The following is a 68,409-nucleotide window of genomic DNA, read 5'->3' as shown; positions in this document are numbered from 1 at the left end:
CCCCTCTGAAGTCGTGACTGCTTATACTGAGTCTGTGCCGGATAACTGGAATAACCACTGTAAGAACCACGTGCTGGTGTGCATTAAAAGTATTAACTGAAGCACTACGATTACTCTGAATTACGGATTGGGCTGACCGACTGTCCGAGCCTCCTCCATGATGAGTCATAGCTGCAGAGTAGAATCCATTGAATCCTTCAGAGTTCCGAGACCTTTTGGCCTCTTTAGACCCCTTTTCCTCCCTTCGAACACGTTCTAACATCCTGGAAATCTCTACTACTTGCTGAAATGGAAAGTCAGTCTGTAACTCTCGAGCCATGCATATTTTAAAATCATAATCGAGCCCTTCAATGAATCTGCAGACTCGCTCTCTAACTGTAGGAACCAAGATAGGTGCATGACGGGCTAACTCACTGAACCTGATAGCATATTCTGACACCGTCATGGTGCCCTGATGCAACCATTCAAACTCTGTGCATCATACATCCCGGAGAGTCTGGGGAACAAACTCTTTCAAAAATATTTCCGAAAATTGAGCCCAAGTTGGTGGTATTGCATCGGCTGGTCTGCCTTCTTCATAAGCTTGCCACCATCGATACGCTGCTCCTGAAAACTGAAAAGGCAACTCCGCTCACTTCCACAATGCCCATGGTGCGGAGAATACAGTGACGTTTTTCTAGAATTCCCTGGGCATCCTCGGTAGTTTTGCCACTAAAAGTAGGTGGACTATACCTCTTAAACCTTTCAAGTCTCTTTTGTTCCTCTTCTGATGCCTCTGGCCTGGTCTCAGGCTGAACCAGAATAACATGTTGTACCGTACTATACCCGGAACCTGACCAATGTGAACATGCTGCTCCGGAGTACGGGTGGTAGGAGTCTGAACTCCTCCCCTAATCTGTGAAATATTTGGTAAAACGGAGATCAATCCCGCCTGAGTCAATGTACCAAATATGTTCAGGAACTATGCTAAAGTCTCCTGAAGTCCGGGGGCAACAACAGGTGTCACTGGTGTCGGTTCCCCAAGTGGAGCTACTAGCGGCTCTTCAACTTCCCCTCTGGTCGATGTTCCAACTGTGACATGTGCCCTTCCTCGGCCTCTACCTCGGATTCTATGTCGGCTCCGGCCTCTTACGACCCTAACATTATGTGCGGGTATTTGCTCAGCTGACCCGGTAGCACGTGAATAGAGATACAAAGGCTCAAACTCCAAAATTAACAAATTCCGCACGACATGAATGAAAGAAGTGGAAATTTCCTAACAGTTCTGTAGCCTCTCGAAGATAAGTACAGACGTCTATATACCGATATGCAAGACTCTACTAAATACGTTCGTGACTCGTAGAACCTATGAACCTAAAGCTCTAATACCAACTTATCACGACCCAAAATCCCACCTTAGGCGTCGTGATGACACTTAGTCTCTAAGACTAGGTAAGCCGATTACAATTTCATTCTAAACCATTTTTTTTGAAACATATAATTTAATACAAGTGTCGAAACCAAAAGCGAAAACAAATATATAACATCCCAAGACTGGTAATACTGAGTCATGAACTCTAACTGAATACATGAAATTATGTCGAGGGTCGAATATATAATACTGTTAGAATAAGAAATTAACAGTATAATAAAATGAAAAGACTTCAAGGGACTGCGACGACCAAACAGCTTTACCTTGAATCCTTGCAATCACAGTCTAACTCTATCCGAGTCTGATATCTCTAATACCTGGCTCTGCACAAAAATATATATAAGTGTAGTATGAGTACATCACGGTCCGTACCCAGCAAGTATCAAGACTAACTCGGTGGAGTAGTGACGAGGTACTGTCAATACACTCACTAGTCTAATAACCTGTGCAATATAGTATACAAAAATAATAAAAAACAAATAGCAGTTATAGCAATAATAATCAACTAGTGATGTAACAACAAGGCAGCAAGAACACCATAATTATTGCTTAAACGAATAAGGAACATATGTACAACCAATTTAACAAGTCCTTCAAATACAAATTTTTCACATATAATTCTTTCGAATAAATACCTTCTGAATATATTTCTTCCAAATAAATATCTTTAGAACAGAAAATCCTTTCCAATAAATATCTTTCGAATATAATTCTTTCAAATAAATATCTTTCGAATATAATTTCTTTCAAGTAAAAGTCACTCTGTGACACCTCATTTCATATTCATAAAACACGGGTCTCAGCCTACTTTCATATTTCGTAACACGGGTCTCATCCCACTTTCATATTTCCACGGCACCTCATGCCCATATTTCTATCAAAACCGCATGGACAACTCACGTGCCAATAATAAAATTATCATATTTTTCCAACACCTCATGCCCATGTTTCTTTCATAACCGCAAAGACAATTCACGTCCAATAATATAAATCGCCCTGCAATAGCCACAGGCTCCCAATTTCAACATGAATCAGTCTATTATCAAGTCTACCGAAATGACAAAATAAGTTGCACAAGAGATAAAAATAACCACCAGGAAAATCACAACATCATATAAAAATCACCAACACAATAATCCCACATCATCACGTATCATCCCCGACAATAGCCACCCTTATCTCTCTTATAGCCACCCATATCACTCCATAATAATAGCCACCCTGATCCCTCCGTCCTGACAATATCAATAGCCACCGCCCTTATCGCTTCTATAGCCACCCTTATTACTCTGTCCACAATCCCAACACACATAACCACAGTGAAATGCCACCCTTATACACATACAATATTAACAGTGAAATGCCACCCTTATGTCCTCATAATAATAACTCAAATCACACTATAATTCACACGGAACATTATCACGACAATACAACACAATCAATTTATATTACAAATTGCCCAATTGCCATAACCAATTCCAAAGATACAACACAATCAATAAATTTCACAGCAAATAGCCCAAGGCTCCCCACAACGCATATAAAACTACAAAAACAATAGCAGAGATGGAAAAGTAACTCAGCATAGGACAACGCCTTCTTTAATCCAAATTTTTAATAAATATATTAAAGCCTCATTTTGAACTTATTTAATAATTATTTGCAGATAAGAATCTATAATAAAATTATTCCCAAGAAATGTTAACCCAACTAACCACGGTATTTCACATAAAAATCAAAGTGGCAATCACACCAAATTATCATATAAAAATAACCTCGGCAAACAAGGAATAAGGCATGACAAATAAAGGATTTAATAAGCTCCAATAATTTTTCCAATTTAATACTTAAGGGTGTTTACGAATTTTAACCGATATAATTTACACATATAAACCAAGTACGTACTCGTCACCTCGCGTACATGGCTTTCAATCATACAATTTCCACATAAGACTCAATGCCTAAGTGGTACTTTTTACCACTCAAGGTTAGGCAAGATACTTACCTTTTTGAAGTTATGCCGATAGTTCAAAATAACCTTCTTGCTTGAATTGACCTCCGGACAGCTCAAATCTATCCAAATTAATTGTATAACTTCATTAAAATTTATCGGAAATAATTCCGAATAATAAAATGTCGACTTAAAATTTTATATTAAAAAGTCAACCAAAAGTCAACGCGGGGCCCACATCTCGAAACTCGACAGAATTTTTATGAAATCCGGACACCCATTCCGATACGATTTCAACCATACCAATTTTATCAAATTTCGATAACGAATCGACCTCCAAATCTAAAATTTTTGTTTTTCAAAGATTTTGCAAAAATCTCAATTTCTTCCATCAAAACTAGAATTAAAAGATGAATATAACCATGGATTTATGAAATATAATCACTTTCAGGTATACAACACTTAATCCAGTCGAAGTCATGAAGAAATCTTCAAAATCGCCCAAAAACCGAGCTCCAAAAATACCAATCGAAAATGAAGAAATGAAAGATTTTCAATCCTTAAGTTTCTGCCCAGGTTCGCATTTGCGGACAAGAACTTCACATATGATTCTTGGGTGGTGTAGTATCATTTATACATATCAATAAGGTTTATGGAAAAATTGTTGAGTTCAAATGGGTATAGATTGGGTTGAAAATGGTAGAAATCTTTAAAGACTTTAATTGAAGATTTGAGGGTCGAGTTGATGTTAGAATTTGGTGAAATTTGTATGGTTGGACTCGTGGTTGGATGGGCGTTCATATTTTATAACTTTTGTCGGGTTCCGAGACGTGGGCCTCACGGGCTATTTTTGAGTTAATTTCGGATTTGATTGGAAAATTAGTATCTCCTTATGGAATTAATTACAATAATTTGTATTGATTGAATCGAATTAATTATTGCTAGATTCGAGGCGTTTGGAGGCAAATTCACGAGGCAAAGGCATACCAGAGTAAAGAATTATACGGTTTGAGGTAAGTAACACTTCTATACTTGGTTCTGAGGGTATGAATCCGCGAATTTGGTATGATATAAATTATTTTGAGGTGACACTCACGATAGGTGACGAGCATGTGGACATGCACCATATAAATCGTGTCTTGAATAAGTCCTGTGCAGTTATAAAGATTAAAGAATCATGTTATTATCTGAACATGTTAGAGAAATTGAGATGGGGCTTTTATTAAAGATCATGTGTAGGCTACGTGCCGATATTTTGGGACCCATGAGGTCGTATTGCTATTGAATTAATTGTTATAAAAATATACATTTCGCACTTAGTCATATCCATCCATTGTGAGGATATTTATGGGATCGAGTTGCGTGCCGCAGCAGGCCATATTGGCTTTATATATGTTATTATTAAATGGATCGGGATTGCCCACCTGCAGCAGGCCAGAATGGCTTTATACATTATTATTATATGGATCGGGGCTGCCTGTCTGCAGCAGGCCTTATAGGCTTTACTATTTTTGGATCGTGGCTGCCCACCTGCAGCATGCCTTATAGGCTATGTTATTATACGAATTGGGACTGCCCGCCTGCAGTAGGCCATATTGGCTTTGTATTACGCTTGGGCTGAAGGAGCCCCTCCGGAGTCTGTACACACCCCCAGTGAGCGTAGATGATCATCGATATTCGGGATGGACTTCCCAGGGCATGGACTTGCCTTACTTACTGCTTATATATATATTTGGGATGGATTTTCCCAGGGCATGGACTTTATATATATATATATATATATATATATTTGGGATGGATTTTCCGAGGGCATGGACTTGCCTTACTTATTTGTATTGTAATGAGTTATGCGGACATGGATCTTGTCAGTATCATTTATATTTAGGGATAAATTATCCCAGGGCTGGATTGGCCTTATGTGGTACTGGGTGACTGATTGTCAGTCGATGTGCATATATATACGGGTTGGAACACCCCTGTGCTGGATTGACCATAAACAGTACCAAGTGACCGGATAATTTGTGACTAGTATTTACTTGAGGTCTTTCTACTGAGATATCATATGCCTCATATCATGCAGTATTGATCTATTTCACTTGTACTGAGTTTACTGTTGAACTTGAAAGCATGTCTATATTTCGGTACCATTATTTTTACTGGACTGTACCTGTAGAGCTCATCATTGCTTTCAGCCCAGAGGTTAGTCTTGTTACTTATTGAGTTAGTTGTACTCATACTACACTCTGCACCTCGTGTGCAGATCCAGGTGCTTTCGGACACAGAGATTGTTAAATTTTAGAGTACTATCAGTTGGAGACTATCAAGGTAGCTGTTTGGCGCCTGCTGACCTTGTCTCTCTTTTCTTCAGTTATTGTACTGTTCTATACTTTCAGACAGTGGTTTTTTTAAATCAAATCAGACATTATATTCATATTATATGCTTATGTATTCAGTGACACCGGGTTTTGGGAGTGTTAGATTTGAAATTGTGAGGTTTCTTCCGCTGAATTTAATTATTTTATTTTCAAATTTAAAAGATATGATGGTTTATTGAGATATTCGGCTTGCCTAGTATTGAGATAGGCGCCATCACGACAGGTGAGATTTTGGGTCATGACAAGTTGGTATCAGAGCTCTAGGTTACATAGGTCTCACTAGTCATGAGCAGGTTTAGTAGAGTCTTGCGGATCGGTACGGAGACGTCTGTACTTATCTTCGAGAGGCTGCGGAACCCTTAGGAAAAATTTCACTTTCTTGTATTCTATCGTGCAGAATTGGTTCAGCTTGCAACATAACTCTTTGAATTCCTTCCATGTATTCGTATGCGCAATGAGCGCTCGGTATAAGTTGTGCATCGCCAGCTTGTGATTCTATGAACGAGGTTCAAGATGTGTATTCTGTGTTTTGGTGATGGGCCAGTCTGGAGGACTTGAGGCCAGATTTAGAACGCAGATTAGGCTCTGTAGCTTAAGTTGTAATCTGTATATTTGGGCTCATATGTCCGGTAATGTCCTTACGAGTGGAATTTGTGGCTCGATGAGCGGTGGAATGGCTTTGTGATGAGAATGATGTGACTTCGGAATATGTTAAAACGATTTGAATGTGACGAGAAGTATTTCCTTGAAATGTAAAAAGGGCCATTAGGTGCTTGATTTTCATTTTGATGTGACGTGCAGTCCCGAGTATGAATGTTCTGAAGGATCTTTCAGTTAAATTGTGGGACAAATTAAATTCTCATGTCTTGTTAATGAGTTTGGACTCAGAAAGATTAAGTGATTGCGTAGTAATTGTGGTTGCAAAAGGGTATAACAAGATGCCAATTTGAGATTAAGCAGGTGGATTATGTCATGTGGAGTAACCTATGTAGGTGTGTTCCTTACGATGTGAATAGAGAGTTTCTTTTCTGCCAGCGGGGCGTATGTGTTGAGACTTGAATTTGAATCTGGTTGAGAAAGTTGACTTGATTGTCACGAGAATAAATGTGAACTTAGCGGATGATTGAGGTAGTTTGTGGTGGGTGTTGCATAAGCTTGAGAAGAAGTTTTGTTGAACTGATTGCAGTATTATGGCAGTAATAAAGTATGGGTATTATGAATTATCGAGTGTTTTGTTCTATGGCTTTGAGCCAAGTGGGGGAGTCTGCTATTGACAATTCAATTCATGGTTATATGTTTAAAATTTAGTTTTGGTCTGAGGCATACTTGTGGGTTAGTTATGACTTGCAGAGGTTGAGATCGAGGGTGACTCGAATAAGAAAATTCCTGGATACGAGTTATATTGCACTTATGAATATATGAAAATCATGGAATGAGTGAGTTGTCATTTGTGAATGATATAGTGCGCACAAAGTATGAATTTGATTGGTGATGTTAAGACTGGGGTACTTCTTTGGGTGTTGTTGTGCTAATGGGGCATGTGTCTTTCGGCCCGTTTGGGCGGTGCAATTGATATTTGAGCATAGTAGATGACTCATGAGAAAGTTCCAATGGATTCAAGATTAATACGTAACAATTGAGAATTTTTTGCGGATTTGTTCATGGCTAAAATATGAGATTTAAGTTGGATGGTGTCGAGACTTGTGCTATTTTTGTATATCATTAGGGATTTTATATTTCGGTATCAGGAAGGTGAACGAAATGGCCTTAGAATCAAATAAGGTATTTTCAGAGTGAGTGTTTCGGTTGTGGTATATATAAGGGTAATTATGATGTGGAGAGACTCTACAGATGTTTTAGTGGCAATATTCTTGGGTTTTGGTGACCTATGTGGTTTGGTCGAGTTAGAGGAATTTAGTTCTAATAGCTTACTTATGTGCAGATGGATTTCAAAGTGTTCTTGACGGTTTGAATCGGATATTTTCTACTGGTGTGGGAAACATGTTGTATATTGTGATTTCCTACTGGAAGGAAGCAAGAGAAATGTTTCTAACTAAACGGCTATGTAATTTGCCGGTGACTCAAAGTTGATAATGAGATTCTTGTGCCTTTCACATGGTAGATATGGTGTGTTGTGCGGGATTAAGATTCACACGCATAAGGTGGGAGTTCATTCTTGAAAGAAAGATCACGAATTTTGGGCAGAATGGTCAGTTTTAGATATTTAGAGGAATGTTATAATTGCCCGAGGATCCCTGAGAAGGGTGCGCATTTCAGAAGGCGCATTGTGTTTTGACTTACGGATTTTCATCGATATTGCAGTACCCACCTGGGTTATAGACTGCTAATATTCAAATTATTTCTATGTGGCACGAAAGAATTATGAAAGTATTCCTCATGGGTGAAAGGAAGACGTGTTAGTCATTCTAATGCTGGAGTTGGGATCAGCTACGGTGATTCATGTGTTTGATGAATTTGGAGACTGGGAGTTATCAGAAGTATATATTTCAGGTTGCGACCTGTTTAAGGTGAGTATTTTATTTTTATTTAGTGGAGGCACTAGTTGCGTTAATTATTTATGATAGCTATGCACTATAAGTGTGCATATATATGAGGTTTGAGCCAATGTGCAGGCATCAGGGCAAGTACTCATACTCGAAAGAATGCTTAGGCTATGATATGCCTAGAGTTGACTGTTAAGCGTAAAGTTATAATATTTCTCGTGTTCGTACCTTTATTGAGAACTATCTGGGCTACATTTGAGGTTTCAAAGAGGTTAATTCCCCTGACTAAATAGGGCAGTTACTATTTTTGCGTTAACTTACCAATTTGAAGTGTGACACCAGACTTTGCACATGCTTATGCTATGGCGTGTTATTTATACCAGTCCAGGAGCATGTGAATCTCATTTCATTTATCACATACATGTATACTTATTTGATTGCTCCTCTAAGATATGCTTGGACTGGAGGCCTATGACCATGTCAGGCGGATTATGTTATTGGTATGTGAGTTGTCTGTGCGGATCCATATACTGATATTATTGGCACGTGAGTTGTCTGTGCGGGTTCAGATATTGATACTATAGCACGTAAGTTGTCTGTGTGAGTGATGTTAATGTGAGCTCTAAAAGAGCTGGTTACTGTTATTAAACTTGTGTGTATCGGTTGTAAAATATATAATGAGATTATAGCATTACAGTTGTGGTGGTGCTTGTTGAACTTACAATGTGAGATTCGGGTATTGAAAAGAATTGTGGATGTTAGAAATTTGGCTCCATGATTTTTGGGCTAAGGTTAAATTAAGGATTTTCAGTTGTATTGTGTTGTCAGGACTATATAGAATAGGGTGACGTGAGATCACCCCCGGGTATATGCGTGGTTAGGCGGAATAGAGATTTGAAGGTTAAGAACAACTCTTGGCACGTTCGAGGACGAACATATATTTAAGTGGGAGAGAATGTAACGACCCGACAGGTCATTTTGAGTATCACAACCCCGTTCCCCCATTCACTGCTCAATTTATGCCTTATAGTTGATTTATGACTTATCGGGTTAGTTGATTCGGGTCCGGAAGACTTTCTGAGTGAAATGAGACACTTAGTCTCATAATTGAAAACATAAGTTGGAAAAGTTGACAGTATATTCACTTATATGTAAACGACCTCGGAATTGAATTCTAATGATTCCAATAGCTCCGTATGATTATTTTGGACATAAGAGCGTATCCGTAAAATTATTTGGAGGTCCGTAGTAGAATTAGGCTTGAAATGACGAAAGTTGAATTTTTGGAAAGTTTGACCCGGGGGTTGACTTTTTGATATTGGGGTCGGAATTCAATTTCGGAAATTGGAATAGGTTTGTTATGTCATTTATGACTTGTGTGCAAAAGTTGAGGTCAATCGGACTTGATTCGATAGGTTTCGTCATCGAATGTAGAAGTTGAAAATTTCATAATAGACTAAAGTTTCAAGTGAGTTCGCACAAGACCCAATTTTGAACGAGAATATCTACATATATATATGGAGTTATGTGATGATTTACCTATAAAATGAAATATCTTCTAGTCTAGTTTATAACGCTTCAAACCGTTCGTCATTTGGACATTCCTACAAGAAGTTATGACCAAATTACCAAAGTCTGAAAACATGCGATTCTCCGACCAATTCTGCGATCGCAGAACCATTATGCGATCGCAGGAGTAGTTATACGACCGCAAAATGGTCACAAACCTGTCTAGTGAAGCCCATTTCTGGGCAGCGATTTTGCGGTGCATTTTGCGACCCGCATACCCATTTTGCGGTCCATTATGAGACCGCAGACCTACTTTCGGAGGGTTAATTTTTCTATTTTCATAACCCGAACCCATTTTGATAAATAGGCTTTGGGAGAGAGAAGGGAGAGTGTTCTAGAGAGAGAAAGAAGCTCAAGTGCTTTGTTCATCAAGATCTTGTTCAAGCTTTGAAATCCAACAAGGAAATATCACAAGTTCTTCACCCAAGAGGTAAGGTTCTAACCCCTAGTCTTCAATTTCGAGTTTGGGTAAAGATGGGTGATTAAGAGTATGATTCTTGGGTGTAGTAGTATCATTTATACATATCAATAAGGTTTATGGAAAGATTGTTGAGTTCAAATGGGTATAGATTGGGTTGAAAATGGTAAAAATCTTCAAAGACTTTAATTGAAGATTTGAGGGTCGAGTTGATGTCGGAATTTGGTGAAATTTGTATGGTTGGACTCGTGGTTAGATGGGCATTCATATTTTATAACTTTTGTCAGGTTCTGAGACTTGGGCCCCATGGGTGATTTTTGAGTTAATTTCGGATTTTATTAGAAAATTAGTATCTCCTTATGGAATTAATTACAATAATTAGTATTGACTGAATCGAATTAGTTGTGGCTAGATTCGAGGCGTTTGAAGGCAAATTCACGAGGCAAAGGCATACCAGAGTAAAGAATTACACGGTTTGAGGTAAGTAACACTTCTAAACTTGGTTCTGAGGGTATGAATCCGCGAATTTGGTATGATATAAATTGCTTGGAGGTGACACTCACGATAGGTGACGAGCATGTGGGCATGCACCATATAAATCGTGTCTTGAATAAGTCCTGTGCAGTTGTAAAGATTAAAGAATCATGTTATTATCTGAACATGTTAGAGAAATTGAGCTGGGGCTTTTATTAAAGATCATGTGTAAGCTACATATCGATATTTTGGGACCCATGAGGTCGTATTGTTGTTGAAGTAATTATTTCAAAAATATACATTTCACACTTAGTCATATTCATCTATTGTGAGGATATTTATGGGATCGAGCTGCGTGCCGCAGTAGGCCATATTTGCTTTATATATGTTATTATTAAATGGATCGGGGTTGCCTGCCTGCAACAGGCCAGAATGGCTTTATACATTATTATTATATGGATTGGGGCTGCCTGCCTGCAGCAGGCCTTATAAGCTTTACTATTTTTGGATCGGGATTGCCCGCCTGCAGCAGGCATTATAGGCTTTGTTATTATACAGATCGGGACTGCCCGCCTGCAGTAGGCCATATTGGCTTTGTATTACGCTTGCGCTGAAGAAGCTCCTTCGGAGTCTGTATACACCCCAGTGAGCGTATATGATCTTCGATATTCGGGATGGACTTCCCAGGGCATGGACTTGCCTTACTTACTACTTATATATATATATATATAATAATAAATATATATATATATATATATATATATATATATATATATATATATATATATATATATATATATATATATATATATATTTATATATATATTTGGGATGGATTTTCCGAGGGCATGGACTTGCCTTACTTATTTGTATTGTAATGAGTTATGCGGACATGGATCTTGTCAGTATCATTTATATTTAGGAATAAATTATCCTAGGGCTGGATTGGCCTTATACGGTACTGGGTGACTGATTGTCAGTCGATGTGCATATATATACGGGTTGGAACACCACTGGGCTGGATTGGCCATAAACAGTACCAAGTGACCGGATAATTTGTGACCAGTATTTACTTGAGGTCTTTCTACTGAGATATCATATGCCTCACATCATTCAGTATTGATCTATTTCACTTGTACTGAGTTTACTGTTGAACTTGAAAGCATGCCTATATTTCTGTACCATTATTTTTACTGGACTATACCTGCGGAGCTCATCTTTGCTTTCAGCCCAGAGGTTAGTCTTGTTACTTATTGAGTTAGTTGTAAAATTCATACTACACTCTGCACCTCGTGTGCAAATCCAGATGCTTTCTGACACGGAGATTGTTAGATTTCAGAGTACTATCAATTGGAGACTATCAAGGTAGTTGTTTGGCCCCTGCTGACCTTGTCTCTCTTTTCTTTAGTTATTGTACTGTTCTATACTTTCAGACAGTGGTTTTCTTTTTTATCAAATCAGACATTGTATTCATATTAGATGCTCATGTACTCAGTGACACCGGATTTTGGGAGTGTTAGATTTGAAATTGTGAGATTTCTTCCGCTGAATTTAATTATTTTATTTTCAAATTTAAAAGATATGGTAGTTTATTGAGATATTCGGCTTGCCTAGTATTGAGATAGGTGCCATCACGACAGGTGAGATTTTGGGTCGTGACAGAAATGTTGGGCAACCTATGTCTGGTTTCATCGAGATTTGGTAATTTTTGAATATTGGTTCAAGGTTGAGGTTTACATTATGATATTACACATTGGTAAAATACTGGCTTCTTTGTGAACCTTCTGTTTGTCCGTTGTTATTGATTCTGTGATTTGTGAGGAGGAGTGTAAAGCATGAAGGGTGATGCCGTGCATGCATTATTTATATTGTGAGGAAGAGTGTAAAGCACGAAGGGTGATGCCTTGCTATGTTATGTGAGTGTTAATGCACGAATGGTGATGCCGTACCATGATTTATGAGTGATAAAGCACGAAGGATGATGCCGTGCATAATATGAGAGGTTTAATGCACGAAGGGTGATGCCGTGCCGCTCTATTTATTATTGTTGAGGTTGAGAGTAAAAGCACGAAGGGTGATGCCGTGTGGTCTTATTTATCATTTGGTGAAGTTGAGAGTAAAAACACGAAGGGTGATGCCGTGCAGTTTTGTTTTAATTGCTTAATTTGTTTACAGATTACTGTTTAATTCTGTCTTTTCGTTATTCTCACCCCTTATATTCAAATCCCCCACTGTATGTCCCCTTCCCATTATTTTCTGCTTTATTTCTTTATTTACTGTTATTTTCATTAGCATGATTATACTGTTCAGGTTATATGTAGGTGTCTTGTCCTAGCCTCGTCACTACTTCGTCGAGGTTAGGCTCGACACTTACCAGTATATGGGGTCGGTTGTACTGATACTGTACTCTACACTTTCTGTGCAGATTTTGATACCGGCTCGGGTTGATCGAGATTTTGCTATTGGTCCACTGTCCGGAGACTCAAGGTAGATCTGTCGGCGTTCACAGACCTTGAAGTCCTCGTCTATCTTTTCTGTTCTACTATTTCTTTCATTCAGACAGTTGTATTTCTTTTAGACTATTGCTTGTAGTAAAAATTCATCTTAATTATCCTCTTTGTTTTTTTTTTTTGCTTCTCTTAACATTATGGGTGTCACTACTTATACTCATGAGGCATCAACCACAGTTTCCCCAACTAGGTTATTCAAAGATTTGGTTCTTGACGCAGACAACCTTATTCCCATGTTGATGCCACAAGTTGTTAACAACATTGAGACTGTTGAAGGTGATGGTGGTATTGTGTGATGACCCAAAAGGACATCTTATATTTTAAAACTCGAATCTGCACTCTTAAGCCTTAAAAATCTCATTTTACCCTCCTCGATTTTCTCCGGACAGGTTTCTGGAAATCTTTTATGTTGAAAACTGATGAAAATAAGAATTTTTGCCTTAAAAGTTAATTTTAGTTGACTTCGATCTTTAGTAAACGGACCCAGATCCATACTTTGATGGTCCCAGTAGGTCCGTATCGAATTATGGAACCCGGGCGTATGCCCGGAATCAAATTTGGAGGTCCCTAGCTTGAGTTATGAATTTTTGATGAAAATTAAAAGTTTGAAAATTATTTGTTTTTAAGAATCGATTGATATTTGGCATTGTTAGTATCGGGTCCGTATTTTAGTTTCGGATCCCGGTACAGGTTCATTATGATATTTAAGACATGTGTGTAAAATTTGGTGAGAAATGGAGTTGATTTGACGTGATTCGGACGTCCACCTGAGAAATTAGAAGTTTTAAAGTGTTCTTGAAAATTTCAATTGAATTGGTACTAAATTTAGAGTTCTATGTGTTATTTTGGCGATTTGATTGCGCGAGCAAGTTCGTATGATATTTTTAGACTTGTGTGCATGTTTGAGTTGGAGCCCCGAGGGCTCGGGTGAGTTTCGGATAGGCCACGGGATGTTTTGGACTTTGAAAATCTGATTTTTCTACAGAATCTGTGTTCTGGCATGTCCTTCTTCGTGTTCGCGAAGGTCCTCTTGCGAACGCGAAGAGTAAACTCGGCAGCTGAGGATTTCTTCTTCGCGAACGCGAAGGCTTGGTCGCGAACGCGAAGCGATGGGGGCGTTACCCTTCGCGAACGCGACAAGCCCATCGCGAACGCGTAGTGTTAGGCACTGGGGAGGGGGAGTCAACCTTTTCTTCATCGCGAACACGAAGGCCAGGGAAGGGTAGCCTCCGCGAACGCGAGCACTGCCTCGCAAACGCGAAGGCTTGGCAGCCCATACACTTCGCGAACGCGATGAACACTGTCTCCCAGCACTTAACAGAACCCAAAAATGGGATTTTAGCCAAAAATTCATTTTTCTCAAAAACCAAACGGTGAGAGGCGATTATTCAAGAGTCATTCCTTCCCCAAATTGTTGGTAAGTGATTATAAACCATTTTTTTTCAATTACCCATTACATTTCTTGAATTTTTCAACCTAAAATCTAGAGTTTTCATAGTAGAATTAGGGGTTAGGGTAGAAAATAGGGATTTCGGGAATTTGGGAATTTAGACCTCAATTTGAGGTCGGATTCCAAAACTAATTACATATTCGGGCTTGGGGGTGAATGGGTAAAAAGATTTTGGTTTGAACCTCGGGTTTTGACCAAGCGGGCCCGGGGTCGATTTTTCGACTTTTTGGACGAAAAATTGGGAAATTTAATTTATGCAATATAATTGATTCCTTTAGCAATATTTGATATTATTGAGTCATTTTTGAATAGATACGAGTGATTTGGAGGTGAATTCCAAAGGAAAAGCTGTGATTGAGAATTAAGTGGCCTTCGGAGCAAGGTAATTATTGTGTCTAACCCTGACTTTAGGGAATTAGGAACCTTAGATTATTTGCTAAGTGAAATTCATGTGAGCGGCGTATATGTGAGGTGACGAGTACCTATGCGCCGCCAATTTACCTGTTTTTCCATATTTCTCTGTTTTTCTTATACTGTCTCATTCTTATGCCAAATTGCTACGTGTTATACTAATGTTGTTCAAATTATTGTTCTTATCATGTTTACGGAATTTTCTGGTGATAATTGAGTTTTTATTTCAAAGTTGAGATTGATATTATGGAATCAAATGTTGAAGTAAGGTTTGTACTAGTTATTCTATTTCCCTGTTGTTATTTATGCCTTGCATTATGGTGGGGAGAGTGTTAATGCACGAAGGGTGATGCCGTGCCATATTGTGAGTGTTAAGGCACGAAAAGTGATGCCGTTCCATATTGTGAGTGTTAATGCACGAAGGGTGATGCCGTGCCATGATATGAGAGTAAAAGCACGAAGGGTGGTGCCGTGCCATTTCTATTAATTTTATGGTGAGATTGAGAGTAAAAGCACGAAGGGTGATGCCGTATATTTTTTCTTACTGTATTCACTATTCCTGTTGATTCATGGTATATTGACTAATCCGGTAATCATTCTGTTATAGTTCTTTATCTTGTATTTCCCTCAGTATGTTTCCCCTCCCGACATTTCCTGTTTAGTTCTTCATTCCTGTTATTTGCGTATATATTGTTAAATTGTACAGGTTGATTATAGGTGCCTTACCTTAGCCTCGTTACTACTTCGTCGAGGTTAGGCTCGACACTTACCAGTGCATGGGGTCGGTTGTACTGATGCTGCACTCTACACTTTCTATGCAGATTTTGATACCGGCTCAGGTTGATCGAGATTTGCTATTGGTCCGCTGTCCGGAGACTAAAGGTAGATCTGTCGGAGTTCATAGACCTTGAAGTCCCCGTGTATCTTTTATGTCCTAATGTTTTCTTTCATTCAGACAGTTGTATTTTTTTCAGACTATTACTTGTAGTAAATTCTAGAATGTTCATGAATTGTGACTCCAGATTCGGGTGGTAGTAATTAATACCGTTTTACGATATTCCGCACTTATTATATTTTATTTGAGTTAATTATTGATATTTACTGAATCAAAATAAGGAATTTGTTTAATGATTCTCTAATGTTGGCTTGCCTGGCAAGTGAAATATTAGGCGCCATCACGGTCCCGTCGGCGAAAATGTTTGGATCGTGACAGTTGGTATCAGAGCACTAGGTTACATAGGTCTCACGATTCACGAACAAGCTTAGTAGAGTCTGGAGGATCGGTACGGAGACGTCTGTGCTTATATTCCAGAGGCTATGAAGTTTAGGAACAAGTTTCACTTCTATTCTTCCCTGTCGTACGATTTTGCTTTCTCAATATTGATTGAACTCTTCTACTCTTATTATCTGGTAGATGGAGAGAACACGTACCGCTTCCTCAGCTGAGCAGCAGCCAGAGCCTCCAGTGATAGCTCCTACACGGGGCAAAGGTCGAGGCCGAGGCTGTGCCAGAGGCGGAGGCAGGGGCAGGGGCAGGGGCAGGGCTCAGCCCAGTGCCCGAGCAGCAACCCCAGCAGTGGAGCCTCAGATAGAGATTGACGAGGAGGTTCCAGCCCAGATTGTTGTTGTCGGACCTGCTCAGGTTCCAGAGGGGTTCATTGCTTCCCTAGTACTTCAGGACGCTTTGGTCCGTTTGGTGGGCCTTATGGAGAGTGTGGCCCAGACTGGCGCATTTCCCATGGCACCAGCAGTCTCTCAGGCTGGAGGAGGAGCCCAGAATCCTACCACTCCCGCTCCGGAGCAGATAGCTCCCCAGTATCAGGCTCCAGCAGCTCAGCCAATCAGATTGGTTCAACCGATTATTGCGGCACAGGTCGAAAATGGGCCAGCTATGTCTTCTAAGGCTTTATGGAGATTGGACAGGTTTACCAAGCTCTTTCCTGTTCACTTCAGTGGTGCTCCTTCAGAGGACCCCCAGAAGTATCTTTACAGCTGTCACGAGGTTCTACGGAACATGGGTATAGTGGAGACCAATGGGGTCTATTTTGCTGCATTTCAGATGACTGGTTCCGCCAAGAAATGGTGGAGAGATTACTTGTTGACCAGACCAGCTAGGTCGCCTGATCTTACTTGAGACCAGTTCTCTCAGCTCTTCATAGAGAAGTTTCTGCCTATCACATTGAGAGAGGAGCATCGCCGTCAGTTTGAGCGTCTCCAGCAGGGCAGTATGACTGTTACTCAGTCTGAGACCCATTTTGTGGATTTGGCCCGTCATGCTATTCTTCTCCTTCCCACTGTGTGTGTGAGAGAGAGGGTGAGGAGGTTTATTGATGGACTTGCTCAGCCTATCAGATTGCAGATGGCTAAGGAGACTAGGAGTGAGATTTCTTTTCAGGCGGCTACAAATATCGCCAGATGAGTCGAGATGGTTCTTACTCAGGGAGGTCAGGGGTCTGACAAGAGGCCTCGTCATTCCGGTGAGTTCAACGGTGCCTCACCTAGAGGTAGGAGTACTTTTGGTAGAGACCATCCTCCCAGGCCATTTTATTCAGCACTCCAGACATCCCACGGTGCCTCAGGTGGTCGTGGCCCTCAAATGCATTATTTCGACCAGCTAGCCTACAATGCACCACCAGCTCCTATTAGTGCACCTCCACTTCAGAGTTATCAGGGTGGTTATTCAGGTCGACAGGGTCAGTTTCAGGGTCAGCAGTCACAGCAACCGAGGTTATGTTATACTTGTGGTGATCCGAGACACATTGCTAGATTTTGCCCTCAGGCAACGGGCAGCTCACAACATCAAAGTTCTCGTGCCATGGTTCCGGCACCAGTTGTTGCACCACCTGCTCAGCCAGAGGTAGGGGTCAAGCAACCAGAGGTAGGGGCCAGATAGTTGAGGTGGAGGTCAGGCCGTTAGAGGTGGAGACCAGCCAGCAAGAGGCCGTCCCAGGGACGTAGTTCAGGGTGGTGGGGCCCAGCCCCGGTGTTATGCTTTTCCAGCCAGGCCTGAGGCTGAGTCATCTGACGCTGTTATCACATGTACTGTTTCAGTTTTCAGTAGAGATGCTTCAGTTCTATTTGATCCGGGATCCACTTACTCCTATGTGTCTTCCTATTTTGCTTCCTATTTGGTTGTGCCCCATAATTCTTTGAGTGCTCCTGTGTATGTGTCCACACCAGTGGGAGATGCTATTATTGTGAATCGTGTTTATCGTTCGTGTGTGGTCACCATTGGAAATCTTGAGACTCGTATAGATCTTCTACTTCTCGACATGGTTGATTTTGATGTCATACTGGGCATGGATTGGCTGTCACCTTATGATGCTATATTAGATTGTCACGCCAAGACGGTGACCTTAGCCTTGCAGGGGTTGCCTCGATTAGAGTGGAGAGGGAATCTTGGCCATTCTGCCAGCAGGGTTATCTCTTATGTGAAGGCTCGGCATATGGTCGAGAAGGGGTGTCTAGCTTATTTGGCTTATGTCCGCGATTCTAGTACGGAGGTTCCTTCCATAGATTCGGTACCGATTGTTCGTGAGTTTCCAGAGTTGTTTCCTGCAGACCTGCCGGGGATGCTACCCGACAGGGATATTGATTTCTGCATTGATTTGGCTCCGGGCACTCAACCTATTTCCATTCCGCCATATCGCATGGCCCCGCCAGAGTTGAAAGAATTGAAGGAGTAGTTGCAAGATTTGCTTGATAAGGGCTTCATTAGACCTAGTGTCTCGCCCTGGGGTGCACCTGTGTTGTTTGTGAAGAAGAAAGATGGATCGATGAGGATGTGTATAGATTATCGGCAGTTGAACAAAGTCACCATCAAGAATAAATATCCATTGCCGAGGATTGATGATTTATTTGATCAGCTTCAGGGTGCCAAGGTGTTTTCAAAGTTTGATTTGAGATCTGGCTACCATCAGTTGAGGATTAGGGTATCCGATGTTCCTAAGACAGCTTTTTAGACTCGATATGGGCATTATAAGTTTCTAGTGATGTCATTTGGGCTGATAAATGCCCCAGCAGCATTCATGGATTTGATGAACCGGGTGTTCAAACCTTACTTGGATTCCTTTGTGGTTGTGTTTATTGATGATATCTTGATCTACTCCCACAGTCGAGAGGAGCATGAGCAGCACCTTCGGATCGTTCTTCAGACTCTGAAAGATAGCCAGTTATATGCTAAGTTCTCAAAATGCAAGTTTTGGTTGAGTTCAGTTCCTTTCTTGGGTCACGTTTTATCAGCAGAGGGTATTCAGGTGGATCCTAAGAAGATTGAGGCAGTCCAAAACTGGCCTAGATCCACATCAACTACAAAGATTCGTAGTTTCCTGGGTTTGGCGGGGTATTACCGTCGATTTGTGGAGGGGTTTTCATCCATATCAGCCCCGTTGACCAGATTGACACAGAAGGGTGCCCAATTCATGTGGTCAGACGACTATGAAGCGACCTTTCAGAAGCTTAAGATAGCTTTGACTACGGCACCAGTATTGGTGTTACCCACAGGTTCAGGATCTTATACAGTATATTGTGACGCATCTCGGATTGGTCTGGGTGCGGTATTGATGCAGGGTGGCAAGGTTATTGCTTATGCTTCACGGCAGCTGAAGGTTTACAAGAAGAATTACCTTGTTCTTGATCTAGAATTAGCAGCCATTGTTCACGCACTGAAGATCTGGAGGCACTATCTTTACGGCGTGCCATGTGAGGTATTCACTGATCATCGGAGCTTGCAGTATTTGTTCAAGCAGAAGGAACTCAATTTGAGGCAGAGGAGGTGGCTGGAGCTATTGAAAGACTATGATATCACCATATTGTATCATCCCGAGAAGGACAATGTGGTGGCCGATGCTTTGAGTAGAAAGTCAGTCAGTATGGGTAGCCTTGCATATATTCCAGTTGGTGAGAGACCGCTTGCATTGGATGTTCAGGCCTTGGCCATCCAGTTCGTGAGGTTAGATGTTTCGGAGCCCAGCCATGTTCTAGCTTGTACAATTGCTCGATTTTCTTTATTTGAGCGCATCAGAGATCGGCAGGATGATGATCCTCATTTACTTGTCCTTAGATACACAGTGCGGCATGGTGGTGCCAAGCAGGTTACTGTTGGAGATGATGAAGTTTTGAGGATGCAAGGTCGTATTTGTGTGCCTAATGTGGATGGACTTCGTGAGTTGATCCTTGAGGAGTCCCACAGTTCTTGGTATTCTATTCATCCGGGCACCGCCAAGATGTATCAGGACTTGAGGCAGCATTATTGGTAGAGGCGAATGAAGAAGGATATAGTTGCCTATGTAGCTCGGTGCCTAAATTGCTAGCAGGTAAAGTGTGAGCATTAGAGACCTGGTGGTTTACTTCAGAGGTTAGATATCCCTAAGTGGAAGCGGGAGCGTATCACTATGGACTTTGTTGTTGGACTTCCACGGACTCAGAGGAAGTTCGATGCAGTTTGGGTCATTGTGGACAGGCTGACTAAGTCAGCGCATTTCATTCCTATGGCAGTTACCTATTCCTCAGAGCGGTTAGCAGAGATTTATATTCGTGAGATCGTCCGTCTTCACAGTGTGCCCGTGTCTATCATTTCTGATCGAGGTACGTAGTTTACCTCGTACTTTTGGAGGGCAGTTCAGCGTGAGTTGGGTACGCGGGTTGAGTTGAGCGCATCATTTCATCCTCAGACGGACGAGCAGTCCGAGCACACTTTTTAGATCTTGGAGGATATGCTCCGCGCCTGTGTTATTGAGTTTGGAGGTTCTTGGGATCAGTTTTTGCCGTTAGCGGAGTTTGTCTACAATAACAACTACCAGTCGAGCATTCAGATGGCTCCCTATGAGGCATTATATGGTAGACGATGTAGGTCGCCAGTTGGGTGGTTTGAGCCGGGGGAGGCTCGGTTATTGGGTACAGATTTAGTTCAGGAGGCCTTGGATAAGGTCAAGATTATTCAGGATTGACTTCGCACAACTCAGTCCAGGCAGAAGAGTTATGCCGACCGTAGAGTTTGTGATGTTGCATTCATGGTCGGAGAGAGAGTGTTACTTCGGGTATCACCCATGAAGGGTGTAATGAGGTTCGGAAAGAAGGGCAAGTTGAGCCCTAGGTATATCGGACCTTTTGAGATTCTGGAGAGAGTGGGAGAGGTGGCTTATAGGCTTGCGTTGCCACACAGTTTAGCAGCTATTCATCCGATATTCCATGTGTCCATGCTTTGAAAGTATCACGGTGATCCGTCCCATGTATTAGATTTCAGCTCTGTCCAATTGGACAAGGATTAGACTTGCGAGGAGGAGCCGATGGCAATTCTAGTCCGGCAAGTCCGCCAGTTGAGATCAAAGAGTTACCCTTCAGTTCGAGTGCAGTGGAGCGGTCAGCCTATTGAGGCAGCTACTTGGGAGTCCGAGTCTGATATGTGGAGTCGATATCCCCACCTTATCACCAGTCCAGGTACTTTTCTATGTCCGTTCAAGGACGAACGGTTGTTTTAGAGGTGGAGAATGTGATGACCCAAAAGGTCATCTTATATTTTAGAACTGGAATCTGCACTCTTAAGCCTTAAAAATCTCATTTTTATCCTCCTCGATTTACGTGCGCAATCCGGGTAGGTTTCCAGAAAGCTTTTATGTTGAAAACTGATAAAAATAAGAATTTTTACCTTAAAAGTTGATTTTAGTTGACTTCGGTCAACATTTTTGGTAAACGGGCCCGGATCCGTACTTTGATGGTCCCGGTAGGTCCGTATCAAATTATGGGACTTAGGCGTATGCTCGGAATCGAATTTGGAGGTCCCTAGATTGAGTTATGAATTTTTGATGAAAATTAATAGTTTGGAAATTATTTGTTTTTAAGAATTGATTGATATTTGGCATTGTTAGTATCGGGTCCGTATTTTGGTTCCGGAGCCCGGTACAGGTTCATTATGATATTTAAGACATGTCTGTGAAATTTGGTGAGAAATGGAGTTGATTTGACATGATTCGGACGTCACATGAGAAATTAGAAGTTTTAAAGTGTTCTTGAAAATTTCATTTGAATTGGTACTAAATTTAGAGTTCTAGATGTTATTTTGGCGATTTGATCACGCGAGCAAGTTCGTATGATATTTTTAGACTTGTGTGCCTGTTTGGGTGGGAGCCCTGAGAGCTCGGGTGAGTTTCGGATAGGCCACGAGATATTTTGGACTTTGGAAATCTAGTTTTTCTGCAGAATCTGTGTTCTGGCATGTCCTTCTTCGCGTTCGCGAAGGTCCTCTTGCGAACGCAAAGAGTAAACTGGGCAGCTGAGGATTTCTTCTTCGTGAACGTGAAGGCTTGGTCGCGAACGCGAAGCGATGGGGGCATTACCCTTCACGAATGCGACAAGCCCATCGCGAACGCGTAGTGTTAGGCACTAGGGAGTGGGAGTCAGCCTTTTCTTCATCGCGAACTCGAGCAATGTCTCGCGAACGCGAAGGCCAGGAAAGGGTAGCCTACGCGAACACGAGCACTGCCTCGCGAACGCGAAGGCTTGGCAGCCCATACACTTCGCGAACGCGACAGTGCTCTCGCGAACGCGATGAACACTGTCGCCCAGCACTTAACAGAACCTAAAAATGAGATTTTAGCCAAAAACTCATTTTTCTCAAAAATCAAACGGTGAGAGGCAATTCTTCAAGAGTTATTCCTTTTCCAAATTTTTGGTAGGTGATTCTAAACCATTTTATTTCAATTACCCATTATATTTCTTGAATTTTCAACCTAAAATCTAGAGTTTTCATCGTAGAATTAGGGATTAGGGTAGAAAATAGGGATTTCGTGAATTTGGGGATTTAGACCTCAATTTGAGGTCGGATTCCAAAACTAATTATATATTCGGGCTCGGGGATGAATGAGTAAAAAGATTTTGGTTCAAACCTCGAGTTTTGACCAAGCGGGTCCGGGGTCGATTTTTTGACTTTTTGGAGGAAAAATTGGGAAATTTAATTTATGCAATATAATTGATTCCTTTAGCAATATTTGATATTATTGAGTCATTTTTGAATAGATACGAGTGATTTGGAGGTGAATTCCAAAGGAAAAACTGTGACTGAGAATTAAGTGGCCTTCGGAGCAAGGTAAATGTTGTGTCTAACCCTGACTTGAGGGAATTAGGAACCTTAGATTATTTGCTAAGTGAAATTCATGTGAGCGGCGTATATGTGAGGTGACGAGTACCTATGCGCCGCCAATTTACCTGTTTTTCCATATTTCTCTATTTTTCTAATACTATCTCATTCTTATGCCAAATTGCTATGTGTTATACTAGTGTTGTTCAAATTATCGTTCTTATCATGTATACGGAATTTTCTGGTGGTAATTGAGTTTTTATTTCAAATTTGAGATTGATATTATGGAATCAAATGTTGAAGTAAGGTTTGTACTTGTTATTCTATTTTCCTGTTGTTATTTATGTATTGCATTATGGTAAGGGAGAGTGTTAATGTACGAAGGATGATACCGTGCCATATTGTGAGTGTTAATACACGACGGGTGATGCCGTACCATATTGTGAGTGTTAATGCATGAAGAGTGATGTCGTGCCATGATATGAGAGTAAAAGCACGAAGGGTGATGCCGTGCCGTTTCTATTAATTTTATGGTGAGATTGAGAGTAAAAGCACGAAGGGTGATGCCGTGTATTTGTTCTTACTGTATTCACTATTCTTGTTGATTCATGGTATATTGACTGCTCCGGTGATCATTATGTTGTAGTTCTTTATCTTGTATTTCCCTCAGTATGTTTTTTCTCCTGACATTTTTTGTTTAGTTCTTCATTCCTGTTATTTGCGTATACACTGTTAAATTGTACATGTTGATTGTAGGTGCCTTGCCTTAGCTTCGTCACTACTTCGTTGAGGTTAGGCTCGACACTTACCAGTATATGGGGTCGGTTGTACTGATGCTGCACTCTGCACTTTCTGTGCAGATTTTGATACTGGCTCAGGTTGATCGAGATTTGCTATTGGTCTGCTGTCCGGAGACTCAAGATAGATCTGACGGCGATCACAGACCTTGTAGTCCCCGTCTATCTTTTATGTCCTACTGTTTTCTTTCATTCAGACAGTTGTATTTATTTCAGACTATACACTGTTAAATTGTACAGGTTGATTTTAGTGCCTTGCCTTAGCCTCGTCACTACTTCGTCGAGGTTAGGCTCGACACTTACCAGTACATGGGGTCGGTTGTACTGATGCTGCACTCTGCACTTTCTGTGCAGATTTTGATACCGGTTCAGATTGATCGAGATTTGCTATTGGTCCGCTGTCCGGAGACTCAAGGTAGATCTGTCGGCGTTCACAGACCTTGAAGTCCCCGTCTATCTTTTATGTCCTACTGTTTTCTTTCATTCAGACAGTTGTATTTCTTTCAGACTATTACTTGTAGTAAATTCTAGAATGTTCGTGAATTGTGACTCTAGATCCGGGTGGTAGTAATTAATACCGTTTTATGATATTCCGCACTTATTATATTTTATTTGAGTTAATTATTGATATTTACTGAATCAAAATAAGAAATTTGTTTACTGAATCAAGTGAAATGTTAGGCGCCATCACGGTCCCGTCGGTAAAACATTTTGGGTCGTGACATGTTGGAAGCATCAAGAAGATGAACTTTGTCGAAGGTGAGTTTTACACACACACACACACACACACACACACATATATATATGTGTGTGTGCGCGCGAGCGCGCGCGCGTATGTGTGTGTATGTGTGTGTGTATATATATGTGTGTGTATAAAAACTTATGATTAGCTACAAAATTTATTGTAGCAATAAATTTGTAGCTTTTAGCTAATTATTGCCACGAAAGTTAGCAATCATAGCAAAAATAAGGAATTAGCTTTGCCAATTTAATTTTCGTAGTTATGAAATTTTATGATTTTATAAATAACTATGAAAATTTTATTTTTGTGGCTATTGTTAGGTATTAGCTACGATTTTTGAAACTCTTCCTTTTTTCTCTCCTATAAATACCATCTAAAACTTCATTATATCCCACACATCAAAAACCATTCTATTCACTTCTTATTCCAAATTCATCTTAATTATCCTCTTTTATTTTTTGCTTCTCTTAACATTATGGGTGTCACTACCTATACTCATGAGGCATCAACCACAGTTGCCCCAATTAGGTTATTCAAAGCTTTGGTTCTTGACGCAGACAACCTTATTCCCATGTTGATGCCACAAGTTGTTAACATTGAGACTGTTGAAGGTGATGGTGGTGTTGGAAGCATCAAGAAGATGAACTTTGTCGAAGGTGAGTTATATATATATATATATATATATATATATATATATATATATATATATATATATAGTGAGAGAGAGAGAACAACATCTCTATATAACAGTCATTCACTATAAAAGTCAATTTTTTTATGGAACCAATTTCAATGCTATATGTTATAATATACGTTCTCTATCAAACACTTCGCTATAACAATCAAAACAATCCGGAACAGATGAGACTATTATAGAGCGGTTTGACTGTATATAGGGCAGCCTAGAACAAAAAGTATCATATGTTTATGTAGGGTTCGTGGAAATGTTGCATCCAAATGGGTGTGAGTGTTGGTGCATTTTTATGCCTAACATGCATGGTTCTGGAATTAAAGTCCTAACATGCATGGTTCTGGAATTAAAGTACAATTTTAAATTAGAATAGTTGCCTTATTACAATAATTAAATAGATAAACTGTTAACTAAATATAGGAAGTAAAATTGTTATAACCTTAAAAAGAAAAACGAAGAAGAAGGAGGAGGAGGACGAGAGCTAAAAAGATTTTTTTTTTTCCTACAAAAATGTGCATTATCTACATTTTTGAATGGCAAAACATAGGAAATTCACACTAGTTGGACTTGTTCGGCTAATTAAATTCTTTTGGTGCAATTCTTTCTCTTTTAGAAATTTTTTTTGGTTGAAACATTGATACTGAAAAAGATATTTATACGATCAAATTACTAAATTATAAAATTTATTAAATTGCACTAATAATGTAAAAATGACTTAAATCCTCTCCGAAAGACTATGAAAGTTTCAAAGAACTACTAATAATTAAACATTCTTTTTTTTTTTGGCAAAAACTTGTTCTTAGTTTTGTCAAGAAAATAAGGGCCCATTTGGCCATAAGAAGTTTTTCACCTTTTTGATTTTTTTTTTTTTTTTTTTTTACATTTTTCAGAATCATTGTTTTGCCATGAAAATTTCAATTTCACTTGAAGTTGAATTTCAAAATTTTTCAAAAATTTGAAAAATTCCAAAAAGCTACTTTCAAAATTTTCACTTCAACTCACTCACAAAAATATCAAAAATATCTCCAAATTGTATTTATGTCCAAACACAATTCTAATTTTTAAATATTATTATCATTTGAAGTACAATCTTTATGTATTTATATTTTCTAGGTATTTTCTATTAATAGGAAGTAGGCTTTTGTCACGACCCAAAATTCCCACCTTCGGACCGTGATGGCTCCTAACATTTCACTTGCTAGGCAAGCCAACGTTAGAATAATATTAACCAATTTTTAAACAATCTTTACATTATTAATAATCAAGGAACCAAAAGCAGAAGCAAAGTGTGAAATATAGTGAAATAATCCATAAAATCAATGGTGTCTAAATACCATCCCAGAATTAGTGTCACAAGTGCACGAGCTTCTAGAATAATACAAATAAAGGTCTGAATAAAATAAAGTTATCTGGAAATAAACACACAACTAAAGTAAAATAGACTAGGACTTCAGAACAACGGACGGCATGCAGTTATACCTCAAGTCTCCTCTAAATAGCTGAAATCCGAGCAAGTCTATAGCACGCCGCTGGAACCAACTCTGAAATCTGCACAAGAAGTGCAGAGTGTAGTATCAGTACAACCGATCCCATGTACTGGTAAGTGCTGAGCCTAACCTCGACGAAGTAGTGACGAGGCTAAGGCGGGTCACTTACATTACCTGTACGCAATATTAGTAACAACAACAATAATATAAATAAATCAGGTAACTCATTTATAATAATTGAAGTCAACTCAGCATTCATAACTAATTATTATTTCAACTAATTCTGTTGCAGCGTGCAACCCGCTCTCACAATATGTTCACATTCAATTCTGTTGCGGCGTACAATCCGCTCTCCTAATATTTTCCTTTTAATCAAGTCTGTCAAATATTTATTTCAATCAAGTATATATATAGACTTTTAAATAAGTCTGTTGCGGCGTGCAATCCGATCCCCCAATATTGACTTTTAATAAGTCTGTTGCAGCGTGCAACCCAATCCTCCAATATAGACTTTTTAATAAGTCTGTTGCGGCGTGCAACCCGATCCTCTAATATTGACTTTTAATAAGTCTGTTGCGGCGTGCAATCCGATCCTCCAATATATCCATTTCAATCAATTCGTATAGAAGAAATAACCCTAATAAATATAACAATTAATATAAAATTATAAGACAAAAAGCATTCAATAATTATGATTTAATTATGAAACAGACAATGACAAATAGCAAATTATTATGAAAATCAGGGAGAAAATAGGCAGTTTAATATTTAATATGCTAAATGTCAAATAACAATTAAAACACATAATTCAAATAGCATGTAACAATTAATGCAGGAATTCAAGAATTAATATATGACAAAGAATAGGAGAGAAATAATTATTATAATATTTAATTTATGATTTAAAATAATTTATGATTTTTCAAGTAAGCAGGCAAACAACTAATTTCACGACGTATATACACTCGTCACCTCGCCTATACATCGTTCACATGCTTTTCACATAAAAAATAATTTAAGGGTTCTATTCCCTCAAGTCAAGGTTAACCACAACACTTACCATGCTTTGTAAATTCCAACCAATTACTCAACCACAGCTTTTCCTTTTAAATTTGACTCTGAAAGTTTCAAATCTATTCACAAATAATTCGATATATTCAATACTAATCATTGAAATTAATTCCACATGAATTTACAAATTTTTCGAATAAAAATTCGAATTTCATTTAAATATTTGACAGTGGGACCAACGTCTCAAATCCCGGAAATATTTACGAAATCCGAACACCCATTCTGAGACGAGTCCAACCATACAAAAATTATCTAATTCCGATGTCAAATGGACCTTCAAATCTTAAATTTTCGTTTTTGAAAGATTTTACAAAAATCTGATTTTTCTTCCATAAATTCACGGATTCATGATATAAACGAATATGAAATTATGAAATATAATCAATATAGGATAAGGAACACTTACTCCAATATTTTTCCGTGAAAATCGCCCAAAACTCGCCTTACCCGAACTCAAAAATGGAAAAGGGTTGAAAATGGGACGAATCCCATTTTCGAGAACTTAAGTTCTATTTCTGGGACTTTTACCCTTCGCGAACGCGGTTAATGCCTCGCGTTCGCGAAGCACAAATTTGTGCTATCACATTTTACACTTCGCGAACGCGAAGCTTGCCTAGCTTGGTCTTCGCGAATGCGAGGGCTACTTCGCGAACGCGAGGGCTACTTCGCGAACGCGAACCTTTCCTAGCTTGGCCTTCGCGAACGCGAGATGCCCTTCGTGAACGCGAAGGCAATAATGATGGCCAGTCACTTTCCCTTCGCGAACGCGAGGCTTCAGTCGCGAACGCGAAGTTTTGAACCTCAGGCCTTCGCGAACGTGGTCACTCTGTCGCGAACGCGAAGCACAAAATGTGCCAGCCCCAATTTGCTCTTTGCGTTCGCGAGAGTACCTTCGCGAACGCGATGAAGAACACACCAGAAGCATGAAGTCTGCAAAAACTAGATTTTCTATGTCCGAAATCATCCCGTAGCCCATTCGAAACTCACCCGAGCCCTGGGGGCTCCAAACCAAACATGCACCCATGTCCTAAAACATCATACGAACTTGCTCGCACGATCAAATCTCCAAACTAATTCCTAGAACTACGAATCAGACACCAAATCAAAGGAAATTTTTAAAAAAACTTTAAAACCTTTATTTTTACAACCGGACATCCGAATAATGTCAAATCAACTCTGTTTCTCACCAAATTCGGCAGACAAGTCATAAATATTATAGTGGACCTATGCCGAGCTCCGTAACCAAAATACGGACTCGAGGTCAATAAATCCAACATCAGTAATTTCTTAGAAATCATTAAGCTTTCAAGCTTTTAATGTTTCATCAAAATTCCATATCTCGAGCTAGGGATCTCGAAATTGGATTCCGGACATACACCCAAGTCCCAAATTACGATACAGACCTACCGGAATTTGTCAAAACACTGATCCAGATCTGTTTGCTCAAAATATTGACTAAAGTCAACTCAGTTGAGTTTTTAAAGCTATATTTCACGTTTTAATCCCTTTTTCACATAAAAACTTTTCGAAAAATTTTACGGACTGCGCACGCAAGTCGTGGAATGATAAATAGTGCTTTTCAAGGTTTTAAAACACAGAATTACTTATTAAATTTAAAGATGACATTTTGGGTCATCACATTCTCCATCTCTAAAACAAACGTTCGTCCTCAAATGGAGTTAGAAAAAGTACCTTAGCTGGAGAAAAGGTGTGGATATTTACTCCGCATGTCCGACTAGGACTCCCAGGTAGATGCCTCTACCGGCTGACCTCTCCATTGCACTCGAACTGAAGGATAACTCTTAGACCTCAACTGTCGGACCTGCCGGGCTAGAATAGCCACCGGCTCCTCCTCGTAAGTCAAATATTTATCCAATTGGACTTAGCTGAAATCTAACACATGGGACGGATCACCATGACATTTTCGGAGCATAGACACATGAAACACCATAGGAACCGCTGATAAATTAGGTGGTAATGCAAGCTTGTAGGCTACTTCACCCACCCTTTCAAGAATTTCAAAGGGTCCGATATATCTAGGGCTCAACTTTCCCTTCTTTCCGAACCTCATTACACCTTTCATAGGTGAAACCCGGAGCAATATTCTTTCTCCAACCATGAATGCAATATCACGAACTTTACGGTCGACATAACTCTTTTGCCTAGACTGAGTTGTGCGAAGTCGATCCTGAATAATCTTGACCTTATCCAAGGCATCATGTACCAAATCGGTACCCAACAACTGAGCCTCTCCCGGTTCAAACCAACCAACTGGAGATCGGCATCGCCTTCCGTATAATGCCTCATATGGAGTCATCTGTATGCTAGACTGGTAGCTATTATTACAAGCAAACTCCGCAAGTGGCAAGAAATGATCCCAAGAACCTCCAAAGTCTATAACACAAGCACGAAGCATATCTTCCAATATCTGAATAGTGCATTCTGACTATCCGTCTGTCTGTGGATGAAATATTGTACTCAACTCCACCCGCGTGCCTAACTCATGCTGTACAACCCTCCAGAAATGTGAGGTAAACTGCGTACCTCGATCTGAAATAATAGACACGGGAACCCCATGAAGGCGGACAATCTCATGAATGTAAATTTTAGCTAACCTCTCTGAAGAATAGGTAACTGCCACTGGAATGAAATGTGCTGACTTGGGCAACCTGTCCACGATGACCCAAACTACGCCAAATTTTCTCTGAGTCCTTGGGAGCCCAACAACAAAATCCATAGTGATACGCTCCCACTTCCACTCAGGAATTTCTAACTTCTGAAACAAACCACCAGGTCTCTGATGCTCGTATTTAACTTGCTAACAATTCAGACACCGAGCTACATATGCAACTATATCCTTTTTCATTCTCCTCCACCAATAATGTTGCCGCAAATCTTGATATATTTTGGCGGTACCTGGATGAATAGAATACTTGGAACTGTGTGCTTCTTCAAGAATTAATTCATGAAGCCCATCCACATTAGGCACACAAATACGACCCTGTATTCGCAGAACCCCATCTTTCCCCACAACAACCTGTTTGGCATCACCGTGCCGCACCGTGTCCTTAAGGACAAGTAAATGAGGATCATCATACTGCCTCTCTCTGATGCGCTCACATAAAGAAGACCGAGCGACTGTGCAAGCTAGAACTCGACTGGGTTCTGAAACATCTAACCTCATGAATTGATTAGCGAAAGTCTGAACATCTGCAGCTAATGGCCTCTCACCAACCGGAATATACGCAAGACTGCCCATACTCACAGCCTTTCTACTCAAAGCATCGGCCACCACATTAGCCTTTCCGGGGTGATACAAAATGGTGATATCATAGTCTTTCAACAACTCCAACCATCTTCTCTGCCTCAAATTAAGATCTTTTTGTTTGAACAGATACTGAAGGCTACGATAATCAGTAAATACCTCACACGAGATACCGTAGAGGTAATGCCTCCAAATCTTCAGCGCATGAACAATGGCTGCCAATTCTAAGTCATGAACAGGATAATTCCTCTCGTGAACTTTCAACTACCACGATGCATATGCAATTACCTTACCATCTTGCATTAATACTGTACCAAGCCCAATGTGAGATGCGTCACAATATACCATATACGTTCCTGAATCTGTGGGTAATACCAATACTGGCGCCATAGTCAAAGCGGTCTTGAGCTTCTAAAAGCTCAACTCATACTCGTCTAACCATCTGAATGGGACACCTTTCTGGGTTAGTCTGGTCAATGTGCTTGCTATAGATGAAAACCCTTCCACGAACCGACGATAATAACCTGCCAAACCCAGGAAACTCCGGATCTCTGTAACTGAAGTAAGTCTAGGCCAATTTTGAATAGCCTCTATCTTCTTAGGATCCACCTTTATGCCTTCTGCCGATACCACATGCCCCAAAAAGGCAACTGAGTCTAACCAAAACTCACATTTTGAAAACTTGGCATATAACTGATTATTCTTCAAAGTGTGAAGCACACTTCGAAGATGCTGCTCATGCTCCTCTCGACTGCTGGAGTAAATTAAGATATCATCAATGAATACAACCACAAAAGAGTCCAAATAAGGCTTGAACACCCGATTCATCAAATCCATAAATACTGCTGGGGCATTTGTCAACCCAAATGACATCACTAGGAATTCGTAATGCCCATACCAAGTTCGAAAAGCTGTTTTAGGGACATCAGAGGCCCTAATCTTCAACTGATGGTAACCAGACCTCAATATTTGAAAATATCTTTGCATCCTGAAGCTGATCAAATAAGTCATCAATTCTTGGCAGCGGATATTTGTTTTTTATAGTGGCCTTGTTCAACTGCCGATAGTCTATACACATCCGCATAGAGCCATCTTTCTTCTTTAAAAATAATACTGGTGCATCCCAGGGCGAGACACTAGGTCTAATGAATCCCTGATCAAGCAAGTCTTGTAACTACTCTTTCAATTCATCAATTCTGGCGGGGCCATACGGTATGGTGGAATAGAAATGGGCTAAGTGCCCGGAGCCAAATAAATACGGAAGTCAATATCTCTATCGGGTGGCATCCCCAACAAATCTGCAGGAAATACTTCTAGAAATTCACGAACAACTGGTACTGAGTCCATAGAAGGGACATCCACACTGGATCGCGAATATAAGCCAAATAGGCTAGACACCCTTTCTCTATTATATGTTGAGCTTTCATATAAGATATAACCCTGCTGGCAGAATGGTCAGGAATTCCTTTCCACTCTACCGAGGTAACCCCGGCATAGCTAGGGTCACTGTCTTGGCTTGACAATCCAATATAGCATGATAAGGGGACAACAAGTCTATACCCAAGATGACATCAAAGTCTACCATATCAAGAAGTAGAAGATCCACACTAGTATCAAGATTACCAATAGTAACCACACACGAATGATAGACATGATCTACTACAACAGAGTCTCCCACCGGTGTAGATACACACACAGAAGCACTCAGAGAATCACAAGGCACAACCAAATATGAAGCAAAATAGGAGGACACATAGGAATAAGTAGATCCGGGATCAAATAGAACTGAAGCATCTCTATGGCAAACTGGAATAATACCTGTGATCAAAGCATCAGATGACTTTGCCTCAAGCCTAGCTGGAAAAGCATAAAATCGGGGCTGGGCCCCGCTGCGTCTCTAGGACGGCGTCTAACTAGCTGGCCTCCACCTCTAACGGTCTGACCTCCACCTCTAATGGCTTGGCCTCCACCTCTAATGGCCTGACCTCCACCTCTAGCTGCCTGACCCCTACCTCTAGCTGGCTGAGTAGGCAGTAAAGCAACCGATGCCGGTATGATGACACAAGAATCTTGCCGAGATCTGTTACTCTCCAATATGGGGAAATACCTCCGGATGTGACCGATGTTTCCACACTCATAACACCCATCCTGATACCATGGTTGCTGAAGCTAAAGCTGACCCAGATGGGCCGGATAACCACTGTAGTAACTCTGGAGTGGTGGTGCACTGATAGGAGATGAATATGCACTGAATACTGGCTGCCCAGAGTAAGGCATAATAGGACCGTGACTCCCAGAAGCACCGAAGATACATGAAGTGCTGAATGAAACGGTCTGGGAAGATGACCCCTACCAAAATTACCCCTGCCTCCAGATGAGGCACCACTGAAACCACCGAACTGACGAGGCCTCTTATCGGACCTGCCAAACCCAGGAAACTCCGGATCTCTGTAACTGAAGTAAGTCTAGGCCAATTTTGAATAGCCTCTATCTTCTTAGGATCCACCTTTATGCCTTCTGCCGATACCACATGCCCCAAAAAGGCAACTGAGTCTAACCAAAACTCACATTTTGAAAACTTGGCATATAACTGATTATTCTTCAAAGTGTGAAGCACACTTCGAAGATGCTGCTCATGCTCCTCTCGACTGCTGGTGTAAATTAAGATATCATCAATGAATACAACCACAAAAGAGTTCAAATAAGGCTTGAACACCCGATTTATCAAAACCATAAATGCTGCTGGGGCATTTGTCAACCCAAATGACATCACTAGGAATTCATAATGCCCATACCAAGTTCGAAAAGCTGTTTTAGGGACATCAGAGGCCCTAATCTTCAACTGATGGTAACCAGACCTCAAATCAATCTATGAAAATACCTTGGCATCCTGAAGCTGATCAAATAAGTTATCAATTCTTGGCAGCGGATATTTGTTTTTTATAGTGGCCTTGTTCAACTGCCGATAGTCTATACACATCCGCATAGAGCCATATTTCTTCTTTAAAAATAATACTGGTGCATCCCAGGGCGAGACACTAGGTCTAATGAATCCCTGATCAAGCAAGTCTTGTAACTACTCTTTCAATTCATCAATTCTGGCGAGGCCATATGGTATGGTGGAATAGAAATGGGCTGAGTGCCCGGAGCCAAATCAATACGGAAGTCAATATCTCTATCGGGTGGCATCCCCAACAAATCTGCAGGAAATACTTCTAGAAATTCACGAACAACTGGTACTGAGTCCATAGAAGGGACATCCACACTGGATCGCGAATATAAGCCAAATAGGCTAGACACCCTTTCTCTACTATACGTCGAGCTTTCATATAAGATATAACCCTGCTGGCAGAATGGTCAGGAATTCCTTTCCACTCTACCGAGGTAACCCCGGCATAGCTAGGGTCACTGTCTTGGCATGACAATCCAATATAGCATGATAAGGGGACAGCAAGTCTATACCCAAGATGACATCAAAGTCTACCATATCAAGAAGTAGAAGATCCACACTAGTATCAAGATTACCAATAGTAACCACACATGAACGATAGACATGATCTACTACAACAGAGTCTCCCACCGGTGTAGATACACACACAGAAGCACTCAGAGAATCACAAGGCACAACCAAATATGAAGCACAATAGGATGACACATAGGAATAAGTAGATCTTAGATCAAATAGAACTGAAGCATCTTTATGGCAAACTGGAATAATACCTGTGATCACAGCATCAGATGACTTTGCCTCAAGCCTAGCTGGAAAAGCATAAAATCGGGGCTGGGCCCTGCTGCGTCTCTAGGACGGCGTCTAAATAGCTGGCCTCCACCTCTAACGGTCTAACCTCCACCTCTAATGGCCTGGCCTCCACCTCTAATGGCCTGACCTCCACCTCTAGCTGCCTAACCCCTACCTCTAGCTGGCTGAGTAGGCAGTGAAGCAACCGATGCCGGTATGATGACACAAGAATCTTGCCGAGATCTGTTACTCTCCAATATGGGGAAATACCTCCGGATGTGACCGATGTTTCCACACTCATAACACCCATCCTGATACCATGGTTGCTGAAGCTAAAGCTGACCCAGATGGGCCGGATAACCACTGTAGTAACTCTGGAGTGGTGGTGCACTAATAGGAGATGAATGTGCACTGAATACTGGCTGTCCAGAGTAAGGCATAATAGGACCTTGACTCCCAGAAGCACCGAAGATACATGAAGTGCTGAATGAAACGGTCTGGGAAGATGACCCCTACCAAAATTACCCCTGCCTCCAGATGAGGCACCACTGAAACCACCGAACTGACGAGGCCTCTTATCGGACCTGCCAAACCCAGGCAAGAACCATCTCGATCCTCCTTGCGACATTAGCAGCCTCCTAAAAAGAAATCTCGCTTCTGGTCTCCTTGCCCATCTGAAGTTTGATAGGGTGAGTGAGTCCCTCAATAAACCTCCTCTCTCTCTCTCTCTCTCCGTAGGTAGTAAAATGAGAGCATGGCGGGCCAAATCCACAAAACGGGACTCATACTGAGTAACAGTCATACTTCCCTACTGTAGACGCTCAAATTGCTTGCTGAATTCCTCTCTCAGTATGATAGGGAGGATCTTTTCCAGAAATAGCTAAGAGAACTGCTCCCATGTAAGTGCAGGCGATCCGACTGGTTGGGTCAATGTATAATCTCTCCACCATCTCTTGGCGGAACCCGTCATCTGAAATACTGCAAAATCAACCCCATTGGTCTTAACTATACCCATGTTCCGCAATACCTCATGGCAGCGTTCAAGATAATCCTGTGGGTCCTCAAAAGGTGTACCACTGAAGTGAACTGGAAAGAGCTTGGTAAACTTATCCAGTCTCAATAAGGCCTCAAAAGACATGGCGGGCCTATCACCGGTCTGTGCCGCAATAACTGGCTGAACTACCCCAACTAGCGGGGCTGCTGGGGCCTGATTCTGGGGAGCCATCTGCTCTAGAGCGGGAGTAGTGGGAGTTTGTGCTCCTCCCCCAGCCTGTGAGATAGCTGGTGCCACGGAAAATGTACCATTCTAGGCCATGCCCTCCATAAGACTTACCAAATGAACTAGAGCATCCTGAAGTATTGGAGTGGCTATGAATCCTTCCGGGACCGGAACTGGTCCAACTGGTACATTCTGAACTGGAACCTCCTCCTGAAGGTCCACCTGAGGTTCTACAACAGGTACAGCTGCTCGAGCTCTCGACTGAGCTCTACCTCGGCCTCTGCCTCGGTCTCTAACATGACCTCTACCCTTGGCCATAGTTTCCACCGGGGGTTCTGGTCCCTGTCCATCAGTACAGGTATTACGTGTTCCAACCATCTGTAAGAGAATAAGAGTAAAATGGTTCAATCATCGATGATAGAATAAAATCGCACGACATAATAAGAAAGAAGTGATATTGTTCCTAAACTTCATAGCCTCTAAGAGATAAATACAGACGTCTCTATACCGATTCTTCAGACTCTACTAATCTTGCTCGTGACTCGTGAGACCTATGTAACCTAGTGCTCTAATACCAACTGTCACGACCCGTAATTCCCACCTTCGGACCGTGATGGCGCCTAGCATTTCACTTGCTAGGCAAGCTAACGTTAGAATAATATTAACCAATTTTTAAACAATCTTTACATTATTAATAATCAAGGAACCAAATGCGGAAGCAAAGTGTGAAATATAGTGAAATAATCCATAAAACCAACGGTGTCTAAATACCATCCCAGAATTGGTGTCACAAGTGCATGAGCTTCTAGAATAATACAAATAAAGGTCTGAATAAAATAAAGTTATCTGGAAATAAACACACAGCTAAAGTAAAATAGACTAGGACTTCAGAACAGCGGACGGCATGCAGTTATACCTCAAGTCTCCTCTAAATAGCTGAAATCCGAGCAAGTCTATGGCACGCCGCTAGGACCAACTCCGAAATCTGCACAAGAAGTGCAGAGTGTAATATCAGTACAACCGACCCCATGTATTGGTAAGTGCTGAGCCTAACATCGATGAAGTAGTGATAAGGCTAAGGCAGGTCACTTACATTACCTGTACGCAATATTAGTAACAACAACAATAATAGAAATAAATCAGGTAACTTATTTATAATAATTGAAGCCAACTCAGCAGTCATAACTAATTATTATTTCAACTAATTCTATTGCAACGTGGAACCCACCCTCACAATATATTCACATTCAATTCTGTTGCAGCGTGCAACCCGCTCTCCTAATATTTTCCTTTTAATCAAGTCTGTCATATATTTATTTCAATCAAGTATATATATAGACTTTTAAATAAGTCTGTTGCGGTGTGCAATCCGATTCCCCAATATTGACTTTTAATAAGTCTGTTGCGGCGTGCAACCCGATCCTCCAATATGGACTTTTTAATAAGTCTGTTGCGGCGTGCAAACCGATCCTCCAATATTGACTTTTAATAAGTCTGTTGCGGCGTGCAACCCGATCCTCCAATATGAATTTTTTAATAAGTCTGTTGCGGCGTGCAAACCGATCCTCCAATATATCCATTTCAATCAATTCTTATAAAAGAAATTTTTCCAATAAATGCAATAATTAATATAAAATTATAAGACAACAATCATTCAATAATTATGATTTAATTATGAAACAGACAATGACAAATAGTAAATTATTATGAAAATCAGGGAAACAATATGCAGTTTAATATTTAATATGCTAAATGTCAAATAACAATTAAAATACATAATTCAAATAGCGTGTAACAATTAATGCAGGAATTCAAGAATTAATATATGACAAAGAATATGAGAGAAATAATTATTATAATAATTAATTTATGATTTAAAATAATTTATGATTTTTCAAGTAAGCAGACAAACAATTAATTTCACGACGTATAGACCCTCGTCACCTCGCCTATACGTCGTTCACATGCTTTTCACATAACAAATAATTTAAGGGTTCTATTTTCTTAAGTCAAGGTTAACCACGACACTTACCAAGCTTTGCAAATTCCAATCAATTACTCAACCATAGCTTTTCCTTTTAAATTTGACTCCGAAAGCTTCAAATCTATTCACAAATAATTCGATATATTCAATACTAATCATAGGAATTAATTCCATATGAATTTACAAATTTTTCGGATAAAAATCCGAAATTCATTTAAATATTCGACAGTGGGACATACGTCTCAAATCAGAAAAAACTTTTGAAATCCGAACACCCATTCCGAGACAAGTCCAACCATACAAAAATTATCCAATTACGATGTCAAATGGACCTTCAAATCTTAAATTTTCGTTTTTGGAAGATTTTATAAAAATTTAATTTTTCTTTCATAAATTCACGGATTCATGATATAAATGAGTATGAAATCATTAAACATAATTAATATAGGATAAGGAACACTTACCCCAATGTTTTCCCGTGAAAATCGCTTTACCCGAGCTAAAAAATGAAAAAGGGTTGAAAATGGGACGAATCCCATTTTTCAGAACTTAAGTTCTGTTTCTGGGACTTTTACCCTTCGCGAACGCGGTCAGTGCCTCGCGTTCGCGAAGCACAAATTTGTGCTGTCCCATTTTACACTTCGCGAACGCGAAGCTTGTCTAGCTTGGCCTTCGCGAACCCGAAGGCAATAATCCTGGCCAGCCTCTTTCCCTTCGTGAACGCGAGGCTTCGGTCGCGAACGCGCAGTTTTGAACCTCAGGCCTTCGGGAACGTGGTCACTCTGTCGCGAACGCGAAGCACAAAATGTGCCAGCCCCAATCTGCTCTTCGCGTTCGTGAGAGTACCTTCGCGAACACGAAGAAGAACACACCAGAAGCCTGAAATCTGTAGAAAACCGAATTTTCTAAGTCCGAAATCATCCCGTAACCCATCCGAAACTCACCCGATCCCTCGGGGCTCCAAACCAAACATGCACCCAAGTCCTAAAATATCATACGAACTTGCTCGCGCGATCAAATCGCCAAACTAACTCCTAGAACTACGAATCAGATACCAAATCAAAGGAAATTTTCAAGAAAACTTTAAAACCTTTATGTTTACTACCGGAAGTCCGAACCACATCAAATCAACTCTGTTTCTTATCAAATTCGGCAAACAAGTTATACAAGTTATAAACAAGTAGACCTATGCCGGGCTCCGAAACCAAAATACGGACCCGAGGTCAATAAATCCAACATCAGTAATTTCTTAGATATTATTAAGCTTTCAAGCTTTTAATTTTTTCATCAAAATTTCATATCTCGAGATAGGGACCTCGGACTTCGATTCCGGGCATACGCCCAAGTCCCAAATCACGATACAGACCTATCGAAATTGTTAAAACATTGATCCGAGTCCGTTTGCTCAAAATGTTGACTAAAGTCAACTCAGTTGAGTTTTTAGAGCTCTATTTCACATTTTAATCCATTTTTCATATAAAATCTTTTCGAAAAATTTACCGACTGTGCACGCAAGTCGAGAAATATTAAATGGTGCTTTTTCGAGGTCTTAAAATATAAAATTACTTATTAAATTTAAAGATGACATTTTGGGTCATCACAGCTTTCTTCTACAGGAAAACTCTCAATGGATGATCATGATGACGAATGGGGAATTCAGCACTCTGCTTTAAAGGGTACTGTTTTTTCAACCGTCTCTGTTTATTTGGCAATTTGTATTATCCGACTAAGTTAAGGGGCTAAATCGAACTAGATTAATTTATTCTTTAAAATTTAAATTTAGATACTTGGAAACGATGGGAAGAATCATTTTAGTTGTTTCAAAAATTACATTTTTAAATTTCACTTAGTCTTCTTGAGCAGAGAGTTATATTGGAAATAGTCTCTTTACTCCTCCGTGGCGGGTTAAGGTCTACATATATACTATCCTCCTCGTACCCCACTTATGAGATTTTACTGGGTTGTATTATCACTTGAAATTGTTTTTCACTTTTTTCTGGAATTTCACAATTGTTATGTCCAAACGCCCACTAAGTTTGCTTTATTTTGTGAAATGACAGATGGTCCAATAAAGTATTTGAAGCACGAGCTTCATGTGATTGACGATAAGAACTTGGTAACCAAATATTCACTAATCGAAGGAGATGTTCTAGGAGACAAATTGGAATCCATTACCTATGATGTCAAATTCGAAACTTCTGCAAATGGAGGTTGTATTTGCAAGACATCGACTGAGTACCACACAAAGGGTGATTATGTATTTAAGGAAGAAGAACACAATGAAGGCAAAGATAAAGCCATGGAACTTTTCAAGGCTGTTGAAGACTACCTTCTTGCCAATCCTACCGTCTATGCTTAAATGGTGTCCAAGTCGGTTTGCGTCCAGCCCGGCTAATTCCACGAAATACCTGGTTATACTATCATAATATTTTTGAGTGTCTGTGTTCTTTCCAAACATGTAATGGAAAGAACTTTAAATAAAGAATATCGCAAGCTTTGTACTGTACTTTTCAAATGCTTGTACTGAAATTAAAATGTCTTGTTCAATATATATGACGCTCAAGGAGTATGTTTTGCGATATTCCATTATTTAAAGTTCCTGCATAAAAAGTAATGCTCAAGTTATAATCTGTCACGATCCAAAATCCGACATGTCGTAATGACACCTAACCCAACCCGCTAGGTAAGCCAATTAGAAACTAACCAATTCTAATAATATTTAATAAGACAATTAAGTAAAAGAAATTATTTGAATCCTATATATTTTCCAAGGACTAGTAGTATAAATCATGAGTTTCTAAGATTGAAAATTACAAAGCTGGTATGAAATAAATACATCATATGTTCGAAATGTACATAAACAATTTTTTTTTTTATAAATCTAAGGCTACCATGAACAAGAAGCAGCAATGACTGGAATACAGGTACATCTTCAGATCCAGCTTCCGCCATGTATAGTAGCATCAACATACAAAATCTACACGCAAAGTGCAGAAGTGTAGTATGAGTACAACTGACCGCATGTACTCAATAAGTAACAAACCTAATCTTAGGTTGAAAGTAGTGACGAGCTTGAACAACAGTCAGGGTCCACACCAATATCCAGTAACATCTCATAGCAATAAAATTAAGGCAACACAAAGAATAACTCAATAATAAAATGCGTTCACAATTTCCAAAAAAAAAAATTAATATTTTCTTTTCAAGTATAATAGTAAAACTCAATTCTTTTCACTGAAAATCACGAAAAGATGAGTAAGTCTGAAACTGTGATTTATTCCAAAAACTTTCTTCCACAATAGAAAATTTTATTTTCAAATGGCATGAGGAAAGTACATCTCTATGCCTATATGTCAATGTGCATGCCAATGCAATGCAACATAGTGATAAAACCATATGCATACTCTCAGAGTATCAATTCACTCGGTCCTCACAGTCACTCGATCCTTTCAGTCACTCAGTCCTCTCAATCACTCAATCCTCACATTCACTCATGCCTCACAGTCACTCAATCCTCCCAAATCACTTAGCACTCGCGCTCGACACTCGCACTCGGCACTTGCACTCAGTAGGTACCTGCACTCACTGGGGGTGTGTACAAACTCCGGAGGGGCTCCTTCAGCCCAAGCGCTATAACATGTCAATCATGGCATAAATCAATGAAACATGCTGCGGCGCGTAGCCCGATCCCATAAATATCCTCACCATCAGGTCCTCAGCCTTAGTCAGTCATCAATCTCTCCAGTCTCTCGAGCTCACAATGTCATAAAAAATCAGCCCAAAATGATGATATGATGAATCAATAAATAGCAACAGAGACTGAGAGATAATATGAAATGAATGAACATGACTGAGTTTTAAATTTTAATTTAAACAAATTCAACAATAATATGATCTCTGTGGGTCTCAATAATACTGACATATAGTCTCAACATGATTTTAACATGATTCTCAGCTCAATAGCTCTAGTACGTAGAGATTTTCATGATTTCAGATAAGTTCAGGTAACTACATAGTACCACGGGAATAATGGAGTCACAGTTCATACGGTGCACACCCACATAACCGTCACCTAGCATGTGCGTCACCTCAACTCCAAACACATAACACATATAATTCAGGGTTCATACCCTCAGCTCCAAGATTAGAAGAGTTACTTACATCAACAAGACGAACCCAACGTCGAGCAAGCTAATTAATACTCAGGAAATTCCATTCCACGTGTATCCACCTCTGAATGCCTTCTTGTCTCCTCATTCAATGCCAACGATCCGAAACTGAAATTTGTCCCTTAATGATACTACAACGATCTACTATAATAAGCAACTGCAATCTACAATATCAACATCCAGTGGGATCAACATTAGTAACCAATTTCATAGTTTAGGCCATTTAGACAATTTACCAAACACCTAGTGGGCATACATTTATACATTTCTTAACCATAGAATTAGTTCTTCCAACTACCATCATTTACCAACAATTCATCCCACCATCATTCTTTAATAACTTATAATCGTAACATCACATGTGTGACCAACCATTCTCACCCAACCAACAAAAATTTCATCAAATAATCATCTTTCAATCTCTACAAGGGTTATGTATTTAAATCGAGAACTTATGGCTTATAATCACCATACCATATGTTTTAATACATATTTCATACATAAATAATCGCCATAGATTAGTTAGAGATGGTAGACATACCTCTTATAGTGAAACTCTTGAGAATCCCAACTTGTAGTGTACTTGACCAATTTGGGAATTTAAATGGAAATCTATGGATCTTCAAGATTAATCCTTATTAATACAAGTGTTTAGGAGTAGTAATCAACTCAAAATTACTCCAAAAACATTACCTTGGTTCATGGGAGGGAGATGTTGGACAGATTCCCCTTGATATGCAAGCCCTAGATCAAAGAAATGACTTAGCTCTCACTCTACCCGGCCTTGGGGGTATTTAATGGGTTTCTACGTATGTGGCCGCGCACCTGGGCAAGTGGCCGCGCATCTGACCGTGCACCTGAGGCAGAGACTCTCAAATATGCGCGGCCGCGCATCTGGGCACGCATATGACACAGGTCCAGTAAAATGGCCATAACTTTCTGTATACATATCCAAATGACGAACGGTTTGATTCATTGGAAATTAGACTCAAAGGGATATAGTTTGATAAATTATACACCATATACCGCTTCATATCTTAAGAGTTATGCTCGTTTAAATTTAGATCTTGTGCGAACTCACTTGAAACTTTATCCCTTTATATAATTTTCAACTTGACTTAGCCATATGGCTCCTCTTAGACCATAAACTATTCTTAATGCACCTCATACATATATTATCATGATAAATTGATATAATTCAAATTATCAGTATTGTTCATACCCGAATTAATATAATTAGTACCTGTCAATCTTGTTAATGGTCTTAAAACACTTCGAAATTTTCCGGAATGTTACATAATCTCTTCACTGTAATCTCAAAGTAACTTATTGGTCGATCAAACGAGTAGCTTTTGTCAGTGTCAGCAAAGTAGTTAGCCTAATTTTTGTTTAATTCTTCTTTCTTAACAGGACAAGTTAACTTTTGAGGATAGTGAACACCTCAAAACAGAGGTGGCATACTCTTTTTTTTAAAAAAAAGGTTATGATGTAGTGGTAAGTACCTCTTCATCCCTAATCAGAGGTCTTGGGTTCGAGACCTAGATATAGAGTCATGTTTGTTAGAGAGCGTTTTACCCTCCAATTCTGATGCGAATTCGGATTTAATCATGCCCCAATACGAATATTGGACACCAAATAAAGAAAAAACTCTCTATACCCTGTACCTTCTTCAAATTGCATTGAGAGAGAACGCCAAAATAATAATAAAAAATATTAATCAATCTTCTAATCTATCCTATTGCCATGGTTAAAACTTATATTCGCTAGTCCCAATGGTAATAAGTAGTTTTCTCAATACTTAGGTTGCATTTTTGATAATTTCAAAATTACGGTTCACTTAAAAAACGATAATCATGATTTTCAAGAATGCTTTTACTTACATAAGACAGACATTATAGGAAGTAAATATGAACGCAAAGACGAATCAAGATTTAGACTTGATGTAGTTAATCTTAAGTTTTTAATACTAAACATATTGTATTTTAATAATTATGGTTAAAAATTTAATCTTTGTTAAAATTTTAGTAGTTTTCACCCATATATTTATATTTCATATAAAAAATATTGTGGTTGGTCGTACTCATAACCTATACAGTACATCCGCAACTACATGAAATTTTTTATTTTCTAAAGCTAGAGAATTGTTTAAGTCATGGGAGTGAGCTTTCAAATATGAAACCACCCTACTCGTAGAACAACCAAGGGTCCCTCTTCACTCTAATCTAGGCAACTCTCGATTTGCTAAAGCTACGGTTTTGACATGACAATCTAAGATAACGTGGGGGAGAACCAATCCACGCCTAGAATCACCTCAAAATCCACCATATCGAACAATAATAGATCAACTATGGTATCAAAATCACTAATAATAATAACATTGACTGGTATACTCGATCAACAACTATAGAATCCCCAATCCGTGTAGACACAACAACATGAAGATAAAGAGAATCATGAGGCAAACTCAAGTGTGATGCAAAATATGAAGATACATATGAATAAGTAGAACGCGAATCAAACAACATCGAAGCATCTCTATGATAGACAGAGATAATACCTGTGATGACTACATTAAACGACTCTACCTCAGGCCTACCCGAGAATGCATAACAACGGGGCTGGGCCCCACCAGCCTGCCATCCTCCTCTAGGACGACCTCTACATGGGTGACCTCCACGTCTAGCTGGACGACCCCCTATCCCCAGTTGGATGGGCGGGTGATGTAGCAACTGGTGCCAGAAACATAACACGAGTACCCTGTTGTGGCATACCACTCTGCATCCTAGGACAAAACCTCGCGACATGCCTCAAATCCCACACACATAGCAACCCCTCATAGATTGAATCTTGTGTTCTTTAAGCTTTCAGCCAACAATATGCATCCTTTAATGCATCTTGTCTTTGTTTAAAATATAAGTGATGGTTATAACATGTGTAACAATTTATGATTGTGAGTTATAAACAAACTAACCGAGTTATGTATTGAAGGAAGAAGAACACAATGAAGGCAAAAATCAAGCCATGCAACTTTTCAAGACTGTTGAAGACTACCTTCTCGCTAACCCTACTGTCTACAGCTAAATGATTATATGGAATTTATCAAACTCTTAAAAGACTTTTAAGGGCTTGAGTTTTTCTGTTACAGTGTGTGTTTTCTTTCTAAGTTTGTCAATTTTCATGGCCGGGAGGAGCTTTTAATAATGTACATCTTCATAATTGGAGCTTCATAATGTACCTTTACATGTTTTAGTATTCTTGACTTGACAACCCCTACTCAATGATGCTTTGTTGTACAACTACGTTTCAATCTCAAGCTAGTTTAGGCCGGCTGTATGAATTCTCAATATCATAAATACGATGTTTGGATCTATACAAATTCATCATGAAATGACAAGTTTTATAATAGTTGTTACACGGCTCCTTTATCCGAGCTTGGGATTGGCAGTGTAAGCAAGCTCCCACAGGCAAAGTTTCAATGATGTTTTGTTGTACGGAAAGCAAAATGCATTACAGTATGCAGGATATGAACATTAAGTTCTCAGGTGCAACAACTGAGTAAGTGGTTGTATCCTGCCTTATACATAATTCAATTATGCTTGTGTTTATGGTGCAAAAGGCATTATGATATGGGGAAAAAGTCTAAACTGACATTGAATATTTGGTCTAAAAAAGGTGCAACAAACATAACATTAAGCTCAAGACTCAAAAAGATTAAGTCTTCAAACAAGTTTAAGTTCCAATTAATGAGGACTAACCAACAATTTCAACTGATAAAAGGAGCCATAATATCAAGAAAGTTTGGCTATTCAATGATTCTAAAGGTCAAACGATAAAACATAACTTTTCACAGGGAAAACATTGTTTACTGGTCAATGACATTTTCAAATTAAAATTAAGCACTTATAGCTAGACGATGGTGTAACACGTCAACAGTCTGAAGATGCAGAATTCTCTGCAAAAAGGATGAGTCTTGACTCTTGTCATAAAAAGACATCACCTAATTGAGGTTTCTCTTTGAAGAGTTTCTAGTTCAGTTATAACTTGGTCAAGTTGCGACCAGTTGCATTCAGAAATTTTCACAATTAGTATGCATGCTAGAACGATCCTATTTGAAAGCTGATTACTCGGCCAATACGGGCTGCTCAGTGCATTACTTTGAACAAACAAAAGCTTGATCTCCTTTATGAAGATGTGTCTTTTCACTTTGATCAGCTTTCACTAGCCCTCCTCTTGCTCAAGGATCAAGTTTTGCATCAGTTGTTTCTTTTGAGCCCTAATTTCCACTTATAGGACTTTCAGCTTGAATTGATTTTGGAAAGGTTTTGCACCTGATATGATGTCTGTTTTGACATAAATTGTGACTTTTCAAGCCAGAAATTAGTTGTGCTTTCGTCTTCTGATCATTATCTGCAAACAAAATTCCAATACCTTCAGCAAAACATACACTCATCTACTGTGTTTATCTTTGTGAACTACACGGCAATTCAAAATATTCAAGAGGCTATGTATTAGATGATCTCATTCTATCATCAATTCTTGGTTATTCTACAGCGCAATTGACGTGCTAAACAATAGAAACACATGAACAAATTTCACAAAATAGTGCGGAATCAAGAATAACTTCTGAAATGTTTCAGCAACATTCCTATTTCTTGTCTAAGTAAATCTGCCAGATGAGTTGGCAAGTCCATTTCTAATGCAAGAATAATTCAGACCCATCGCGCTCATTCAAATACAGCAAATTTCCCTTGACGTCTCACTGAAAACCAGTCCCTATATGTTGATTATGTGCATGAAGATTATTTATTTGAATAGCAGAACTATGCAACGACATCATTTGTCATGCTAGTGAGAATCACCAGGACTTTCTGCCCCTTATTTACTCTGCTTTATCCATTTAGGTAATGTGGAGAGACGACATAGCCAAAAAGGTGTGGTATCATTATCAGCAGAACTCGTCTGATGTAGCTCACAAACCGCATGAAGAAGTTAATTCTACTTAAGGATAGTATTTTTCAATCTTAAGGATAGTATTTTTTAATCTATTTTCGATTTTCTTATATATCATAATATGTTATGTATGCATAGGCGGATTCAAAATTTTAATTTGATTGATAGGTTCTTATCACTAGAATCCTCAAACTTTTGAATTTATGGGTTTTAATGTAGTAATAGTTTTTGAAATATGTTCTGTGTTGAAAGTGTTGAGTTTAAAATATGTTGGTTATGTGCTCCATCCGCCATTGTTAATAGGGATGACAATGGAATGAGATTCAATAAAGTAAGATGAGCAAAAAGAATTTAGTATTCTTATCGTTATTTTCGAATGACTCGATTCAAAATAAGATTCATTCTTAAAAGAAAGAACACGGAGATGACTTTTCAGACTCCTCCGAGCTGATATCCAGAATACATCCACTATTATCAATATCTTCAACACATTTCATACCCAGTCGGGTCAAAAAATAAATTTCGCCAAATCAAAAGTTTTCTTCTTCAAGAATGTCACCCCTGCTACCCAAGCCTCCTTAACTACTATCCTTAATGTCCTCTCTTCTACCAATTTTCATAAACACCTAGGCTTTCACCTATCAACACATTTCCCCAAAGGGAGAGAATACCAATTCATATTTGACAAAATGAATAATAAGCTTTTGGGCTGGAAAGCTAAGCTTCTAAACCTCGGGGGCATATTACCCTTGTACAATTAGTCCTAGCAACCATTCCTAACTATTTCATGCAAACCAACCTCCTTTCCATTTCTAATAGAAACCACATAGATCGCATTCAACGTAACTTTCTATGGGGATCTATCCCCCAAAAAAAGAGGATCCGCGTTATGAATTTGGATGTGGTTACCACGCCTAAGCCCCTAGGTGGCTTGAGACTCTACAAAACCCGTGCCAAAAACTTAGGCATGCTAGCAGGTTTACTCTAGTGCTTCCAAAGCAGCACTGTCAAATTGTGGGCTAGGGTACTCCATGTCAAATACGTCCAGCACAGTTGTATAGGGACAAGTCATGCTAAACAAACTGACTCCTACATTTTGGAAATGGGTGATCAAAGCTCATAGCCTCTTTCAAGCTGGCTTTTCTTGGAACGTCGGGGACAGCTCAACCATCAATCTATGGACTGATAACTGGTTACCATCCAACAACTGGCTCCGCCAAAACATCCAAGGCCCCCTCAATCACCTGGAAGCTAACCTTACAGTTTCGATGATAATTTCAACTTGACCACCTGTCAATTATTCTTTCTCCTATGGTCCTTGCCCAGATCCACCATACCTACATCCCTTTCACCACCCCTAACGTCGATTACTCCTTTTGGAATCAAACAACGGATCACATCTTTTTAACCAAATTAGCATACTACTACAACTACAACTCTCTCAACAACTCCTACAGATCAACCACACCAATTACTCTTGTATTTGGCACCTCCATTGTTTAAATAAGCTCAATTTGTTTTCTCTAGCTCATGCTCCAACACAAACTCTCTACCAGAAATTTTCTAGCCAAACGAGACATATTACAATCAAATGCTTGTTATTTCTGTCACGCCTCTACGAAAGACATTTCCCATATATTCTTCCACTGCCCCAAGCCAACCACCTACGGTCTTTCTTTAATATCTCCTTACCACAACAAGACAACCTTGCCACTTGGCTCAAGAAACTTGTAACAATGCCTCCACTATCACTACGCCACACGTCGTTATCCCCACCTCGTAGACTACTCTCCTACCAACCATTCTCTAAATATCTGTATTAACAGAAATTCTAACCTACTCAATCACACCTCCACCCTTACTTGTCCTAAAAAAATCATCTTACAAATACGGAATATATCACTCTCACTGCCCCAACCCCTTGAAGTTTCAAGCACTCTATCCCCATCAAATGGCTTCCGCCACCGCGAACGCACTTTAAGCTTAACATAGATAGTTCTTTTAATCCCAACAGCTACATCAATGGCGTAGGGGCCCCTGATCTGAGATCACACGAGCTCATGGGTCGTGGGCTACGCCAAGAGCACCATTGCCACGATTGCCCTACATGTTGAACTACTTGCCCTATTAGTAGGATTGGAACTTGCTTTTCCCAAAAATCTTTTCCCTATAATAGTGAAAATAAATTCTCAGATATTATGCAATTTATTTATCACTACTCACAGAGTTTTTCTGATTGCAGTTGATGTTGTGGGACTGCACGCGAAATGCCACATATTTTGAGAGGGCAATACTGTAGTAGATGCACTGGCATAATATGGACGAAAATTGACTCCACCAACTCCAGAAGTGGATTATACAATGTTCTGGGACACACCTCTCCGTTTGTTTTAAATGCTTTCAATAAGGACAAATCAGGAAGGATCGCTATGCGATCACTGCCCCTAGTTTGTAATAACTAAATACTCATTTTCTTTTAGTAATGAAGTATTCCATTTCCTTAGCAAAAAAAGGGATATTTATGAGTTCTTGGTGATAGTCTTCTCGCTGACGAATGTAGCTTCTCATTTCTCTTGATCTGAAGGAAGTTTCTAGCAAAAAGGGGTAGCCCGGAGCACAAACCACTGATCGAGGAAGCCACACCCAGTAGTGGATCTACTCTACTAGTCCTACTACTAGATACTAGATAGAAAGGATCAATAGAAGGATCTTATTTCGAAGAAAATCTCAGGAGTTTTTTCTTATCCGAACAGGTCAAAATAGGATTTTATATTGAGCTCCAAATATACGCTATTGGGATGGGATGGCTCCTACTAGCTCTCCCCTGCAAGAAACGCACATGCAATTTCCCCCGCATTAAGAATTTTGTAATCACACGGGGTCATCTTTAGTGGTGTGATATAGATAGCCTACTCCAATGTAAGTATTAGTGGCTACTTCCACGGCTTGAACCCGTGATCTATAGGTCACACGAAGACAACTTTTCCGTTGCTTCAAGGCTCAATAAGAGAAGTTTATAGTATAGTGACAAAATGAATTCAAAAATATTAGGTTATTTTACTAGTTCAAATCTTAAGTGTGATACTCTAATTTTATTTTTAAATTCCCTTTTAGGAATGCCATTACATATAATCCACCCTAGTTCAAATTGAGCCAAACTAACAAGTCAGGGATCAGTTGCAGTTTAAAGGAAAAAATGGATTGCGGAGGAAAAGTGTGAGAAGTTCATATATTCGATGGCTGTCCTACAATTAATTTTAGAGAAGTACATTTGATGAAAATTTTGAGACAAACAAAATTGTATTTGGATAGTCTTTAGAAATTCTGTGGATATTCCATTTTTCTACATAGAAAAGTGCTTTCTAATCAAAAATTACTTTCCTAAAATATTGTTTTCAAAACACTTTCAGATTTTGAAAAATATCCACTAATGAAGGGACTCTAAAAAATCGCTTTATTAATGTTTGAGTTATCCAACCCCAATATTTGAATTTGTTAGAATCAGAATCTAATAAAATTATTGAAGTTAATTTTCATCATCGAATTACCAAAACAGCAAAACTACCTAAGCGGGAACAATTCGTCCTGAAAATACTAAACAATAGATTAAATTTAGCACATGAATTTCTTTTAGCAAATCGCTCAATTGTTTCAACTTTAGACGGATTAACACATGAATTTTTTTACTTGACTCAATGAGTTGAAATTAAATAATTCATTAAACTATTGGGTCTAAATAAGTTAAAATATTATAACCTGAAGGGTAAAAATGCAACGCGAAACCCAAACGTAAATAACCTAATTTGGAAACTGAAAATACGTAAATTTGGGAGAATTTAAGCTAATATTTTAGAAAAATACTTCAACTTTTACATTTTTAAAAGGCAAAATATAAAATTTAACTCGTTATTTGACCATTCTTGATCCAACTCATTTTGAATCAAGCAAATTTCGGACAAATTGAGTTATGACTTGTTTATTAAGAGCTCGTTTGGGTTAGTTGATAGTAAATATTTGATAAGCATTTTTAAGTGGTGAAACTGATTTTATAAATAAAAAATTTATGATTGGATAAATGGTGAAACTGATGGTAAGCAGTTGATGCGTTTGATAAAAATTACTTATAAATCATTCTTTTGATAAAATAACTAAAATAAATTTAAAAGTGCATTTGTTAGGTAAAGGAGGTCCACATATGTAGAATGGTGAGAAAGCTAGGGTTTTGTTTTGAGAAATGTATTTTGAGAATTAGAAAAAATATTAGTGATAAAATCTTTAAAAAATTGGTTAAACTATTGTCACACCTCCTTTTTCGTGGAAAGAAATTTTTTCATTTTAAATGACATTATTGAAATGAGATTATTTATTTTAATTTTAAGAATTGCCACTTAAAATTATTTATTATGGTGTCCCAAGTCACAATTTATTTTTAAATCCCGATTCACGGAAATTTGACTCTGTTTAAGTCTGCAAAACACAGAAGACCGGGTAAGAAATTCTGTTAACCCAAAAGAAGTGTGTGGCACTCCCCGATTTCGTGATTTTAGCATGGTCGCTTTACAATTATACTTGTCTTGATTATCAAATTATTACGTAATTAAAACCTATGCATATTTTTTCCTTTTTACCGCTTTAAATTACTTGGTTAAACTATTGAATTATCTTTGAATCGAATCATGTGTATGTCTGTTTTGTTTGAGTGTCGAAATCGTGTCACGCGTACGTGTACATAATTAGTAACACCTCAATAATTATTAAGATTGTTTGGCCAAAGTCGCGCGAACGCGAACCTTGATTTATTTTTTAGATCATAATTATGTCACGCGAACGTATATATAATTATGATAATAGATTAAAAGCGCACCTAAAGCATTCTACGAATGTTCATCAATTATTTACTTACATTTAAGGTTAACTGTAAAGGTCACGAAGTTATGGAATGTATTGTGGCTGAAGTATATATATTAGAGGATTTGTGAATCTTAATGGCAGGATTTAAAGTCGCGCAATTATTTGGAAGTTAGTTAAATGAAACAGCCTGCTAAAATTGTTGAGACGGTCCACGTAAATAGCCTTTAGGCTGCTAAAATTGTTGAAAGCTTCTTAATCACGTAAATAACCTTTAAACTCAATACATCATGATGACTATTCTTAACAAATACAATCACAAATGCTAGAAATTCTAAAACTACGCGTGTTTTTAGTTTACAAATTCGTCCTTACTGCTTGTAGAACTGCAAGACTATTAATTAACTCACTTCACCATTGCCTGAAATTTTCAGTCAATAAATTTGATAAACCGGTGATCAAACTCAAAGACTGACCACCTTCAGCTTAACAAATGCCTTTTAAGCCCATAATTAGTTAACTGGACAGCACCAAACAAAATCCCAGATCAAGTGACAAATAATTTCAATTTAATATAACAATTTGAATACAACTAATTATCAGTCGACTAAGCAGTAGATCAGCAGATAAAATCCTCAAAGTAACAAACAATTTAAATTTAGATTTTCAGCCTAAACAAATAATTTTAACAGAAGAACAAATGTAAACAGATCTAATAATGAAGCACGGTGAGTACACAAAATTAGACATGGTCATGAAATCAGCAATTCAACTCTTCATTTCTACATTCAAAGAAAATTTACAGATGGAATTTCAACATACCTAGCAGCAGAAAATCACAACAAATGACCAAATAAAGGTCTAGAGATGGAGATGAAAGCTCTGAGTAGTAAATTCAATCAGCACATAATTTCAGTTTCACATCCACATATATCACAACTAGAATTTCGGCAAAAACCGACCAAGGTCGACCGACCAACTTTGGTCGGTCAAAAAACCGGCCAAAAAACCAACCAAAGTTGGTCGGTTTTTCAAAATATTTTATTTTATTTTTTAAATTTTTTTACGAAACCGACCAACTTTGGTCAGTTTTCTTTGGCGCAAAAATGCGGGAAACTATTTTTGAGTCCCGCGAAATTTATTTTTCAAAAAATCGACCAACTTTGGTCGATTTTTCAATTAAAATAAATAAAAATTAATGTTAAAAAAATGACCAAAATTGGTCGGTTAATTCGGCCGGTCATTTTAAAAAACCGACCAACTTTGATTCGTAATTTTATTTTTTAATAAAACCGACCAACTTTGGTCGGTTATTTTTGTGCGAAAATACAATTAAAGAGTATAAATCAAATAAAAGACAGTATTAAAACAAAATGCATCAATGGTCTAGTGGTAAAATAGTATCCTGCCACAGTACAGACCCTTGCTCGATTCTAAGATGGTGAGTCTTTTGATTACATAATTAAAAAATCGACCAACTTTGGTCGATTTTTTTTGCAATATTTGTTTTTATGAATTTAATTGACCAACCAACGTTGGTCGGTAATTTCCGACCAACTTTGGTCGGTATGCCTTTCCGACCGTCAAAATACTGTCCACACATAAATGGTCGCGTTTTGGTCGATAATTGGCCATAACCGACCAACTTTGGTCGGTTTTTTGGTCGGTGTTTAGCGTATATCAACTTGAAAACCCAGAAATTACTGAAGTAACTCCACATAACTTAGAATCACTTTTGAAATTCCTTCTTCTTTTTTTGGCAGAATAGACTAATAGACACCTCTGCTTGTTTCATTTTGACATCACGGTCCCTTTACTTTATAAAGTTTCAATCAAGCACTTGAACTCAATCAAAACATAAGTTTTAAATACCTCTGACAGTGTGTGTTGCTCACTCGCCCTCACATGAATGACATATCAGATCCACCTCAAATTATTTGCCACATGATTATTTATTTTAATAACATATTATTTTTTTATAAAAATCCCAAATTTCCTTTTTCTGCAACAAAAAAAGTATCCCAAACCTTCATCCTCTCTCTTTTCCCCACTTAATCTCTTCCTCCTCCACCTGCCAGCACCACACACCACTACCTTTTTGTCCTCCATCTCGAAACATACAACCAAAACCACTTTATCTTCTTTTGTATCACGAACCAAAATTCTAACATGTCATGATGACGCCTATCACAATACTAGGCAAGCCGACAACCTCAATAAACCACAACTTCTTTTAAGTTTGAAAATATAATATTTGAATTCCATAGAAAATCTCACAAATTACTAACATAGCATACTTCCCAAAACTCGGTGTCACTGAGTATATGAGCATCTAAATGATAACAATGTCTGACTGATAAAACACTGCTTGAAAATATAGAACAATAAAAAAACCTAAAAGAAAAGAGAGTCAAAGTTTGCGGACGTCAAGCAGCTACCTCGATAGTCTCCAACAGATAAAGTTTCGAAAAACTAGCAACCGCCGTGTTCGAAAGTACCTGGATCTGCACACGAGGTACAGGGTATAGTATGAATACAACCAACTCAACAAGTAACAATACTAAATAAAGATCCGAAATTAGTGACAAGCTTCACAGCTAAGTCCAATTATAGTAATTTCCAACATAAGAAAGTAGGCATGCTTGCAAGTTCAATAATTTAGTGCCCAAACAGTAATTTCAGGTCAGGTTTGACTGAAACAAGAGATAATATCTTTCAGAAATTTTTCAAAACAGGGATATATGACAACTGTAGTACAATTAGAATGAAATCGAATGCATCCTCTCAGGACCATAGTCACTCAGCCATTCCATTCACTCAACACTCAGCACTCGCACTCAGTATGTACTTGCGCTCACAGGGGGTGTGTACAAACTCCGGAGGGGATCCTACATCCCAAGCGCTATAATTCTCAAGGACAACTCACATTCTACACGGATAACTCACGTGTTATAGTATCAATATCTGAATCCGCACGGACAACTCACGTGCTATAGTATAATATCTGGATCCGCACGGATAACTCACGTGCTGCACGGACAACTCATGTGCTGCACAGACAACTCACGTGCTATAGTATAATATCTAACAATTAGGATCTCGGCCTCACTCAGTCATAAATCTCTTTAGTCTCTCGGGCTCTCAATAATCATGAAAATCAGCCCAAACATCAATAATGAACAATAGAGACTGAGATAAAATAAACAGGTAAACTATTACTAAGTACAAAATAATAATTTAGCAGATAATTCAATATGTACAGACCTCTGTGGGTCCCTACAGTGCCAACACATAATCTAAACATGATTTGTGGTTCAATTTCTCTACTACATGGAGAATATACATATAACAACAGATTATTTAACTACACAGTTCCATGGAATTTGACCAATTCACAATTCCTACGGTGTACGCCCACACGCCAGTCACTTAGCATGTGTGTCACCTCAAAACCGGCCACATAACACATAATCCGAGGTTTCATACCTTCAGGACCTAATTTAGAACTGTTACTTACCTCAATCCGAGCAATTCTTTATTCCAATAAGCCTTTTCCTTGCGAATCAGCATCTGAATGCCTCGAATCTAATCACAATTAATTCGATTTAATCAATTCAAATTATAGGAATTAATTCCATATGAAACAATATTAATTTTTCAACAAAATTCGAAATTGCACTCAAACATTTCCCGTGGAGCCCACGCTTCGGAACCCGATAAAAATTATAAACTATGAACGCCAATCCAACCACGATTCCAACCATATAAGTTTCACCAAATTCCGACAACAACTCGACCCTCAAACCTTCAATTAAAGTCTTTGAAGATTTCTACCATTTTCAACCCAATCTTTACTCATTTGAACTCAACAATCTTTTCACATATATTATTGGTATGTGTATGTATAAATAATACTCTTACACTCAAGAATCATACTCTCAATCATCTATCATTACCCAAACTCGAAATTGAAGACTAGGGTTATAAATTCTTACCTCTTTGAAGCCCTAGCAAGTTCCTTGTGAAATCTTCAAACCTTGAACAAGAATTGATGGATAAATGACGAGGTCTTCACTTTATCTCTCTAATATGCTCTCACCTCTTTCTAAAATATCAGATGAAACCCTTAAAAATAACCCCTAATAGTGTTTTATAAGAATGGGGTCGGGTTTATAAAACCAGAAAAATGAAGCTCCGAAACACACTACTTCTGCGGCAGCATAATGGGTCGCAAAAAGGCCCACCGGAACTGGACAACACTGCTTCAGTCTGCGGTCATTATGTGGCCCACATACCTGTTCGGCGATCGCATAATACACCGCAGAACTGGTCTGCGATCGCATAATGCGCCGCAAACCTGATCTCCAAACTTGGCCTAACCTGCTTCACTCTGCGGCCATTATGCGGTCCGCAGAGTGATTTTGCGATCGCATAGTGGGCCGCAGAAATGTATTTCTTTATTTTTTATTTTTATTTTTTCCCCAAAATTTTCCTTTACTCACCAGCGCATTCTCAATAAGGTAATCCTAGTTCGACACCACGAAGCCTTAATTTCCTTAGCAAAACTTTTTCGGGGTCGTTACACATAAGTCAACATCCTGTCAACCTTTTCAACTTAAGTTCTATACCTTGGAACTAAGTGTTCCAAATCATTCCAAAACCTCACCGGACCCGAACCAATTACCCCGGCAAGTCAAATAAAAATCGTAAATCATAATTTGAGTAGTAATTGGGGAGACGGGATTGTAATACTCGAAATGACCGGCTGGGTCGTTACATTCTCCCCCTCTTAAACAAACGTTCGTCCTCGAACGGGTTTAGAATTATACCTGGAGTCTCACATAGATGTGGATATTTGCTCCGCATCTCCCGCTCAGTCTCCCAAGTAGCTTCTCCGACTGGCTGGCCTCTCCACTGCACTTTCACCAAAGTTTTGTTCTTTGACCTCAACTTTCAAACCTGCCGGTCTAAAATGGCCACCGGCTCCACATCATAAGTCAAATTTCCATCCAATTGCACTGTGCTGAAATCCAAAACATGAGACGGATCCCCGACATACTTCCGGAGCATAGATACATGAAACACTGGATGAACACTCGATATACTAGGTGCCAATTCAAGTTCATAAGCCACCTTTCCAATCTTCTTAAGCACCTCAAACGACCCAATATACCGAGGGCTCAACTTGCCCTTCTTCCCGAACCTGAACACACCCTTCATGGGAGAAATCTTGAGCAAAACCATCTCCCCAACCATGTAAGCAACATCACGGACCTTCCGGTCGGCACTCCACTGAACCCTCCAGATCTTCGAGACCTTTTGGCCTCCTTAGACTCCCTTTCCTCGCCTAATATACCCTCAATCTTTTTTGGAACCTACACTACTTGTTGAAATGGAGTATCAGTTTACAATTATCGAGCCATGCATATTTTAATATCAAAATCGAGCCCCTCAATAAATCTGCGGACCCGCTCTCTGATTGTAGGAACAAAGATAGGTGCATGACGGGCTAACTCACTGAACCTGATAGCATATTCTGATACTGTCATAGTGCCCTGACGCAACCATTCAAACTTTGTGCGCCACGCATCTCGGAGAGTCTGGGGAACAAACTCTTTCAAGAATATTTCCGAAAATTGAGCCAAAGTTGGTGGTGTTGCATCGACTGGTCTACCTTCTTCATAGATTTGCCACCACCGATACGCTGCGCCTAACAGTTGAAATATAGTAAAGGTAACTCCGCTCACCTCCACAATACCCATGGTGCGGAGAATACAGTGACAAATTTCTACAAATCCTTGGGCATCCTCCATAGCTGCGCCACCGAAAGTAGGTGGACTATACTTCTTAAACCTTTCAAGTCTCTTTTGTTCTTCTTCTGATTCCTCTGACCTGACCTCAGGTCGAACCGGAATAATAGGTTGCACCGGTATTGCACCCGGAACCTGACCAACGTGAACCTGCTGCTCTGGAGTTGTGGTATGAGTCTGAGCTACTTCCCCAATCTGCGAAATATTTGGTGCAACAGATATCAATCTCGCCTGAGTTAATGTACCAAACATACTCAGGAACTGTGCTAAAGTCTCCTGAAGTCGGGGGGTAACAACAGGTGTTTCTGGTACCTGTCCCAAAACTGGAGCTACTGGAGGCTCCTCAACTGCTGTTCTGACAGGTGCTCTAGTCGCGGCACGTGCCCTTCCTCGACCTCTGCCTCGGCCTCTACCTCGGCCCCGGCCTCTTACAGCCCTAGCAGTATATGCAGATGCCTGCTCAGCTAACCTGGTAGCACGTGTCCTCACCATCTGTGAGAGAATAGAGATACAAAGGCTCAAATTCCAAATTCAACAAATTCCGCACGACAGGAGTGAAAGAAGTGGAATTTTCTAACAGTTCTGTAGCCTCTCGAAGATAAGTACAGACGTCTCCGTACCGATCCGCAAGACTCTACTAGACTCGTTCGTGACTCGTAGAACCTATGAACCTAGAGCTCTGATACCAACTTGTCACGACCCAAAATTCCATCACAGGCATCGTGATATCACCTAGTCTCTAAGACTAGGTAAGCCGGTTTCAATTACATTTTGAAGCCATTTTTTTAAATTAAATAAGTAACCAAAACTAACAGCGGAATAAATATGAATATACAACCTCCCAAGACTGGTAGTACTGAGTCACGAACTCTAACTGAATATATGGAATGATTACGAGGACCGAATATACAATACTGTTTGATTAAAAATTAACAGTACAGTGAAATGAAAAGACTTCAAGAGACTACGACGACCAAAAAGCTCTACCTTGAATCCGTACGGTCCGCTTTAACTCTGCTCAAGTTCAATATCTCCAATTCCTGGCTCTGCACAAAGATGTGCAAAAGTGTAGTATGAGTACACCACGGTCGGTACCCAGTAAGTATCAAGACTAACCTCAATGGAGTAGAGACGAGGTACAGTCAAGACACTCACTAGTCTAATAGCTTGTGCAATATAATATACAAGATAGTAGGAAACAAATAACAATAAGGACATCATAAAACTACTAGTGATATGCACAGCAAGACAACAAAATACCATTTAATATCGCTCAATAAATAATAAATACAAGTATACTCAATTAAATCAAATTCTTCAAATAAATTTCCTTCACATATAATTCTACCAAATAACTCTCTTTTAAATAAAATTTTCCTCAAATAAATATCTTTCAAATATAATTCATTCACATAATACTTTCTAAATAAAAATCCTTCCAAATAAATATTTTGAATATAATTCTTCAATTAAAAAGTCACCATGTGAAACCTCATTTCATAATCATAATCACGGGTCTCAGCCCATTTTTCATATCTTTACGGCACTTCGTACCCATAATTAAATCATCATATTTTTCCGGCACTTCGTACCCTCATTTCATATCACAACTGCACGGATAATTCACATGACAATATCCTCAATGTATTTAAGATCCACATGATCAATGCATTTCCACTAAAGTGAGTTTAGAATTTTTAAATCAAGTAAGAAATCAACAAAGAATTAAATTTATTGTTTTTGAAATTATTTGGGTGAAGACAATAATATTGCACTTAAATTAAAGCATCAAATAAACTACTAGTTTGGTTGTAAAACTATTTAATTTAAAACATAATAATAATTTTTTTTATTTAAATCAACTCAATCATCGAAAATCAATAAGAAAAACCAGAAATATACTTCTTTAGAGTCTCGTGCTAAAAAGCCAAAGCCAACACAATACAGCTAGGAGCACAAAACACATAATAATAAAGTTAACTAGTACATCACGGAAGAAGACAAGAATTTACATATTAAATGAAACAAAATCACCCAAGGCAAGAACATAAATAAAGAAATATCAGCAGGGCACTCCCGAGGTACCGCCTCGTAGTGCCAAATCATAAATAAATTCACAATATCTCATTTTCTTATATCACCGCGGGAGCCTTCACATTTAATTTTAAAGAAATAATTTTTCACGAAATAGCATCCCGCGTTTTAGCCATCCTTATCACACCGCATGACTTCTAGTAGTTCCCCTACTAGCCACGTATTTCAAGCCACCCTTATCTCACCGCATGTGTTTTAACACCCTGACCTTATATCACCGCATGACTTCTAGTAGTTTCCCTACTAGTCACGCGTTTCCAGACACCCTTATCTCACCGCATGCGTATCAACATCATATTATTTCACAAATCACACCTCAATTGCCCAAATATCACAGCATTATACAACTTGCACCTCAAGTGCCCAAATATTACAACATTTCACAAATTGCACATCAAGTGCTCAAAACTTACAACATATCACAAATTCCACATCAAGTGCTCAAATCTTACAACATATCACAAATTACACATCAAGTGCCCAAATATTATAACTTTCCACAGAAATCAACAACATATTATTTTCCACAATAAGGAGTCCATGGCTCGACCATAATGTGCACAAAATCTTAACAAAAATATCCGAAAGTGAACAGCTCTACAAAATAATATTTCACATAAAATCAAGGTGGAAATCACACCAAATCATCGTATAAAACAATTTCAACAAACAAGGATCTAGGCATGACAAATAGAGGAATTAATAAGTGTCAATAATTTCCAATTTAATACCTAAAGGTGTCTAAGGATTTTAATCAACAAAATTTGCACATATAAACCAAGTACGTACTCGTCACCTCGCGTACATGGTTTTCAATTACATAATTTGCACATAATACTCAACGCCTAAGGGGTATTTCTCTCACTCGAGGTTAAGCAAGACACTTACCTTTTTAAACTTATGCTGATATTCCAAAATCGCCTTCTTGCTTGAATTGACTTCCAGACCGCTCAAATCTATCCAAATTAATTGTATAACTTCATTAAAATTCATCAAAAATAATTCCGGATAATAATACGTCGACTTAAAAATTTACTCCAAAAAGTCAACAAAAGTGAACGCGGACCCACCTCTCCGAATCAGGACATAATTTTTATTGAATTCGAACACTCATTCCGATACGAGTTCAACCATACTAATTTTATCGAATTCCAATAATAACTCGATCTCCAAATCTTAAATTTTCGTTTTTGAAAGATTTTGTAAAAATCTTGATTTCTTTCATTTAAATCCAAATTAAACGATAAATATAATCATAGATTCATGAAATATAATCACTTTAGGATTTAGAACACTTACCCAAGTCAAAGTCATGAAGAACACCTCCAAAATCGCCCAAAAATCGAGCTCCAAAAATCACAATCGAAAATGGCGAAATGACCATTTTTGATCCTTAAATGTTTCTGCCCAGTTTCCCACCTGCGGACCATTTTATCGCACCTGCGAGCTCGGTTTTGCGAGCCAAAACTTGCTTCTGCGAAGGTCACTGCCAGACGAAGCATCGCACCTGCGGACAATTTGCCGCTTCTGCGCAATCACATAAGCGATGGTCAAACGCGCACTTGCGAAGCTCGTCGCTTCTGCGAGCTCGCTTCTGTGACGAGACTTCCGCAGAAGCGAAAGCAGCAGCAACAGATTTCAAGCAGTTCCTTCTAGTCGAAAAATCAGTCTGTTAATCATCCGGAATTCACCCGAGGCTCCCAGGACCCTGTCTAAACATACCAACAAGTTTCATAACTTAACACAGACTCGCTCGAGGTCTCAAATCATATCAACAACATCAAAATGACGAATCGCACCTCAAATCAAAATTTATGAACTTTGAACTTTCAAATTATATATCTTGTGCCGAAACACATCAGATCAATCCGGAATAACTTTAAATTTTGCACACAAGTCATAAATGACATAATGGAGCTATTCCCATTTTCGAAAATCAAAATCCGACCTCGTTATCAAAAATTCACCCTTCGGCCGGACTTTCCAAAATATTATATTTTCCAACTTTCGCCAAAATGAGTCGAATTGTCCTACGGACTTCCAAAAAATATTTTAGGACACGCTCCTAAGTCCAAAATTACCATACGGAGCTATTGACATCATCAAAATTCCATTCCTGAGTCGTTTATTCAAAAGTCAACTCTCCGGTCTACTCTTTCCATTTAAGCTTCTAAATAAGAATTGTTCTTTTAATAAAATTCCGAATCTTCAGTAAATCAAACTCGACCACACCCGCTGGTCATAATACATATTGCGAAGTTGCTCGAGACCTCAAATCACTGAATGGGACGTTAATTCTTAAAACGACAAGTCGGGTCGTTATAATACTTCTCGTCTTTGACAACGTTGGAGTATCATTTTTCTTTCTTATTTATCCTGATCTTGTCTTTCCGATAGTATATCATTTTACGTTTTATGAGTTCAATTAGTTTTACGATTTGAATCTTATACTAGTAATATTTTTGGCACTTACCTCAGTGTGTAGCTTGAAACCTCAATGAGGTAAAATTAGTATACTCCCCTTCGATCAATTATAGTGTCTTTTTAGTCTTTTGAATTTGGTCCATAATAAGTGTCACTTTAAGAAATCAAGATAATATTATTATCTTTGTTTTTCAATTATAGTGTCTTCTTAGTCTTTTAAATTTGGTCCATAATAAGTGTCATTTTAAGAAATCAAGATAATATTATTATCTCTTTTTTTCCAAATATATCCTTGCTCTAATAAATGATCCATATAACTTTTTAAATAAAAATTATATGCTTGAGGAGAGATAAATGATAACTTAGTCAAATAATTTCTTATTGTTAATGTTGCTAATGATTTTCTTAATGAGTGTATCAAAACGTTAGAAGACACCGGAGAGAATACTATCATAAAGCTAACATCTTGATACACGAAGGAATGCATTTAAAGGAGTGAGCAAAACTTATTACAGTTTTCTTAAAAATGAAGTTAAGGTTGGCCGAGAGGCATTCTTGTAGTGCATAAAATATACATAAAATCTCTACTTTGCTTTCAATTTCGTCTTCAACGTACCTATACATAAAATAGACTCAATTAAGCACAAATATAGTATAATTTATCATTAACGTACCTAAATGTAAGGTAAGTAATGCACTAAAAATATGTAATTATAGCCAAACATCAGCCGTAACGGAAATTGATTGAAATAATAGTTGGTTATGACTGCCAAGTTGGCTTCAACTACTGAAATGAGTTACTTGTTTTATTTCTATTATTGTTGTTATTACTATTATTGCGTACATGTTAATGTAAGTGACATGCCTTAGCCTCGTCACTATTTCGTCAAAGTTAGGCTCAACACTTACAGAGTACATGGGATCAGTTGTACTCATACTACACTCTGCACTTCTTGTGCAGATTTTGGAGTTGGTCCCAGTGGTGTACCATAGACTTGCTCGGATTCAGCTACCCATAGGAGACTTGAGGTTTAACTGCACAACGTCCGCAGTTCTGAAGTCCCCTTCTATCTTATCTTAGCTGTGTATTATCTTTCAAACAGATTGAATTTTATTTAGACCTTTATTTGTATTATTCTAGTAGCTTATGCACTTGTGATACCAGATTCGGGGATTTATTTGGATGGTTCGTTTGTTATGGTCTTCCGCACTTTATTTCAGTAATGAACTTCTGTTTAATTTAATTTGTTTAAAAATGATAAAAATTATTCTAACGTTGGCTTGCCTAGTAAGTGAAATGTTAGACGCCATCCCGGTCCTAAATATAGGAATTTCGGGTCGTGACACTTAGGGGGTAAGATATCTTTGTTCTTGTTTATGTATACTAACTACTAAGAAAGGAATTAACAGTGGTTATTTTGCCTTTTTAGTTATATTCTCTTGCCATTCTTAACTCCTGTACATGTCGTCTTTTAGAGCAAGAGCTTAAGCTCTATTCATGCACAATTGATATGAAAATTATTTATATAATCAGATCATTTACATCTAATTACAAGTAAGTTTATATGAAAAAATTAACGGTGTAATCTGATAGGAAAACAAAGGAAAATGCAATTTCATTTCTTTTTATTTTAATCAGCTGCAACTTGATTCATATTTTCTAGTCGACATATTTGAATTTTAATAAAAAAAATATACACAAGTATAAATAATATAACAATGTTCGAATTTAAAAATATAATAAAATAAAAATAATAGAACTTGATTCCAGAAATTGCTAACATGATATCAAAACAAAAATCACTACTTGGGTTTGCTTGCTGTAATGGTTAAAAACCTGAGAAAGAATAATATAAATGTACAATTTAATTTATTCAATGTCCTTCAGCCCTTGTTTTGAGAGAATAGATAGCTTTGTAGGAGGAAGGAAGAGAGTAAACGGTACACGTTTTATTATGAAAAAATATTATTAATATGGGGTTTCAAGAAGAAGAATTAACCAAAATAGTCGCTCAACCTGATATCAAAACAAAAATCACTACTTGGGTTTGCTTGCTGTAATGGTTAAAAACCTGAGAAAGAATAATATAAATGTACAATTTAATTTATTCATTGTCCTTCAGCCCTTGTTTTGAGAGAATAGATAGCTTTGTAGGAGGAAGGAAGAGAGTAAACGGCACACGTTTTATTATGAAAAAATATTATTAATATGGGGTTTCAAGAAGAAGAATTAACCAAAATAGTCGCTCAACCATCCGCTTAAATAAATAGTTTCCGGATGTATAATGTGTGTATAATCATAAATTATTAGTATTGAATCAATATATACAAACTCGAAAAAATAAATAGTAAATCCGACGGACTATTTGTGTAAGGATTCCTTCAAAAAAATAATAGGGCCTAGAGCACATGCTTCAATGACTTGGCCTTCAGCCAGCAACAAGATATAGTAAAGTTCACCAATAGCCCTCAAAGTGTATGGTCTTGAATTTTTGTTTTCGCTTGCCCTATGGGCAGAACTTCAAGCTTGACAAGTATTTTCCTCTCTTACCCCATGAACAACACTTTTTGACTTTGAAGTTCTACCCGTGAAAAAAAATCAAAAGTTAAGACCATCCGAGAAGTATTATATTCCTGCAAATGTTTTGCACTTTTTTCCATCAAAACAGGGCTGATAGGTCTCTGATCCCACAAAATTTAAATGTGCGGTTGAAACTTTGAGACGAGTTAATTGTGGATTATCTCTAAAGATAAATAGGCAAGGAACTTTAATAATGATTTAATTGTATCAGAATAAGTACAAATTATTTGAATCCAAATCATGATTTGTGAACCTGCCTAAACCTAAACTTTGATGTATAAAATTCCAGATCTTCACTTACATTTTCAATATTTAATTTCTCATTATGGCTCTTTCCTTGATTAACATTTTCTTCTTGTTATACTGATCACACCCCTTGACCTTTCAATAGCAAAAAAATGCATCTTTTCCTCGAAGTATGTGGTGCATATTATCAACAAACTTGCTTCTCATTCCCCAAAACTCGAAATTCATTGCGCGTCGAAGGATAATGATCTCGGCAACCATAATCTTACAAAAAATCAAGACTTTAATTGGTCAATTTGCGAGACATTTCTCAAAAAAACTTTATTCTTTTGTCATTTTTGGTGCGGTTTTGTCACGATCCGAAATTTTCCACCGACGGAACCGTGATGACGCCTAACATTTCACTTGCTAGGCAAGCCAACGTTAGAGAATCATTAAACCATTTTCTCATTTCCATTAAGTAAATAACAATAATTAACTAAAATAAAATATAATAAGTGCGGAATATCATAAAACTGTATTAATTACTACCACCCGGATCTGGAGTCACAATTCACGAGCATTCTGGAATCTACTACAAGTAATAATCTGAAAGAAATACAACTGTCTGAATGAAAAAAAAAACAGTAGGACATAAAAATATAGACGGGAACTTCAAGGTCTGTGAACGCCGACAGATCTACCTTGAGTCTCCGGACTGCGGACCAATAGCAAATCTCGATCAACTTGAGCCGGTATCAAAATCTGCACAGAAAGTACAGAGTGCAACATCAGTACAACCGACCCCATGTACTGGTAAGTGTCTAGCCTAACCTCGACGAAGTAGTGACGAGGCTAAGGCAAGGCACCTACAATCAACTTGTACAATTTAACAGTGTATATACAAATAACAGGAATAAAGAACTAAACAGGAAATGTCGGAAGGGGAAACATACTGAGGGGAATACAAGATAAAGAACTACAACAAAATGATCACCGGAGCAGTCAATATACCATTAATCAATAGGAATAGTGAATACAGTAAAGAAAAATGCACGACATCACCCTTCGTGCTTTAGTCTCAATCTCACCATAAAATTAATAGAAATGACACGACATCACCCTTCGTGCTTTTACTCTCATATCCTGGCACGACATCACCCTTCATGCATTAACACTCACAATTTGGCACGGCATCACCCTTCGCGCATTAACACTCACAATATGTCACGGCATCACCGCATTAACACTCACAATATGGCACGATATCACCCTTCGTGCATTAATACTCTCCCATACCATAATACAATGCATAAATAACAACAGGGAGATAGAATAACAAGTACAAACCTTAATTTAACATTTGGTTCCATATTATCAATCTCAACTTGGAATAAAAACTCAATTATCACCAGAAAATTTCTGTAAACATGATAAGAACGATAATTTGAACAATACTAGTATAACACGTAGCAATTTGACATAGGAAAAGACAATATACAAAAAACAGAGAAACATGGAAAAACAGGTAAGTTGGCGGAGCATAGGTACTAGTCACCTCACCTATATGCCAGTCACATGAATTTCACTTAGCAAATAATCTAAAGTTCTTAATTCCCTCAAGTAAGGGTTAGACACAACACTTATCTCGCTCTGAAGGCTACTTAGTTCTCATTCACAGTTTTTTCTTTAGAATTCACCTCCAAACCACTCGTATCTATTCAAAAATGACTAAATAATATCAAATATTGCTAAAGGAATCAATTATATTGTATAAATTAAAATTTTCAATTTTTCCTCCAAAAGTCGAAAAATCGACTCCGGGCCCGCTTGGTCAAAATCCGAGGTTCGGACCAAAATCTTTTTACCCATTCACCCCCGAGCCCGAATATGTAATTCGTTTTGGAATCCGACTTCAAATTGAGATCTAAATCCCCAAATTCCCGAAATTCCTATTTTCTACCCTAACCCCTAATTCTACCATGAAAACTCTAGATTTTAGGTTGAAAATTCAAGAAATGTAATGGGTAAGTGAAAGAAAATAGTTTAGAATCACTTACCAACAATTTGGGGAAGGAATGACTCTTGAAAAATCGCCCCTCACCATTTGGTTTTGAGAAAAATGAGTTTTTAGCAAAAATCCCGTTTTGGATTCTGTTAAGTGTTGGGCGATAGTGTTCATCGCGTTCGCGAGAGCACTGTCGCGTTCGCGAAGTGTATGGCCTGCCAAGCCTTCGCGTTCGCGAGACAGTGCTCGCGTTCGCGTAGGCTACCCTTCCCTGGTCTTCGCGTTCGCGAGACATTGTGTCACGACCCAAATTTCACCTATAGGTCGTGATGGCGCCCAACACTACAACTAGGCAAACTAACTAATAAGTCAATCGTACATTGGTTAAACTTTTATTCCAAGAAAATAATAAAAATATCAACTTCTACCAATGTGTGTGCCAAGACCCGGTGTCACAAGTGCATGAGCATCTAGTAGATTATACAAAACTCCAAATATTGTCTGAAATGAAATAGATAGGATATAAATATAAGAAGAGACACTGGTAGCTGCAGAACGGCTCAGAAAGGCAGCTCACCACTATGCCTCGGGATGACGTGAGTATGTGATGATAGGTCCTCCACTAGTACCTGTCTCAGATCCTGCACAAAAAGTGCAGCAAGTGTAGTATGAGTACGTAAACAACGTGTACCCAGTAAGTATCAAGCCTAATCTCGAAGTGGTAGAGACGAGATGGCCGACTTTGACACTCACTATGGGTCAATAATAATTGAAATAAAATTAGGATATTCAAATCAGCATGATTTACAGAATTTACAAATAATTTATTTAATCAGCGGAAATAATCAAATTCCTTCAAATGTAACAATTCTCAATATATTAATTAAATTCCTTCAATTCAAATAAATTCCAATTTATCAATTAAATCTCATTTACAGGAGTAACAATTAATTCCTAAACAAGCAAGAATAATAATTCATTAAATTCCAAGGATTTTTCAATTTATTAATTAGCTTCACAAGCTGAAATAAATTATTAAAGTATCGTGTAATTATTATTATTAAGCACGATTTCTGCCGAGGACGTACGGCCCGATCCAGAGTGTCGTGTACACTGCCGAGGGACGTGTGGCGCGATCCATAGATGCATCTATCC

At 38.7% G+C, this 68,409-nt stretch overlaps 1 protein-coding gene across 1 annotated transcript; it reads left to right on the top strand.

The window, feature by feature from the left end:
- The first annotated feature begins 25,162 nt into the window (after positions 1 to 25,162).
- LOC107800446 (pathogenesis-related protein STH-2-like) lies at positions 25,163 to 40,694 on the top strand. The gene is made up of 2 exons (XM_075230366.1): positions 25,163 to 25,345; positions 40,206 to 40,694. The coding sequence occupies exons 1-2, from the start codon at positions 25,165 to 25,167 to the stop codon at positions 40,502 to 40,504; spliced, it is 480 nt and encodes a 159-aa protein (XP_075086467.1). The 5' UTR covers positions 25,163 to 25,164; the 3' UTR covers positions 40,505 to 40,694.
- Positions 40,695 to 68,409: the final 27,715 nt, after the last annotated feature.

The sequence above is a fragment of the Nicotiana tabacum genome, chromosome 14 (genome assembly GCF_000715075.1).
Source record: "Nicotiana tabacum cultivar K326 chromosome 14, ASM71507v2, whole genome shotgun sequence".
Lineage (NCBI taxonomy): Eukaryota > Viridiplantae > Streptophyta > Magnoliopsida > Solanales > Solanaceae > Nicotiana > Nicotiana tabacum.
This window is presented reverse-complemented; position numbering and strand designations above follow the sequence as displayed.

Coding starts and splice junctions, on each gene's coding strand:
- LOC107800446 (XM_075230366.1), top strand. CDS start 25,165: ATGGGTGTCACTACCTATACTCATGAGGCATCAACCACAGTTGCCCCA. Junction 25,346..40,205: donor GAAGATGAACTTTGTCGAAG/GTGAGTTATATA, acceptor GTGAAATGACAG/ATGGTCCAATAAAGTATTTG.